The sequence below is a fragment of the Aegilops tauschii genome, chromosome 5, assembly GCF_002575655.3.
Source record: "Aegilops tauschii subsp. strangulata cultivar AL8/78 chromosome 5, Aet v6.0, whole genome shotgun sequence".
NCBI lineage: Eukaryota > Viridiplantae > Streptophyta > Magnoliopsida > Poales > Poaceae > Aegilops > Aegilops tauschii.
In genome coordinates this window covers 319,516,842-319,588,572 of record NC_053039.3, presented here as the reverse complement: position 1 = coordinate 319,588,572, position 71,731 = coordinate 319,516,842, and the positions used below count along the sequence as shown (strand labels likewise).

Here is a 71,731-nt window from a genome sequence, read left to right as displayed (position 1 = left end):
ATAATGTCCAAAACAGAAGATAATATAGCATGGATCAATCAAAAATTATAGATACGTTGGAGACGTATCGGTGTCCTTATGGACGGCGGCAGTGATCTCAATCTGCTCTATCAAGACACTGCCCGCAAGATGGGCATTGACCCTTCAAGGATCAAGCCCACCACAACTACCTTCAAGGGAGTAATACCGGGCATCACAGCTCACTGCACAGGCTCAACCACATTGGAAGTCGTCTTCGGTTCGCCGGAAAACTTCTGACGCGAGAACTTGATCTTCTATATTGTCCCGTTCCGCGGTGGCTACCATGCACTGCTCGGGAGGACCGCTTTTGCTCGTTTCAATGCGGTCCCACACTACGCCTATCTAAAACTGAAGATGCCCGGTCCACGCGGCGTCATAACGATCAACGGAAACACAAAACGCTCTCCATACCAAGGAGCATGCCGCGGCAATCGCAGCCGAAGTACAAGTCGGCCCCGTCAAGCCGCATATCTCATCGGCCATTAAGCCGCCGGCCTCTACTACACAGGACCGGTCAATTTCGGAGCTGGATTTGTAGTTCCGCCATTCGCCTCTCATACCCGCAAAATTTGTATCGCGCATGCATAATTATGCACTTAAAAATACCTTGGTCATCGGCGGGGGCACAATACGGACAGGCCTGCAATACGGTTCACCCGGACTACAGCCTTTTTCTCTTTCTAACTATTTTATTATCTTTTGCCACAGGTGAATCAAAACTTGTTCGTCCTATGGAACTACAAGGACTCTTTTTGAGTCCGGTTTCATACCGAAGATCACTCCTTCTCAAGGAATCCTTTTCGCTGAGGCAAAGGCACCGCAGACGTGCGACAGGAGGTCCAAAAGATTTTTTGTGGACCAAACACTCTATTAAGCCTTTTTCCCTCAACCTTCGACCCTTGGCATGTAAAATGTCCTAGGTGGTGGTGTTATAATCTGTAAAGATTACGTTCAACGTATCAATTAGATTCTAGTGAACACAATCCGTCCTCAGTATTCGCTTTTCCGCATAAAACTGTTTTCTGATTCTTCGGTTGTTTCATGCACACACCTCGGCACATATTGCCAGGGGCTCGATACGGCAACATATGGGTTGCCGAAAAAGTCCGAACAGCTCTATAGCATACTTCGGCGTCACGAGTTTGGCATTATATGCATCAGCTCTGAATCATGTCTTTGGTCAATAGTTGGGTTGTCCGTCTCCTCTGCTTACTACCTTACGTTTCGTCTTATCGGCTAGGGTAGTAAAGGGAGAACTACTACGATTGTGTTTCCGGTTCACCTGGTTAAGCACCTCAATAGAGAAAGCCGAAAACTGACTGTCATGATGCGGCGAGAGCTGGTCAACCACTCGGCGACTTATTAGAATCTTTTGCGATTCCTTCCATAGTACACGAAGGACCGTTTTTTCTGGTCACCTATGTAATGCAACTGTATTCGGATAACTGCGTACATAACAGGGGCTACATCGTAGACCCATAGTAAAACTCCTATGGCTAAGTGAAGGTGTTAAAGCCCTATAGTCTGATTGCCTAGTTCGCCACACCAACACCTCTGTTCCGGACCAAGATGTTGGGTCAAGAGTGATCAGGTGCTATTCTGAACACCCCCGTATTATATGCGAGGGGGCTGAAGCCGACGACTAGCAAACTTTCAGATTATAAGAAAATGGCCGCACAGGAGGAAATAAATTTCAGGCAAAGGTATAAATATAACACAGCCTTAATGTATCATAATATTATTCAAAATTTCGGTACATTTACTCGAACATAATATCCTTCGAGCATTGACCCTCTAGCGAGCGCCCTCTAGGACATCCTCCAAATAATGCTCCGGCGTGCGACGGTCCTTGCCTCCGGCGGACCCTGGGCTGCAACATCGGTGGCCTTCATCTTTGCCCAGTACATCTTGACACGGGCGAAGGCCATCCGGGCACCTTCTATGCACACCGACCGCTTGATGGCGTCAATACGCGGCACTGCATCGACAAGCCGCTGCACCAAACCGAAATAACTGCTCGGAACGGGTTTGACTGGCCATATCCGGACCACGACGTCCTTCATGGAAGCTCCGAACATCTTGTGGAGCTCAGCCCACTGGGCCTTCTGTTCGTTCAGCAACCCCGGACGCCGTGACACGTTGAACTGCAACCAAAACAGCCTCTCTGTAGCACGTTCTTCCTGTGCTTGGAAGAATTGCGCCGTGTCATGGACACTCTTCGGTAGATCCAAGAACGTGTCTGGAGAACTCCACATTTGATTAAGCAGAGCATACTTCGGGTCGCCGAACTTAGTCTATAAAAGAAATGGCTTACCAGCCGCTATCTCTCCAGCTTGACGGATCTCCTCCCGAGCCGCTCTAGACTCGGATCGTGCTTCTCTCGCCTCTTGTAAGGCTTTGACGAGCTCGGTTGCCTTGATTTTGTTGTCCTCCTCGAGTGATTTACATTTGGCAGTAACATCCTTTAGCTCTCGCTCTATGGTCGATGTTTTCTCCTCGCTCTGGCGCTGAGTGGCCTCTTCGGCCTTTAATTCAGCTGTCGCCTTCTTGGTAGCGGCACTGCTCACTCTGGCCTGCTCCTTGGCCTGGGCAAGCTCGGCCCGTAGGGTCTCCACCGCGGCAGCACCATCTACAGTTATGCATGTTACAGTATATGGTTTTCAGCCTCACGCTTATACTATTATACATGCGTAAGCAGACTGTCCCCACACATACCTTGCGCCTCGTCAAGCCGCTGGTTAATAATAGTAATATCCTCATCAGCTAACTAAAGTTTGTGCTTCAGATCTGCAACTTCTGCAGCTTGGGCGGTCGCCATTGACATAACAGCCTGTTTTCAAGATAACTATGTTACTTCGTCAGCATATCTTGTGATCCTCTGATCGCCTCCCCGTGGAAGCCGACCAGAGTCTCAGGGGCTACTATCTATACACAGGCGCATTTTGCATACAAAGAATGGATAAGGTATTACATACCTCGTAGCCTCTCAGCAGACCTGTGAAGGCTTCATTCAATCCGCTTCTCGCGGACAAAATCCTCTCAACTACCGTACCCATTAAGGTACGATGTTCCTCTGAGATGGACGCACTTTGTAATGCGTCCATCAGAGTGTCCGGCACCTCCGGATTCCTGGAGGCTGCTGCAGGAGTACGGACTCCCTTCAAAGGGATATGCCTACTCGACCCTAGAGTCATCTCCGGCTGTACGCCGGATTGTTCGGGGCCCTTATTTTTGGTCCCCGTGGGGGCTGCGCCCCTGTACCCTTGGCGATTGAAGTATCCTCCTTGGATACTATCTTCATTATCCCCTGCACTGCTTGATGGTCAGGAGAGATTCTCCGGGACGACACCTTGAAGTCATCCACCCTAAGGGGCGAGGAAGCAGGTGGAGGCATCTCGCTTTCCATCATCCCCGGAGACAAGTCCCCCGATGAGGAGGATTGTTGAGGAAGGTAGCGGGCCAAACTGCAAAACATATAGTTCAAATGTTACCCTTGTAACTCAAAAGAACGGAATATGTCTAGAGCATCCTTGTTCACTTACGGTCCAGCGAGGGGCTTGTGAAGGTGCTTTGCGGCGACATCGGCTTCCGAACCCAAACCATCTGACAGGGATATCTTCCCTCTCTTGGGTGCCTCCACCTCTAAGTCTTCGGAGGCAGTCCGTTTCTTCCTGTGGGGAGAAGGGTTATCGCCTTCTTCTTCCCCTTCGTCTTCATCTTCAGAAAAGGGAGCTTCAGTCTCCCCAGACATAGCGTCCAGTATACCTTTAGGGTGGAGGTCACCTCCGGCCTCTTTGCTCTTCTTCTTGTCCTCCTGCGCCGGCACTTGATACGGCGCCGGGGCAAGCATCCTCATCAGCACAGGACCAGCACAGTTTTCGGGAAGTGGAGCCGAACACCTAATTCGTTCCGCCTTCTTTATCCAGCCCTAGTCAAAGATAGAACTCTCAGTACATTGCTATGGGGTAATCAACCGAGTTGCGTTCGGAAATTGGATGCTTAACGAGGTATCCAGATGGTTGCAGTCGAGACCGACATCTTCGGATGTGTCTGGCCACTGCTTTTGCGACTTGAAGAATAGTTTCCACATTCCTTCGTGCGTTGTGCCGAAGAATTGCCGAAGCGTTCGCGGTCCTTCCAGATTGAACTCCCACATGCGGAGAGGCCGTCGCTGGCACGGGAGGATCCGGCAGACTAGCATCACCTGAATCACATTGATGAGGCCGGTGTACTTGTTGAGGATGCTCCGGATACGACTTTGCAGTGTCTGCACTTCGTCCGTTGATCCCCAGTCTAGCCCCTTATTAATCCATGATGTGAGCCGTAGTGGAGGGCCAGACCGGAACGCTGGCACGGCTGCCCATTTGGTACCGCGGGGTTCGTTGACATAGAACCACTCCTGTTGCCATAAGTTGGAGGTTTTCGTGAAGGTGCCTTTTGGCCAGATAGTATTGGCAAGCTTGCTCACCATAGCGCCACCACACTCCGCCTGCTCCCAGTTGATTACCTTTGGCATCACATTGGAAGTATTGAGCCATAGGCCGAAGTGTGGGGGGATTCGGAGAAAAGCCTCACACATGAAGATGAACGCCGAGATGTGAGGAAAGGAGTCCGGAGCTAGATCATGAAAATCTAGTCCGTAATAGAACATGAGGCCGCGAACGAAGGGGTGGAGAGCGAACCCCAGCCCGCGGAGGAAGTGACAGATGAACACAACCCTCTCGCCGGATTTTGGCGTAGGGCTAACCTGCCCCTTAGCAGGGAGCCGGTGGGGGATCTCCGCGGTCAGGTACCTCGCCTCCCGGAGCTTCGCGATATCCTCCTCGGTAACCGAGGAAGCCGCCCACCTGCCTTGGGAGCTGGGTTCGGACATGGCTAGGAGGCCTGGTAGCAATGAAAGAAATCGAGTCCTGGGTGCTGGGGCTTGAGGAAGAGGAAAGCATGGGGGAGAACGACGGGTCTATACCCCTTTATAAAGGCGATGACTATCGAACGCCTCCTCACGGGCCTTAAAGCACGCCTATTCCCAAGGGATCGTGCAAATGACACGGTTGGATTACCCACGCCCATATTGATAAGAATCCCGCAATAAGGGGGCACGATCTTTGCTTCGACAGGACGTGCCAGTGAAAACCGCGTCTCGTGACATGGGACGAGAGGCTAAAAAACGGTTCGAAATAATAACCGTGCAGAGGCGTGGCGTCTCACTACAAAAGATGTCAGTAGATGGGACTTGTTAATATTATGCTCTTTGCGACTGTATGTGGAGCTTGTTTTGCAGAGCCGGACACGTTTTCTGTGTTCGGGGACTACTTTGAAGTATTTGGAGGAGGAACCCGCCTTGAAATGCCGAAGAAAATTTGCGCGCCGGACACATCGTCATTGAAGCCTGGTTCAGGGGCTACTGAGGGAGTCCTGGATTAAGGGGTCCCCGGGCGTCCGGGCTATGTGAGGCGGGCCGGACTGATGGGCCATGAAGATACAAGATAGAAGACTTCCTCCCGTGTTTGGATGGGACACTCCTTTGCGTGGATGGCAAGCTTGGTGTTCGGATATGAAGATTCCTTCCTCTGTAAACCGACTCTGTACAACCCTAGGCCCCTCCGGTGTCTATATAAACCGGAGGGTTTAGTCCGTAGGGGCAATCATAATCATACGGGCTAGCCATCTAGGGTTTAGCCATTACGATCTCGTGGTAGATCAACTCTTGTAATTGTCATATTCATCAAGATCAATCAAGCAGGAAGTAGGGTATTACCTCCATCGAGAGGGCCCGAACCTGGGTAAACATCGTGTCCCTAGTCTGCTGTTGCCATCGATCCTCAGACGCATAGTTCGGGACCCCCTACCCGAGATCCGCCGATTTTGACACCGACAACGGCCACAACTCCGGTGGTGCCGGTCGCCGGTCACAGCATGCTGACAACGAGCTCGCAGAAAATAGTACTCACCATCAAGTTGTTGCAGTAGCAGCAAAAAATTTGCCGGTCGTAGCCAAAAAAAGTGTGTGGTTCCAGCAAAAATAGCTCGCCGGTGCCGCCACCCTATCGTCATCATAGCAAAAACGCTCGCCGGTTGTAACTTTTGTAGTCGCCGGTTGTAGCAAAAACACCACCCATCACCACCAAATGAAGAAGTCGATGTAGAAAAACACCACCCATCACCACCAAGTTCTAACAAAACATAAAGTTGGTTCCGGCAGAAAACAGCGTCAGCGATGCGAGGCGCGTCTTGTTCCAGCAAAAATCACAGGAAGCAAAATCCAAAAAGAAGTACATGTAGCAAAAAAAAGTAGCAAGTTCCAGCAAAAAATAAAGCGGGTTCCAGCAAAAACCGTCAGCGGTGAGAGGGCACATCCGGTTCCAGTACTAGCGGACGCTGGTTCCAGCTCCACAACACGTCGGTTGCAACTCCGCCTGTGAGGATTGCAGCAAAAACCATCCCATCGGCGGCAGCAACGGTGAGTGCTTGATTTTGCCCCTACGTGATCTCCTGTAGAGGACGGAGTGTGTGGGAGTTGTGGTGGTGCGTCTTGGTGTACCGTGCGCAGGAACAGAGAAGAAATGGGGCGAGAGAAAAGAAATCCAGGGGAAGAAGATGATGGGGAGCGGCCAGAAAAATCTAGAGACGAAGAGATAAGGTGGGCCTACCAGGGCACATGCCCAGCTATCCTCGCGTTCGACGTGCGCCTTTTTTTACCGAGGTTCGCGACCGATGTGCGCCTATGATGCAGGGATCTCTGCGGGATCAGACGTCTCGTGCTCGACCGGCCGAAGTTTTGACTGGGGCACCGCATAGAAATGTTTCCCATACCAGAATTGGTTCGCATCCCCTGTGCAAACGAATGCCCGACAATCTCTGCTCATATAAAGCTGAGTTGGCGATGATGATGTTCCTGCCATCCTTCATATACAACCGTTCGATTTACATCCAAAACATCCGAGACAAACTATATCAGTTTTGCAAAAAGACCCCCGTACTCCACTCCTCATTCGCAAATAACACCTTGCCCCTCACGTTCAGCCATCTCTCCCTCTCACCTCATCTAGCCATCTCAGGAAAAAATAAGAAGGATCTGAAGAGGTCACTGCTTTCGGTGTCCGTCTGCCCCCAACTCCTCTCATGCCTTCTCTCAGGCTGCATTGCCGACCACCACCACCACGACCCCCTCCTCCTCGCCATCTCCTCTGCCCCCTTCCAAGTCATCTCGAGTTACATTCATGGTGGTCTAGAAAAAAATAAACAAAAACAATACTCAAAAAATAATTCTTAAAGATCATTTTTTGCAAAGCACAATAAGTGTTATTTCTTCAAAAGTTTTGGATGCAGGTTAAACACTTGAACGCTTTTGTTTGCAAAAGATATTATTTTATCTATTTTGCCTACATTTACCATTCACCCGGAGGCTTGTGAGCTTTAGAGAAGAAATAATATCCGAAGAAAACCTATCGATATTTGTTACACATGAGATGACCCCCACATACTTTGTTTTCGCGAATACGCAAAGCTTGCGTATCATTCATTAATAGGGGTGGAGAGTAATGTTACAATGGAATTGGGGTAGGAGCACTAGGGCACTACGTACACAAGAATGGCGAAGGACCTAGTGCGAGCATGAAATAATTGGGTTTGCTCAGCCCAATACAATCCACAATTGCCTACGGTGTAATGGTGGCCAGACCGGTGGCCCTTGCCTTGGCCCAGGAACATGCCTCCTCCTTGATGTCATGTAGAAGCCGTGAGGTGGAGGGAGTGGCGCCACCGAAGACGCAAGAATTACGCTGCTTCCAAATGAGCTAGGCTACCAGGAGTATGAGCGAGGCGATCCCTTCCCGGTGTGCCGCTGGTGCACCTAGATGTTGTGGCGTGCCACCAGCCCAAGAAGTGATCGTTGGGCGCCAGCGCTAGTGCTTGGGGGTAGCACCAGCTGAAACAGTCGTGCCAAACCTGACGCGAGAATGGGCAGGCGACCATGAGGTGCTCCATGGTCTCAGCATCCTGGTCACAAAATAGGCACAAAGCATGGTGCGGGAGGCCGTGCCGAGCTAGCCGAGCAGCGATCCAGCACCTGTCCTAGAGCGCCAGCCAGGTGAAGAACTTGACGCGGAGGGGCGCCCAACTCCGCCATGTTAGTTGCCAGTGCGGCGCGCGGATAGACCCAACGAAGAGGGCCAAGTAGCATGATTTCGTGGCGTAGGACCCACTCTCTGTCCAACGCCAGCGAAGACGGTCTGGCTGGTCCGAGAGGGCAATGTGCTGAAGGCGACGCCAAATAAACAACCCGCATATCAATGCATTTCAATGTTCCATGCAACGGCATCTTACTAGTTCCCTAATAAGTCAATCCCTCAAACGAACGTTCGCGCCAATGTATTTCTGTACTTGCAACTGCAAGATTTATAGTGTGTGTGTGTGTGTGTGTGTGTGTGTGCGCCCAACCTGTAATAAGTCAAGGACGCGACTAACTTCTGGTCGACTGGAGGTTAGCGACATGTGCGGACGATTAGTTCCTACTTGATTGTTATCATCCCACGCTCGCTTCCACTGATTTTTTTCCTTCTCTCAAAAACCGTAGATGGAAACAATAAATCGCTAGTGGTTTTTTCTGGGATTTTCGCTGCGAAATATGAGAAGAAAATAAAAGTGCTTGAAAGAGGATTCGAACCCAGGTCTATGCAATATCTATTGAGCCTAATAGCCAACTAAACCACCTTTAGTTGTTGTCTATTGTAGATAAACAATGTTATTTGAACCTTTATTATTTCCGCCATATCAGAAAAATAATAAACTTTGGCTTGGTAACTTGGCATGACCAGCGTGATAACTATGGTATGAGCAACATAATAACTTATCATGATAGGGCTGGTAACTACAGTCCGAGAAGATTAAAGCATAATAACTTTAGCATGTGGAAGTATAATAATCTAACACAGAAGTTACCAGAGGAGTTATGTTTCAACGTTTTTTCCTCGAAGTCAAAGTTAACATGGTGGTTGAACGTAAGTTATGAGGTCCGCGGTGCATAAATATCATGTCAAAAGTTACCATGGTCTTAGAAAGTTACCATGGGGTGTACATAAATATCATGTCCGCGGTCGCCAAAGTTTCTAGGACTGGGGTACATAGATTATCAGGTCTGCGGTGTGTGAGTTATCATGCTATTCACACAAAAGTTACCGAGAAGGATATTTCATCAACTCTCCCCCCACCCCCATCGCCAAAGTTACCAGGACCGGGGTACATAAGTTATCAGGTCTATGATGTGTGAGTTACCATGCTAAGGCTACGAAGGGGATATTTCATCAACTCCCCCCACCCCGCACCCTCGTTGCCAAAGTTACCAGGATGGGGTGCATAAGTTATCAGGTTTTTGATGTGTGAGATACCATGCTATTCGCACAAAAGTTCATGAACTCCCCCAACCCCTTTCATCGCGAAAGTTACCAGGACTAGGGTACAAAAGTTATCAAGTCTGCAATGTGTGAGTTATCATGCTATTCACACAAAAAAGTTACCCGGGTATGTTTCATCAACTCCCCCCACCCCGCGGTGTCTAAAGTTACTAGGACCTGGGTGCATAAGTTATCAGGTATGCGATGTGTGAGTTACCATGCTATTCATACAAAAAAGTATCGTGGGTACGTTTACACTAGTTTTGTTTGGGGTCAGAAACGCTACCATGATATTTGTACATAAACTATCATGTTTGTGGTGCGTATAATTATCGGGCTCGTTAAAGAGAATTTACCGAGGGATGACACTGGAGAAAAATACTAATGTTCGAATTCTATAGAAGCAAAACATTTATTTCTCTAAAAAATATTCATCACTACAAAAAAGAGACAGTTGGAGTACAAAACACGCTGCATCAGTCCTTTAAAAAACTTGAAGCAAATGGTTTTGTCCTCTTGTCAAAGGCAATGTGGTATTCCTTTCTCGTTGTCATTTACTAAGCTATAAGTACCAATTAATGTGTACATGAAACATAACAGATTCTCATCTTAGCTGGTAGCACGTCACGGCCACAACCAACAGGTTGTGTCTTTGAATCCTAGTAGTGGACCTATTTTTTCCTGAGCTCTTTTTACGCACGAGAGCAGAAGCGAGCGGCTCTAGAATCGTGCGGATCTGTCGCTAACTTCCAGTCGACTGGAAGTTAGCTTTCTCATTCAACAAAATAACCCCCTCGGTCAAAGTTACCGTGGTGTACGTAAGTTACCAAATTTGTGGTGCATCTATTATCATGTTATTTATGGAGAAGTTTTATCGGGGAGTATGTTTGAAAAACTTATTTTTTCCATGGGTCAAAGTTATCAAGGTGTTTGTATGTAATTTACCAGGTCTGTGATACATAAGTTATCATGCAATTTACATGGAAGTTACCAGGGGATGTTTCAACCAACTCCCCCCCCCCCCCCGCGGATCAAAGTTACCGCATTATTTGCACGTAAGTTATCAGATACTCGTGCGTATATATTTTTTTGCGCGCAAATCAGAGAGCTTTATTTAACCAAGAGCATTCCCTGGACAATCAGCCAGAAGGCTGGTCACAAGGAAGCTAGGAGTCTCGTCAAGCCAACTTTCAGTCACATTCAGTGTGCATGCATGTTTTGCACAAAGATGCACTGGTAAGTTCGCTGACCTGCTTACATGATGAACATCAAAAGTAGTGAAAATAGAACTAAGCTCTCGTATTTCTAATAAAATTGGAGCCACAATAGAACGCGAATTGTGGCGAGTTCCCCAGAGCATCACCAGCTCCAGACAGTCAACCTCCATTATCACATGCTGGAAGCCTCGTAGAGTAGCAAATCTAACTCCCTCCCACAGTGAAAACGCCTCAATAATCAAGGGACCAGAAACCCCTTGTAAAGGTTTGCACCATGCGCCAAGGAACGCAGTGGACGACCGGGCAACACCACCAGCGCCCCCCGTCCATCAATGAAGTTAAGTGCGCCATCCGTGGTGATTTTTATAAGCCCCACATCAGGTGGTCGCCAGCCAAAACCTGGCAGGATCGAAGCCGCCTTCCGAGGCAGTTGTAGAAGAGCAATCGCCTCCTTCATGGATCGGATCGTCGCAGTAGGATCTCAACTAACCTCCCCATGCTTGATCCGATTCCTAGAATGCCATATAGACCACATAATAGTAGTGATCTGTGCATGATCATCATCAGAGAAGTGTGCGCTGCATGTGATATCACGCGCCCATGTCTCCCGCGAGAAATTTGGCAGCCGGAGATCAAACCATGCACATGCCTCCTCCCAAAAAGGCCGAGCATGCGGACAACAGAGCAGCGCATGGTGCAAGTCCTCCTCCCCAACCAAGCAGACTTTGCAGCTACTAGCTTCTGCAAAATGGCGGTTCTTGAGCGTGTATTCATCTGGGAGAATGCCACGAAGTACTCTCCACCAGAATACTCTTACTTTTGGAATAACATTAAGTTTCCATAGGGCTTTCCACATTTGTTTATCATCCTCTGAGGTCCCAGTAGCCGTCCCTTCCTCTAGAGCTAATCGCTCTTTCTGAGTCACTAGAGCCTGGTACGCCGTCTTCACAGTGTAGTTGCCTGATCTATCAAACGCCCATGCAGGAAAATCAGGTCCCCCTCCCTGCCGAATAGGAATGTTTAAAATGGTAGCTGCATCCGAAGCATCAAAAGTTTCCTGAATCAAATCCTGTCGCCACGTCCAATTCTCCTAATCAATTAAGTCTGACACCTTCTCCACATATGTGTTTGTTGGTCTCGCTGATGGAGTCATGGAGATAGTGCTCGGGATCCATTTATCAGTCCATACTGATATAGTGGAGCCATCCCCCACACGGGATATCAACCCAATCTCAAGAGCATGTCTCCCCGCTATGATAGCCTTCCATGTAGCGGACGCCGACTTGGGTGCTGTTGCTTGCTTGAAATCTGAATATGGGAAATAGCGACCCTTTAGAACTCTTGCACATAGCGAGTTTGGATTTGTCAAAAAAAAACGCCATCCATGTTTACCCAACATAGCCAGACTAAACTGTTGTACGTCTCTGAAGCCCATTCCACCATTACACTTGGGTGTAGCCAGATCCTTCCAAGACACCCAATGCATCGACTTTTTGTCAAGAGAACTACTCCAAAAATATTTAGCCATCGGAGAAGTTATGCTCTTACAAACCTTCTTGGTCAGCAGAAAGGTACTCATTGGGTAAGTAGGTATAGCTTGTACCACTATTTTCAGCAAGATCTCATGTCCTGCACATGCCAACAGCTTCTCTGACCAACCCTGAATTTTTCCACGAGCTCGTTCACTCATATGATCAAAAGTACCACTCATGATACGCCCGACTGCCGTGGGCAAACCCAGATATTTCTCACTAAAGGCCTCCACTTGAATATTCAGTATCGCCTTCAAAGAGTTCCTCACCTTATCAGGAGTGTTAGAAGAAAAATAAATGGAACTCTTGTCACGATTAACACGCTGACCTGAAGCATCTCCATATATTCTGAGAATCTCATTTAATCTTAAGGTACTTGCTGTTTTTGCATTGATGAAAATCAAGCTGTCATCTGCAAATAGCAGATGTGTAACCCAAGGTGATCGGTAACTAACCCGCAAACCTTGGTCAACAGTTCCATCATTGTAACTCTTGAGCAATGAGGAAAAACCTTCTCCACATAGCAGAAACAAATACGGCGCGATAGGATCGCCTTGTCGGAGTCCCTTGGATGGGATGAAAAAAGGCAACAGTTCACCATTCACCTTGACTGAGAACCGCACTGAAGTCACACATTTCATAATTAGCCTAACAAAAGCTATATTAAATCCAAGTCTTGCTAGTATCGCTTCCATGTAATGCCACTCGACACGATCATAGGCTTTCATCATATCAAGCTTGACCGCGCAAGAATAATTTTTCCCTTTCTTCCTCCTCTTCATAGTATGCACACTTTCATATGCCACTAGAACATTATCGGTGATTAGCCGACCAGGAACAAAAGCACTCTGTTCCTCGCTAATAATCTCATCCATAATACCACTTAGCCTGTTTGTGATTGCTTTGGATGCAATTTTATAAAGAACCAAACAAAGGGCAATAGGATGATACTGAGATATGGACTGTGGGTGTTTTACCTTGGGTATGAGAGTAATTGAAGTGTCATTTAGGCCCGAAGATAATTCCCCGCCATTAAGAAAGTCCAACACCGCACTAGAGACATCACCACCCAAGAGGCCCCAGTGTCGTTGATAAAAACCTGCTGTGTATCTGTCCACTCCCGGCGCCTTCGAAGGAGCCATCTGAAAAAGTGCATGCTTGACCTCATCAGTAGTATACGGTTTGGTGAGCTCCACGTTCATTTCATTTGTAATTTTGACCAGGACATGATGTAAGTGCAACTATCCCTGGGTGGTTTTGGTAATTACTAACAACATATAGCTCATTGAACTAATGCCATTTCAAGAATAAATATTTCAGGAAAGTTCAATGATTGGCATGGCATGGATTAGGAATGTGGACCCCTCAAAATGCTAAGGACACATATTGGCTCAAGCTCAAGACTCTACATTTTACTTTTAGTGATCCAAGATCACATTGAGTCCATAGGAAAAGCCAATAGTATTAAAAGGGGATGAGGTGTTGCTTAATGGCTTGCTTGCTCAAAATGCTTAGTGATATGCTCCAAAGCCCTCAACCACTTTCTCATATCCACATATGTCCCAAACCAAAAGTCAAACTCGGCCCCACCGATTTGATCTATCCGGCGCCACCGAGTTCACTTGACATAGCCACTGCCAGAAACCCTAGTCACTTCGGTCTCACCGATAGGGATCTCGGTTTCACCGAGATGGGATTGCAAACTCTCTGTTTCCCTTTGTAATGTTTCGGTCTAACCGAGATGAGCGATCGGTCCCACCGAGTTCACAATGCAAACTCTCTGTTTCCCTTTTGTAACGTTTCGGTCTCACCGAAATGAGTGAATCGGTACCACCGAGTTTGCCTGACCAACTCTCTGGTTAGCTTATTACCAAAATCGGTCCCACCGAGTTTGTGTAATCGGTCTCACCGAGATTACGTTATGCCCTAACCCTATTGAAATCGGTCCCACCGAGTTGACATGTCGGTCCCACCGAAATGCCTAATGGTCACATTATGAACTAAATCGGTCTGACCGAGTTTACTGATTCGGTCCCACCGAGTTTGGTAAATTGTGTGTAATGGTTAGATTTTGTGTGGAGGCTATATATACCCCTCCACCCACTCTTCATTCGTGGAGAAAGCCATCAGAACGTGCCTACACTTACATCATTCATTTTCTGAGAGAAAAACACCTACTCATGTGTTGAGACGAAGATATTCCATTCCAACCACATAAATCTTGATCTCTAGCCTTCCCCAAGTTGCTTTCCACTCAAATCGTCTTTCCACCAAATCCAAATCCATGAGAGAGAGTTGAGTGTTGGGGAGACTATCATTTGAAGCACAAGAGCAAGGAGTTCATCATCAACACACCATCTAATACCTTTTGGAGAGTGGTGTCTCCTAGATTGGTTAGGTGTCACTCGGGAGCCTCCTTCAAGATTGTGGAGTTGAACCAAGGAGTTTGTATGGGCAAGGAGATCGCCTACTTCGTGAAGATCTACCCTAGTGAGGCAAGTCCTTCGTGGGCGATGGCCATGGTGGGACAGACAAGGTTGCTTCTTCGTGGACCCTTCGTGGGTGGAGCCCTCCGTGGACTCGCGCAGCCGTTACCCTTCATGGGTTGAAGTCTCCATCAACGTGGATGTACGATAGCACCACCTATCGGAACCACGGGTAAGAAATCTCCGTGTCTACATTGCGTTTGCTCCCTCAAACTCCTCCCTTTACCTTCATGTGCAATGTCTTTACATTTTGCTGCTATACTCTTAGAATTGCATCTGTAGGTTGATTGCTTGACTTGTGCAAAGTTGCTAAAATCTGCCAAGACTTAAAATTGGGAAAAGGCTAGATTTTTATTTGGTCAAGTATTCTAATCACCCCTCCTCTAGACATACTTTCGATCCTACAAGTGGTATCAGAGCCACGTTCTCCATTTGCCTTGATTTCCATAGCTTTTGGTGATCATAGCTGTCGGATCACGGGTTCCGGCAAAACTCTCAAGGTTCGAACACTGGGGTGCGCACGAAGATCTCTCCTCCCCCTCGCTCACACGCACCCAACAATCTCACAGCCTAGCTCGACGAACTTGAAGAACAAAGGGAAACAAGATTTATACTGGTTCGGGCCACCGATGTGGTGTAATACCCTACTCCAGTGTGGGGTGGTAGATTGCCTCTTGGGCTGAGGAAGAACTAGTACAAGGGAAGAACAACCTCCTGAGGAGAGGTGCTCTTGTGCTTGGTGAGCTTGTGTGGGTGTGGATTAGTTCAACCTGAGTTGGGATCCCCTTTCTATGGTGCTGGCTAGTCCTATTTATAGAGGCCCTGGTCCTCTTCCCAAATATTGAGCGGGAAGGGATCCCACAACGGCCAAGTTTGAAGGGAGACAACTAGTACAAGTTATCCTGACAAAAGTGGTCTTCGCCTGCCAAAGGCTCTGGTGATGACGCCGTCTTGGGCTCCACGGTGACCTCCGTCCTGCCGTCCTGCTGGTCTTGGTCTTGTTGCACTAATATGGAAACCTTTGCCTGATGCCTCGAGACTCCTCGCCTACGCTTGCCTCTTTAGCACCAAAGAGGAAATGAGGACACTACGCGCGCTGGCGCCCGCCTAGCCATGGTCGTCATGGCTTGCGTCACAGGAACTTCGCGAGGTGCCCCTTGCCTTGATCTCTCAGCCCCTCGCGAGCCAGCCTGGTGAAGCTGCCCCTGAGGAGGTCCTGTGTCGTCCGCCTCGCGAGGCTTGGCCCCTCGCGAGGGTCTTGAATGTTTGCTGGTGAAGTTGGGTCATACAGGGCCGCTGGTGGAGCCACGCCATGGGCCGCATGCAGGGAAGTCTAGGGACCCCCATTCCCAAAACGCCGACAGTATTCCTCGGGCCCAAGGCGCGCTTGGACTTGGCTTCGAGGCGAAGCCAAGGGGCAAGTGCGGAGCACCGCGGGCTCCAACAGCCTACGCCCTTGATTGACGCATGGCGATTGATGGGACGTGGGCGTCTCCGCTTCCCCATGCTGCCTCGGCAACTTCCCGCCTGACAATAGACTGGAGCGGGCAACGCTTGCCTTCATTGCTTTCCTTCGTCTTGCTCCAGATCCCCTTTCTCGCTCCTTGCTTCCGAAATCTCCAGATCCACTTCAATTCCCTTCCGAGCCAGCGACCAATGGCGCCCCGAAAGGTCAAGGCTGCTTCGCCGCCCTCCTGGTACGAGCCGGCTCTGGACGCGCCCAATGTCTCAGAGAAGAACCTCGCCGCCACGCGTCGGCTGACGGTGGGGGAGAACAACGAGAAGGGGAAGACTGAGCTCTGGGCTGGCTCCGCCGAGCCGGAGACTTCGAGGAGCACATTCTACCCCTTCTTCATGAGCAGCATCGTCGCCGGGTTGGTTCCCCCCTTCTCCAACTTCTTCTATGCCGTCCTCAGCCATTACAAGATGCAGGCCCTCCATCTTCATCCCAACTATGTTCTTCTCCTGTCGATCTTTGCCTTCTACTGTGAGGCGTACGTCGGGGTGATGCCGTCTGTGGCTCTGCTGTGCCACTTCTTCTTCCTCCGGATCAATGACGGCCACACCTCAGGGTGTGCCAACTTCGTCGCAGCCGGCAAGGGCAACGCGATCTCGAAGGCTGGAAAGAAGGCCGAGGGCTTCAGGAGGAAGTGGGTCATGCTGGATGCCAAGTGCGTCCACCCACGCATGACGCTGCCGACGGAGATGCCCCAGTCCGGTGAAGGGTGGCTCTGCGCAAAGCTTGCTGACGAACGGGCGAAGCCTGTGCTGGAGAAGATGACCGCCGACCTAAAGCCGGGCAACGCGAAGGCGGCGAAGCTGACGGGGGCCATGCTTCTGAGGGAATTCCTGACGCTGCGCGTGGCTCCGCTCCAGGCACGCTCACGCCCCTTGTGGATGCTTCAGGGCGAAGAAGATAAGCTTCACTTGAGCCCAGAGGCCTTGTCTGAAGAACGGCTGGCTGTGGCTCTCCGCCTCCTGGTCGGGGACGACCAGGAGTATCCGCCAAGTGCCTTTGTTCCCTTGTTCCTTCACAAGGACGGGGCGCAGATCGCGGCCGCCATGCCCACCTTTGACGGGCGCGGGCTAGTGCCGTCGGTGCCCCCTGGGGTCCCTATGGTGACGGCGCCAGTGGTTTTGTCTTCTGGCGATTCCCGCGGGAAGGAGGAAGAGGAGGAGGATGAGGGGCGCGACTCGGAGGCGACTCCCGAGGGGATGGCGGAGACCTTCCCTTTGCGCAAGGCCGACATCCTCCGCACCCTGCCTGATGATGATGAAGAGGCTGATGTCCCCCCGGAGAGAGAGGAGCCGCTCGTGGCTGGGGGCTCCTCGAGGTCCAAGGCCAGCCCCTGGGGGGGCCATCGGGCGAGGTCCCGACGAGGGGTAGGTCGGCGCTGATCTCCCGAGACGACGCTCCTGCTCCGACACCGCCTGGAGCTGCTTTCGGCCCATCTGATGCCCCTTCTTCCGCTCCTGGAGCCCGCGCGCCCGCGCCTCAGGCTGTGAGGCTCTCAGGCTTCCAGCTTAAGAAGCGGAGGGACTACACCGCGGTGGACCAGTGAGTGCTCTTGTCCTGCCTTGTTCCTGCTTCTGCTGCTGATCCTTGACACTCCTCTGTTGTGCAATTGGGCCGACCCCGCGGCGAAGAAGAGGAAGGAGGACGAGGTGGTGCTGCTTGGGACCAATTCGCCCGCGGCGGCCGCACCCCCCTCCGTGGAGGAGGGCAATGACGGCGCTCGTGCTTCTCTGGCCCGATCGTCCTCGCAAGGCTTGGGGGAGCGTCCTTGGGAGGAGTTAGCCCCCGTGGCCCCACTGGCTTCGGAGGTGCCAATGTCCGGCTCTGTCGCCGAGGTCCCCAAAGCTCAGGAGCTCCCAGCCTCCCAGGCCATGGTGACGATGTTGCCTCCTCCTCCTTCCACCGCACTGCTGTCTCCGAGTCATTCCGTTTCCCCTGACGTCCTGGAGCGTGCTCTTTCTGCGATGACCCGGCTGCAAGAGGGTCTTCAAGGCGCTGACCGTCACCTGGTAGCCGGGCGCCTGGAGCTGGCCTCTAGCTGGCTTCACTCCGATGTGTCCGTCCGGGCGGCGCTGAGCCAGGCCGCAGCGACCTCCAAGGAAGACAAGCAGGCCGCCACCCAAGCCGCAGATGCTCGCGAGGTGGCGCTGAAGGATGCCGAGGCCGCCCAGGATTGCTGCCAGTTGCTGGAGACCGAGCTGGAGACCACGCGGAGGGAGCATGCTAATGAAGTCCGAGGTCGCGAGGCGGAGGAGGAGAAGATGAAGGCCCGAGAGGACACTGTCAGGGGTCGCGACGCCGAACTGGAGCAGCTGGCGAAGGCGCAGGCTACGGAGCGCAGCCGGCTGGAGGAGCTAGAGCACAAGCTGAAGGCGGAAAAGGCCGAGCTTGAAGCCAAGGCGAAGGTCTTGGCTGAGGACCGCGTGGCCTTCAAACTCCTCGAGAAGAGGTCTCGCACGGCGCTGCGGTGACTCTACGAGAAGGGCTTGGAGGAGCCGCTGGCCGCCGGTGACGAGGGCCCCACCCAGCTGCTTCCCTATCTGGTCGAGGCGCTTGACGAAGTCGTGAGCGGCATCGGCCCCATGGCAAAGGAAGAAGCCCACATTCTTTCCTCAGCCGCGTTGACGCGCGTCTTCATCCACCTCCATCTTCGTGATCCCACCGCCAACCTCGACGAGCTGCTGGAGCCTGTGGATGATGAGCGCTGCGCAGCTGCTGCCAAAGCCGTGAAGGGCCAAGTGGAGGCCCTGCTGAAGAAGTTCCGCGCCTTCGACCCCCGCGCCTTCGACTGGCAGTGCTGCCGAGCCTGCAACTCCGACGGGCGGTGCAGGTGAGGGCAACGCCGCTGTGGAAGGAGCATCCCTTGTAGATGATGGTGCCGTCCGGGGATGACGAGGTGACTTGCTAGTGGCTCCTTTCCTGTTTAGCTCCTGCAATATGCACCATGCCTCGTGGAGGCCTTTAAACTTGCGTTTGGTACTAGGGGAACAATATGTCTTGTACTATTTGTTTGAGATTTTGCGATTTCCTTTCCATTTGCTTTATGTTCTACGTCGGCAAGGCCCGACCCCGTGCATACCTCAGCCGCCATTGGGCCGTCCGGATCGCCAGGACGGGACCAAGGAGTGAGGGGCTACGTGGCGAGTTAGGCTCCTGAGTCGCGATGCTCAGGAGTCCCCCTTGACGCGCAAACAGCTTACGGGAAGGAGACGCAGGAATATGTCTAGTGTTCTACATCGGCAGGGCCCGACCCCGCGCATACCTCAGCCACCGTTGGGCCGTCCGGATCGCCAGGACGGGACCTAGGAGTGAGGGGCTACGTGGCCAGTTAGGCTCCTGAGTCGCGATGCTCAGGAGTCCCCCTTGACGTTCAAACGACCTTCATACCTTTTCCCTCGCCGAGGCACCGCTCGGGGGGGCGCGCGACGACCAGGTCCGAGGGACCTGGTAGGGTGGCGTGCGCTTGGGCGTGGCCCGAGCGCAGCCCCCGTGCCCAGCCCCCTCGCGCGACCCTCCCGAGGGGGGGGTGTTGCGATGAGGCTGGACACTGAGCTCGGAAGCTCCCTGAAGTTGATACGGCCATGGGGCCGCCCTCAGTTGTTTATCACCAGCGCGGAGCATAGCACTTCCGCACTTGCACGGGCATAGCCGCTCCTCGGCAGTGTCGACTGCCAGCACGGAGCATGGTGCTTCCACTGGCACGTGGGAGGGGACTCCCTACTGCGGAGAGCCCTCGGGGCGTGTACAGCCCCGCCCTGACACGTGGCTTCCATGGCAGGGCTAGACGAGGTGTGTCTGAGCACTCATGAGCCAGCGCGGGACTCACGAGGCCCTACCTCAAGGTGGGTTGCGCCTGGTCTTGGTTCTTGATGGCTGTGGTGTTCCTGCGAGATGGTCAGGTAACCTGTGCCGAACGAATCTCCTGAGGCTATCGCATGAGAAGGTCAAGCACCAACGACCCCAGGAGGTGACGTGAACGGGCCGGCCAGCTAGACAGAGCTCAGTCGTTGGGTTTATCGACGCTGCAGGGACGGGCCCGAGCACAGACGTCATGCCTAGTCCTCTCATGTGATGGATCCTGAAGAAAGACGACCGGCGCGCGGCTCCCGAGGTGGGTGATAATCAAGCAAGTGATAACCATAGATAGATCATGCATGGAAAGTGAGCTACCTTAGATAGATGCAAGAATGATACATGCCACTGGGTCGGACCCGAGCGGCCTGGGGATGATGTAGCCCGAGGGGCGCCCCCAGCAGAGTAAGCTAGAAATGCAAAAGGATACATGCCGGAGGGACGGGCCCACGCGGCCTGGGAATGATGCATCCCGAGGGGCGCTCCCAGCTAAATAAACTTGGAAAATGTCACCTGGTTCCGTTGTCGAAGGGGTGTTGGGGTAGCTGAAGATGCGCGGCGAAGGGGTTGCTCCTCATGGGCCACCGGGGCCCTTAGCCTCGGGAGGCTCTGGGGGTCCAGGTGGTTCCTTGAGGACCGTCTCCATCTCCGTCAGGACCGCGTGGTGCCTGGCATCCTGAGCCGCCAGAACACTCCGCAGGCCGCGCTGGAAGGCGGCCGCCATGCTCGGCAGGCTGAAAGGCATGCGAACATAGCTGTGAGGTGGACCCTCGCAACGCCCCGCGCGCGAAGGCCAGAAGCGCTCCTGAGATGCGGCCCTATTGAGCCCTGGGATGTTGATGCAGATGTGCAGCTCGCCATCATTGCCTGGATGGGGAGCCACGGCAGGTGGGCGGCGATCGCCGCGCATGGCCCTCGCGTCCTGCAGCTCCTGTGTGATCTTGGCGATGAACTCCTGAGCACCGGGTACTCCCTGCCCGGTGTCCTCCTGAGGGAAACGTGCCGCGAAGCACGCCTCCACGTGGTGCCCGAGCGCCTCCCTCGTGACGTTGGCAAGGTCGGAGGCCCTCTAGAAGAGAGCCCCCGAGCCCTGCCCGAGGAGGGCGCTGGGTGCGGCTTCCTATGCGGGAAAGGGAGGCGCCCCATCTGAGGGCGCGGGTCTTGAGGTGGTGGTGTTGGTGACGCTGCTCTCCTGATGCCCTTGGTGGAGCATCTGCTTCTTCTTCATGGGGATGACCTCAGGAGGGTACAAGATTCCTTCGTTGTCGGGGTCTTCGATTGCTGCATCTTGGAAGGCGCGCTCGAGGGAGCACACCGCATTCTTCTCCTCATAGGCGACTGTGATGATACCACCGGTCCCTGGCATCTTGAGAACATTGTACCCGTGGTGGGTCACCGCCATGAATTTGGCCAGGGCTGGATACTCGAGGATGGCGTTGTATGGCAGACGAATGTGGGCGACGTCGAAGTCAATGAGCTCGGTGTGGTAGTTATCGCGCCCGCCAAAGGTGACGGGGAGGCGGATCTGCCCGATCGGGGTGGTGGAACCATCAGTCACTCCTGAGAAGGGCTTGGTCGGTTGTAGCTGGTCATAGGGTACTTGAAGGCGTTCGAACGTATCAACGGACAGAACATTGAGCCCTGCACCACCATCGATGAGGGTCTTGGTGACTTGGACGTTGCTGATGGTGGGTGAGCAAAGCATTGGGAGAGAACCAGTGGTGGTCGCGCACTTGAGCTGGTCCGCCGAGCTGAAAGTGACGGCGTACTTGGACCACCTGAGCGGGCGCGTGGCCTCAAGCCTGGGAAGGGATGCGTTTACTTCTCGAGCGAACTACTTGAAGATGCATTGGGAGGCTGGGGCCTGAGCGCCGCCCAAGATGTAGGCCACGGCGCGCGGCTCCTGGAAGCCCCCAGCCCCCTTGTCCTGATGGTGGTCGTCGTTCCTCCTTTGTGGTGGCGGCAGTGGAGGAAGGCCAGTGTTGCCCTGTGGGCGATCCTCACGAGGCTGGTCCCTCCAGGCGCCCTCACGAGGCTGGTCCTGCCAGCGGTCCTCGCGAGGCCGGTCGCACCACTCCTGGCGGGGGCCGCGATCGTCCCAGTGTCCTCCGCCTCGTCCTCCTCCTTGGCCGTAGCCCCGGTCGTTGCGCTCGGGGCGTCGACCGAAGCGTCCATCTCGAATGGCCCTGAGCTCTTGACAGTCATTGGTGTTGTGGCTGTGTACATTGTGGAAGGCGCAGAATGGTCGGCTGTTCTTGGACGACTCGGGGTGGTCCCGCCCGCGCTTCGTATCTGGCTCTGCTGCGAGCACGCCACTCCCTTGCGCTTCACGTCCTTGGCCTTGGCTTTCTTCTCCTCCGGGTCGGCAGCTGGGAGTTCAAGGAGGGAAGGGCACCCCTCCTCGGCTCTCGCGCACTTGGTCGCCATGTCGAACAGCTCCAGGGCCGTGCATAACTCCTCGTGGATGGCGAGCTCCTCCTTCATCTTGACGTCGCGGACGCCATCAGAAAATGCGGAAATGATGGCCTCATCCGTCACCTTGGGGATCTTGATACGAACGCCGTTGAAGCGCTGGATGTACTTCTGCAAGGTCTCTCCTAACTGCTGCTTGATGCGGCGCAGGTCACCCGCGGCTGGCGGGCGGTCGCGAGTGCCCTGGAAGTTGGCGACAAAGCGGTCGCGCATCTCACTCCAGGAAGAGATCGAGCCCGAGGGCAGGTTCAGGAGCCACGAGCGAGCACCATCCTTGAGAGCCATGGGGAACCAATTCGACATGACTTTCTCGTCGCTGCTAGCCGCCTCGATGCTCAGCTCATAGAGCTGCAGGAACTCCGCAGGGTCGGGGGTGCCGTCGTAGCGAGGAGGCAGGTTTGGCTTGAACTTGCCCGGCCAGACGATGCTACGCAGCTCTGGAGTGAAGGCGCGACAGCCTGCTGTGGCCACCGGGGCTTGTTGTGGGGGCGGAGCTTGATCTTGGCGTCCCCGCGCCGCCACGGCAAGCGGCGCGTGGCCCTGCCACGGCAGGCGATCCTGACGCGGCGGTGCTGGGAGCGTTGGATCATTTTCTTGCGGTCGAGGAACTTCTTGGCAGCTTCTTTCTTCCCGCGTGGGTGCCCAGCGCAGCGGGTCGTGCCGCGGAGCCGCACGTCTTGGTGCCAGGGCGCCGTCTTGGTGAGGAGGCGGTGGAGGCGCCCCGTGAGCTACGTCGCCCGCGGCTGGCGGTGGGCGAGGCAGCGAGAGGGACAGTGCGGGGGAGCCCCCAGCGGCGCTGATGAGCTCGGCGATGTGGTCCAGCTAGTCCTCGTAGAGGTCGTCGACCGGGCAGTAGCGCAGGAGCTCGCGTGCCATGAGCAGCGCGGCCTACGTGTCCGCGGGCGCACGACAGGCATGAGACGATGAGCCGGCTGGGGTCAGCGACGGGTGGCGGTGCAGCCGTCCTGCCGCACAGAAGGGTGCATCAAGGATGCTTGCTGCTCATTTCCCATCGGACCGGTGGCGGCGTTGGCGGCGGGTGACGGAGAACGGCGGGGAGGCCCGCCAATCGGAGCCGTCTGAGCGACGCGGGTGGCAAGGGTGGCCCGGCACTCAGCGCGGGCCCGGCGAGCGTCGGCCATGAACTTGGTGGAGTGGTGAAGCGCGGATCGACGAGAGGAAAGCTTTGGCGCACCCCTACCTGGCGCGCCAATTGTTGGATCATGGGTTCTGGCAAAACCCTCAAGGTTCGAACACTGGGGTGTGCATGAAGATCTCTCCTCCCCCTTGCTCACACGCACTCAACGATCTCACGGCCTAGCTTGACAAACCCGAAGAACAAAGGGACACAGGATTTATACTGGTTTGGGCCACCGATGTGGTGTAATACCCTACTCCAGTGTGGTGTGGTGGATTGCCTCTTGGGCTGAGAAAGAACTAGTACAAGGGAAGAACAGCCTCCTGAGGAGAGGTGCTCTTGTGCTTGGTGAGCTTGTGTGGGTGTGGATTAGTTCAACCTGAGTTGGGATCCCCTTTCTATGGTGGTGGCTAGTCCTATTTATAGAGGCCCTGGTCCTCTTCCCAAATATTGAGCAGGAAGGGATCCCACAACGGCCAAGTTTGAAGGGAGACAACTAGTACAAGTTATCCTGACAAAAGTGGTCTTCGCCTGCCAAAGGCTCTGGTGATGACGCCGTCTTGGGCTCCATGGTGACCTCCATCCTGCCGTCCTGCTGGTCTTGGTCTTGTTGCACCAATATGGAAACCTCTGCCTGATGCCTCGGGACTCCTCGCCTGTGCTTGCCTCTTTAGCACCAAAGAGGAAACGAGGACACTGCGCGCTGGGGCCCGCCTGGCCATGGCCGTCATGGCTTGCGTCACAGGAACCTCGCAAGGTGACCCTTGCCATGATCTCTCCGCCCCTCGTGAGCCAGCCTGGTGAGGCTGCCCCTGAGGAGGTCTTGTGTCGTCCGCCTCACGAGGCTTGGCCCCTCGCGAGGGTCTTGAATGTTTGCTGGTGAAGATGGGCCGTACAGGGCCGCTGGTGGAGCCACGCCGTGGGCCGCAGGTAGGCAAGTCTGGGGACCCCAGTTCCTAGAACACCGACAATAGCCTTGGTTTCACAACCTAGGAGAGTATGGCGTCTAGCGAGGGAAATTACCACCGTAGAGGTCCTTACTTTGATGGTACTAATTTTGCTAGTTGGAAGCATAAGATGAAAATGCATATTCTTGGACATAACCCCGCCATTTGGGCTATTGTGTGTATTGGCTTGCAAGGTGAATTCGTTGATGGGAGAGAACAGAATCATGAAGCCACCGCGGAAGAGTTGAAGATGCTGCAATACAATGCTCAAGCTTGCGATATCCTCTTCAACGGATTGTGCCCCGAAGAATTCAACAAAATCAGCCGTCTTGAGAATGCAAAGGAAATTTGGGATACTTTGATTGATATGCACGAAGGTACCGAATCCGTCAAGGAATCCAAATTGGATGTGCTTCAAAGTTAGCTTGACAAGTTCAAAATGAAGGATGGTGAAGGTGTCGCTGAAATGTACTCTAGGCTTGCTCTCATCACAAATGAGATTGCCGGCTTAGGAAGTGAAGAGATGACCGACAGATTCATCATCAAGAAGATCCTAAGAGCCTTGGATGGAAAATATGATATCGTGTGCACATTGATCCAAATGATGCCCAATTACAAAGATCTCAAGCCTAAGAAAGTCATTGGAAGAATTGTTGCTCATGAGATGTCACTCAAGGATAAGGAAGAGCTTCACAACAAGTCAAGTGGTGCTTACAAAGCCTCATGTGACACTCCTACATCATCAAGTGAGAAACAAGCCTTCAACGAGGAATTGAGCCTAATGGTGAAGAACTTCAACAAGTTCTACAAGAGTAGGCGCAAGGAAAGAAGTTCCAAGTCAAGGTCCTACAATGACAAAAGATCTTCGAGTCGTGAACGTAATTGCTACAATTGTGGAAGATCCGGACACTACTCCAATGAGTGTGCGGCTCCCTACAAAAGAAGAGAAGATTCACCCAAAAGAAGAAGTAGAAGAGAAGAATCACCACCAAGAGAGAGAAGGAGTAGAGATGATCGTTATGAACGAAGAACCTCTTGGAGAAGCAAGCATTCGGAAAGGAAGGACAAATCATCAAAGAGCTACACAAAACGAAGACATCAAGCTCACGTTGGTGAATGGGTATCCAGCTCCGATTCTGACTATCACTCCGAAAGAAGTTATCACTCCGAATATACTCAAGATGAAGGTGTTGCCGATCTAGCACTTGTGTCAACCAACTCCTATGACATATTTGACTCACCAAATGAAGGAATTGGAAGATGCTTCATGGCTAAAGGCCCAAAGGTATCACACCTCGAGTATGTTGATTTCAATAGTGATGAAGATGATTTGCTAGGTGATGATGATTTACTTGTTGACAACTCTAGTTATTAAAACCATGGCGAACTTGCTATTAATCATGCTAATCAAGATAAAACGAATGATGATGATAAGAAGAAGATTAAGCGTCTAACTAAAGAACTAAACACTCTTAAGTTAGCTCATGAAACTACCTTGGAAGATCATCGAGAACTTTTATAGACTCATGAGAACCTACGGTTTGAAAAGCTCAAGCTTGAGCAAGAGCATGGGTTCTTAAAAGCAATCAATGATGATCTTCGCAAGAAAAGTTCTTCTTACATTGCCAAGCGTTTACTCTTGTCTACTTACATGCCACAAGTTAAATCTAACAACAAGAGTAAGAAAGATTCTTCATCTAGTAGTAACAATAATCATGCTAAATCCAATGTTGTTGCTTCTAGTAGTTCTCTTGATTCCACTAATGATTCTCTTAGACAAGTTACACTTGAGCAAGAAAATAGCTTAGTGAAGGGAATTATAGAGAAAGGTGTTTACAAGAGCCTTGCTGGAATTAAGAAATTTGAGGAAATTGTACGCAAGCAAGGAGGGCACCGGAAGATTCAAGGTGTTGGTTTTGAACGAAAGTTCAATGCCAATGGAGTTGAGTGGGAAGAAGATCAATACCCCAAGACGAAGTTTGTTCCTCAATAAGAGAAGTATGATCCTACTTCTTTCCAAGGGACACAAGCTCAAGATGATATTCCACCACAAGACCACAAGAAAAAAGGCAAGGATAAGCTTCAAGAGGAGATTGATGCATTTGAAGAAGCTCCCAAGGCCTTGGTCAAGTGGGTTCCCAGGACTACATCAAGTTCTACTTCATCGAGTACGACTACAACTCCAAGGATTCCCATCAATATGGTGTGGATCCCGAAGAAGAAGAACTAGAGAGTTCTTGAGGGTGACTCCGCCAACATATTTCACTCACATCATCTTGGCAAGAACAAGTGCAAATAACTTCCACATCTTGCACTAGTTCAAGGAGTCACAAACCCTCTTGTTGGTAAGACAAGGGACAAGGTAACCTAATGCTTCCATGGACATCATCATATATGAACTTCATTCTATGTCTATGGATATCCTTGTTTGTTCCTTGTGGGACTAACCCGTGTAGGTATTGAAAATGCAACTCACTCCAATGGACCGCTCCAAATGATCTACATCAACATTGAGCGTCCACATCTTCAACACCTACATGAAGTCATCATCGACAAAACCCAAGGTTAGTTCATTCCTCTTAGGGGGGATATCACATCTAGGGGGAGCTTTACTCTAATAAATTGAGCTAAAGCAACTCTAATGGTATGAACACAACAATGCTTTATGTAAAAGTGGTAATCCCACTTGTGCTTAAACGATGAGTATGACCTATGATCAAATGTTCTCATTTGACTCCTAAGTCAATATACTCATATATAGATGACCTAGTCATCACCAATTGCTTGATAGATGCTAGAGTGCTTGTGCATGCTTCGTCACATATTTCATTTGCCATTTTATTGTGTGAGCATGTTGGATGCATATTTTACTCATTCGAGGACATCCATTTGTTGCTTTGATTGTTTGGCTCCTTCTTCTTTTGCCAAATGGATGGAGAAGAATGCCTAAGTACTCCCTCTAGCTATCTATGCTTCTCTCGTCTCAAAATCTATTCATGCTACATCACAAAGTTTGATCAAGTCAGATTCAAACCACTCTGTGTGAGGAGCGCTCGGAGTCCTCGATTCGTCATAGACTTAAACTTCCGAAACCTCTTTGTGTATTTCGGTATGACCGAGTCATCCACTTAGGTCGCACCGAGTTCACTAAGTTGATCTAGGTTTTCAATCTCGGTGCAACCGATTTGAACTTTTCGGCCACACCGAGTTGCAGTAACCGCTTGCGATTCTGCATCTCGGAGCCACCAAGTTGTTTCACTCAGTCACACCGACATGGTCGGGATATATATACCCACAGGTGAGATTTTGGAAATTTCTTCAAACTCCTCAGCCCGTGCGTATCCTGCTCTGCCGCCTCGGGTCTCCGGATCGTCTCCTCGTCGCCAGCAACCTCCCGCCGCTGGTTTCCGTCGCCGTCAACGGATTTCTGACCCGCCGTTGCCGTCATAGCGAACTCATCGCCAAACTAGGGTATGAGTTCGACCCCTTTTGCTCCCTTTTTACCTCCGATTCTAAGCACAAGGTCAATGCCATGTTCTTTACCACGTATGAGATCAGTCTATCCAGAGAAAAACTCCACTAGATTAGATTTGATTCGAAATAGCACTTGCAGCTCTCGGTCTGACTGAAACTTGCAAATCGGTGTGACCGAGTTCAACTCTCTGTGAAACCCTATCAATCTCGGAGCCACCGAACTGTGACTCGGTCCGACCGAGTTCACTAGTTTAGACTCCAAAAGTTGCTTCGGTGTCACCGAGTTTAACAAATCGGTAGCTCTGAAATGCCTTCTGTGGAGAACTAAAACTAAGTTTTTGACTCATCTGTTTTGTAAAAAATCACTGCACTTTGTGATGCTCATCTACTCTACCTCATCTATATCTATTCACAGGGTCTAATGTCAGTTTGCTTTGCCAGAATGTCTGACCAGAGTGATAGCCAGAATAAATCAGAGGAGCAAGTGAACATGAGTGAGGGCACTAGTCCCTCAAGCAGCTCTGATGATGGCAGTAGGAGCACTCCAAGCAATTTGCCCAAGGCAGCCACTAGAACAAGGAAGAAGAGAACCTCAGACTCTGAGGATGAGGATTATGTGGCCACTGAGGAGGAAGTGAGCTCCAAGAAGAAAGTGCTAAAGAAGGAGTATGGCACTGCTGCTGCAACAAAGCCAGATATGCACAAGAAAGCACCTGCCAAGAGAGTGCCAACATCCAAGCCTAGGAAAGCAACCTTGGAAGAAACAATGGAGTTCACTCTTGAACCCAAAGAGGCTGGAGAAGGCAAGAAGAGAAAGGAGAGGGTCAGGAAGACCATTGCCAGAGTTATTGGCAAGCCCTCCATGATGAGAGATCCATCTGATGATGAAGATGAAGAGGAAGAGGATGCTGCACCAGCACCCAAGTCACAAAAGCTTATGGGAGATGCTACCAAATCAGGGGTTACTGCTTCAAAGCCCAAAACTGCTCCCAAAGCTGCTGCTCAAACCACCAACTCTGCACCCAAGAGAAGCACCAGGAACATTCCAGCTGAAGAGAAGAACAAGGCCCCAGTGCCTGAAGTTGAAGAAGAAGATGATGAAGCCCAAGTGCTGAGAAAACTAAAACCAAATATTCCAGACCACAATGACACTCATCCAGTGGCAGAGGACATGAACATCAGAAAGGATGCAGGTCTGAGACTTTGGAGGAAGAATGATCCTTATGCTGTGAGAAGGAGAACTGCAGTGGACTACAGGTTCCACACCAAAGAACAACAAGATTTCTATGAGACTATTTTGCTTGACAAGAAGCCAATTGTCTGTGACATGAGATGGGTTGATTGGGAATAATTAAAGAGAATGAAGATCACTTCCTAGGTGTACATGACAGCTTCAAAGCTTGTGGAGTTGACAAGTTCGTTGGACAGAAGCTCACCAAATGGAATGATGAGCTAATCATGCAATTCTACTCCACTTCTCATTTCTATCCAGATGGAAGGATAGTATGGATGTCTGAAGGTACAAGGTACCAGTCAACTGTTGATGAATGGGCCAAGTTGATCAATGCCCCAGAAGAACATGAGGATGATTTGGATGTGTATGCCAAGAAGAAGAAAGACCACAACTCAATGGCTAATATGTACAAGGAGATCCCAGACAAAGCTTTGGAGAAACACAAGCTTGGATCTATACATTATTTGTTGTCTGGTCTGCCTACTATCAACACCATCTTAAGGCATACTCTGCTACCCAAGTCTGGAGATCACAAGATAATTAGAGGACATTCCATCAACTTGTTGCTGATGTTTGATGTGCCTCAGAAGTTCAAGGTCACGAGTCTGATTGTAGAGACAATCAGAAGGACAACTGCTGACCAGAAAAGATCTTGTGGGTATGCTCCACACATTCAGGTGCTCATCAACTCAAAGATGGGCACAGGCACTTACTTGTTGGACAAGGAGCATTTACCTCTGTACCCAGAATTTGAAGACAACACAGTTGTAATGAATGAGAATGAACCTTTATCAGTGCAAGCACAAGAGAAGAGAGCAAAGGCAAAGGCAAAGGCAGAGAAAGCTGCAAAGATGCCAAGTGCCGAAGAGGCATCTCAACTGTTCTTGAAGAGCAAACAAGATCAACTAGCCTATCTGATTCAAGCTACATTGAGGATTGAGAAGGGCTTGGCCACCCTGACTCAGAATCAGGAGAGCTTGGAGAGGATCATAGAAACAAAGTTTTATGATCTTGATCTGAAAGTCACTGAGATACAGACTGCAGTTGAGCAGCTCCAGGAGGAAGCAGAAGAGAGGAAAGGGAAGGCAACTACAGATGCTTTTCAGCGAGTGCTAAGAGGTCAGAGGTCAGTTGCAGTGCCAATGCTAGATACTAGAGCTACTTCATCTGCACCAGCAGCTACAGTTTCAGTGCCACCTCCAGCAGCCACTCCACCAGCTCCAGCTATGTCAACTGATGCCTTCGTCCTCGGATTTCTCTCTACACCACCTCCCGAAGACCAAGCCTGAGAGACGCATAGCACTATGAATTTTCAAACTTTTTGGTAACTTGTTGCCAAAGGGGGAGAAATGTATAGATCATAGGCTTCAAGAGAGAGTGTTTTGCTTCTTTCGTCTCTCTTGCTATTTGTTTGGTTGAACTTTATTGAGTGCTTGTTTGATACTCTATGTCTGCGTGTGAGATACTTGTATGATCATGTGTTTGATCATATGTACTTTAATGTTTGCTTGGATGATATTATCCTTCATATCCATATATGATCATTCACTTTGTTTGGTGATGAGTGCATGCTTTTAATTTATATCATTTTGAGCGCTCCACCAAGATGTATGTGACATGGAAGAGTAACCCATGATCCTAATCGATTGTGCATTTGCATTCAAAAGCAAATTTCAAATAATGCACGAATTTAGGGGGAGCTCTTGCTTATCACATACTTCTCAAAGCGACGATGCATTTCAATCTTATTATCATCTGTCGAAGATTTGATCTATATGTTGTCTTCAATTACCAAAAAGGGGGAGACTGAAAGTGCAACTATCCCTGGGTTGGTGGTAATTACTAACAACATATAGCTCATTGAACTAAGGCCATTTCAAGATAAATATTTCAGGAAAGTTCAATGATTGGCATGGCATGGATTAGGAATGTGGACCCCTAAAAATGCTAAGGACACATATTGGCTCAAGCTCAAGACTCTATATTTTACTTTTAGTGATCCAAGATCACATTGAGTCCATAGGAAAAGCCAATACTATTAAAAAGGGATGAGGTGTTGCTTAATGGCTTGCTTGCTCAAAATGCTTAGTGATATGCTCCAAAGCCCTCAACCACTTTCTCATATCCACATATGTCCCAAACCAAAAGTCAAACTCGGCCCCACCGATTTGATCTATCCGGCACCACCGAGTTCACTTGACATAGCCACTGTCAGAAACCCTAGTCACTTCGGTCTCACCGATAGGGATCTCGGTCTCACCGAGATGGGATTGCAAACTCTCTGTTTCCCTTCGTAATGTTTCGGTCTAACCGAGATGAGCGATCGGTCCCACCAAGTTCGCAATGCAAACTCTCTGTTTCCCTTTCGTAACGTTTCGGTCTCACCGAAATGAGCGAATCGGTCCCACCGAGTTTGCCTGATCAACTCTCTGGTTAGCTTATTACCAAAATCGGTCCCACCGAGTTTGTGTAATCGGTCTCACCCAGATTACGTTATGCCCTAACCCTAATGAACTCGGTCCCACCGAGTTGACATGTCGGTCCCACCGAAATGCCTAACGGTCACATTATGAACTAAATCGACCTGACCGAGTTTTTTTATTCGGTCCCACCGAGTTTGGTAAATTGTGTGTAATGGTTAGATTTTGTGTGGAGGCTATATATACCCCTCCACCCACTCTTCATTCGTGGAGAAAGCCATCAAAACATGCCTACACTTCCAGCATCCATTTTCTGAGAGAGAACCACCTACTCATGTGTTGAGACCAAGATATTCCATTCCAACCACATAAATCTCGATTTCTAGCCTTCCCCAAGTTGCTTTCCACTCAAATCATCTTTCCACCAAATCCAAATCCATGAGAGAGAGTTGAGTGTTGGGGAGACTATCATTTGAAGCACAAGAGCAAGGAGTTCGTCATCAACACACCATCTATTACCTTTTGGAGAGTGATGTCTCCTAGATTGGTTAGGTGTCACTTGGGAGCCTCCTTCAAGGTTGTGGAGTTGAACCAAGGAGTTTGTACGGGCAAGGAGATCGCCTACTTCGTGAAGATCTACCCTAGTGAGGCAAGTCCTTCGTGGGCGATGGCCATGGTGGGATAGACAAGGTTGCTTCTTCGTGGACCCTTCATGGGTGGAGCCCTCTGTGGACTCGCGCAGCCGTTACCCTTCGTGGGTTGAAGTCTCCATCAACGTGGATATACGATAGCACCACCTATCGGAACCATGGATAAAAAATCTCCGTGTCTACATTGCGTTTGCTCCCTCAAACTCCTCCCTTTACCTTCATGTGCAATGTCTTTACATTCCGCTGCTATACTCTTAGAATTGCATGTGTAGGTTGATTGCTTGACTTGTGCAAAGTTGCTAAAATCTGCCAAGACTTAAAATTGGGAAAAGGCTATATTTTTATTTGGTCAAGTAGTCTTATCACTCCCTCTCTAGACATATTTTCGATCCTACACATGAGCTAATAGTTCTCCTGCATCAGAAAAACCTTGAGAACGGTACAAGTTATTGTAGAAACTCTGTACTTCCTCCTTATCCTCATTTTCATTTGCACAAACAGATCCATCCGCCCTCTAAAGGCCTTGTATCTTCTTTAGTCTTCTCCATTGTCTAGCTTGTGCTTGAAAATAGGCAGTGTTACGGTCTCCCTCACGCAGCCATGGGACGCGTGATCGTTGTCTGAACCACACCTTCTCCTGATGTAGTGCCTCTTTCAACTTTTTAACAGTGGCCAGCTCCTCAGGTGACGGACCCCGGCCTATAGACCCGGATCGAATGCGATCTAGTTTCTTCTGAAGCTGCCTCACCTTCCACGTCATACACCCAAATTCCTTAGAACTCCACGGTTCTAATGTTGTCTGCAATTCACTCAATGCATCGGATATGCCTCGCATTCCCGGATTGTGCTGCAAACCTTGCCATGTATCCGCCACTAAGCGATCATAATAAGTATGGGTCTGCCATACATTTTCGTATCTAAACTGCTTCTTGGCCCGTGGCCTCACAGCTGCTACTTCTTTTATTTCTGCCACAACAAAACAATGATCGGACTCCACCGATGAGAGATGCCTCACCCTGATATGTTGAAACTGTTGTCGGGAAATGATACGTCTCCGTCGTATCTACTTTTCCAAACACTTTTGCCCTTGTTTTGGACTCTAACTTGCATGATTTGAATGGAACTAACCCGGACTGACGCTGTTTTCAGCAGAATTGCCATGGTGTTATCTTTGTGCAGAAACAAAAGTTCTCGGAATGACCTGAAACTTCACGGAGATTATTTTTGGAAATAATAAAAAATACTGGCGAAAGAATCAAGGCCAGGGGCCCACACCCTGTCCACGAGGGTGGGAGGCGCGCCTGCCCCCCTAGGGCGCGCCCCCTGCCTCGTGGGCCCCCTGGTGCTCCACCGACCTCAACTCCAACTCTATATATTCACGTTCGGGGAGAAAAAAATCAGAGAGAAAGATTCATCGCGTTTCACGATACGGAGCCGCCGCCAAGCCCTAAACTCTCTCGGGAGGGCTGATCTGGAGTCCGTTCGGGGCTCCGGAGAGGGGAATCCGTCGCCATCGTCATCATCAACCATCCTCCATCACCAATTTCATGATGCTCACCGCTGTGCGTGAGTAATTCCATCGTAGGCTTGTTGGACGGTGATGGGTTGGATGAGATTTATCATGTAATCGAGTTAGTTTTGTTAGGGTTTGATCCCTAGTATCCACTATGTTCTGAGATTGATGTTGCTATGACTTTGCTATGCTTAATGCTTGTCACTAGGGCCCGAGTGCCATGATTTCAGATCTGAACCTATTATGTTTTCATGAATATATGTGAGTTCTTGATCCTATCTTGCAAGTCTATAGTCACCTACTATGTGTTATGATCCGGCAACCCCGAAGTGACAATAATCGGGACCACTCCCGGTGATGACCATAGTTTGAGGAGTTCATGTATTCACTATGTGTTAATGCTTTGGTCCGGTACTCTATTAAAAGGAGGCCTTAATATCCCTTAGTTTCCAATAGGACCCCGCTGCCACAGGAGGGTAGGACAAAAGATGTCATGCAAGTTCTTTTCCATAAGCACGTATGACTATATTCGGAATACATGCCAACATTACATTGATGAATTGGAGCTAGTTCTGTGTCACCCTAGGTTATAACTGTTGCATGAATAATCGCATCCGGCATAATTCTCCATCACCGATCCAATGCCTACGAGCTTTTCACATATTTTTCTTCGCTTATTTACTTTTCCGCTGCTACTGTTACAATCACTACAAAACCCAAAAATATTACTTTTGCTACCGTTACCGTTACTTCCATACTACTTTGCTACTAAATACTTTGCTGTAGATACTAAGTTATCCAAGTGTGGTTGAATTGACAACTCAGCTGCTAATACTTGAGAATATTCTTTGGCTCCCCTTGTGTTGAATCAATAAATTTGGGTTGAATACTCTACCCTCGAAAACTGTTGCGATCCCCTATACTTGTAGGTTATCAAGACTATTTTCCGGCGCCGTTGCCAGGGAGCATAGCTCTATTTTTTGAGTCACTTGGGATTTATATCTGCTGGTCACTATGAAGAACTTGAAAGACGTGAAAACTAAAATTTATCCCTCAACTACGAGGGGAGGTAAGGAACTACCATCTAGCTCTGCACTTGATTCACCTTCTGTTTTGAGTAAGCTTGCGACACCTAAACCTGCTTCTGCTATTAATTCTGATATGTCGCATGTTATTGATGATGCCACTTCTGCTATGCATGATACTTATGATGAAACTACTTCTAGGCTTGATACTACTGTGCCACTTGGTGAATTTCTTTGAACAACTTGCTAGGGCTAGAGAGAATGAAATTATTGAAACTGATAATATTGATGAAAGTGATGATGAAGATTCTCCCCCTAAATATGAATTGCCTGTTGTGCCTGAGGGCTATGTTATTGATGAAGAAACTGCTAGAGATTTTCTTGCTTGCAATGATAGAAGTGATCTTAAGAAATTATTAGCTAAGCTTAAAGAAAAAACTCTGAATGCTAGAATGAAATATGATCCTGCTTATGCTACTTCACCTATCTTTGTTACTGATAAGGATTATGAATTCTCTGTCGACCCTGATATAATTACTTTGGTTGAATCTGATCCGTTTTATGGCTATGAATCTGAAACTGTTGTGGCACATCTTACTAAATTAAATGATATAGCCACCCTGTTCACTAATGATGAGAAAACTCGCTACTATTACATCCTTAAAATATTTCCGTTCTCATTAAAGGGTGATGCTAAGATATGGCTTAACTCTCTTGATCCTGGTTGTGTGCGTAGTCCCCAGGATATGATTTATTACTTCTCTGCTAAATATTTCCCTGCTCATAAGAAACAAGCTGCCTTAAGGGAAATATATAATTTTGTGCAAATTGAAGAAGAGAGTCTCCCACAAGCTTGGGGGAGGCTTCTCCAATTACTTAATGCTTTGCCTGATCATCCTCTTAACAAAAATGAAATACTTGATATCTTTTATAATGGACTAACCGATGCTTCCAGAGACCACCTGGATAGTTGTGCTGGTTGTGTTTTCAGGGAAAGAACTTTCGATCAAGCTGAAATTCTATTGAATAATATGTTGACAAATGAAAATAATTGGACACTTCCGGAACCAACTCCTAAGCCAACTCCGAAGAAAAGGGGTGTTCTATTTCTCAGTCCTGAAGATATGCAAGAGGCAAAGAAATCTATGAAAGAAAAAGGTATAAAAGCTGAAGATGTTAAGAATTTACCTCCTGTTGAAGAAATACATGGTCTTGATAACCCGACACAGGTAGTAAAGGTAAATGCTCTTTATAGATTTGATGAAGGTGATATTCCTTGTTATAAGTCTGCTAGCCAATGCTTAGATGAGTTTGATAATTTTATTGTCAAACAAGAAAACTTCAATGCTTATGTTGGTAGACAATTGAAACACAATACTTATATGATTGAACACTTGAGTGATTATATGTCTAGAGTTAAAGGTGAACTTAAACTCATTAGTAAACATGCTTCTATGGTTACCACTCAAGTAGAACAAGTACTTGAAGCTCAGAATGATTTGCTCAATGAATTGAATAGTAAGATAATGATTTTGCTATTAGAGTGGCTACTAGAACTGGTAAAATGACTCAGGAACCTTTGTATCCTGAAGGCCATCCTAAGAGAATTGAGCAGGATTCTCAAAGAAATAATATTGATGCATCTAGTCCTTCTAAGAGGAAGAAAAAGAAAACTGATAGGACTTTGCATGCTTCTAGTGAACCTGTTGTAGACACACCTAAGAATCCCAATGATATTTCTATTTCTGATGCTGAAACACAATCTGGTAATGAACATGAACCTAGTGATAATTTTAATGATAATGTTCATGTTGATGCTCAACCTAGCAATGATAATGATGTAGAAACTGAACCTGTTGTTGATCTTGATAACCCACAATCAAAGAATCAGCGTTATGATAAGAGAGACTTTGTTGCTAGCAAGCATGGTAAATAAAGAGAGCCATGGGTTCAGAAACCCATGCCTTTTCCTCCCAAACCATCCAAGAAAAAGGATGATGAGGATTTTGAGCGCTTTGCTGGAATGATTAGACCTATCTTTTTGCGTATGCGTTTAACTGATATGCTCAAATCCTTATGCTAAGTATATGAAAGAAATTGTTACAAATAAAAGAAAGATACCGGAAGCTGAAATTTCCACCATGCTTGCTAATTATACTTTCAAGGGTGGAATACCAAAGAAACTAGGAGATCCAGGAGTACCAACTATACCATGCTCCATTAAAAGAAACTATGTTAGAACTGCTTTATGTGATCTTGGAGCCGGTGTAAGTGTTATGCCTCTCTCTTTATATCGTAGACTTGATTTGAATAAGTTCACACCTACTGAAATATCTTTGCAAATGGCCGATAAATCAACTGCTATACCTGTCGGTATTTGTGAGGATGTGCCTGTTGTGGTTGCAAACGTTACTATTTTAACGGACTTTGTTATTCTTGATATTCCTGAGGGCGATAGTATGTCTATTATTCTTGGAAGACCTTTTTTGAATATTGCAGGGGCTATTATTGATTGCAACAAAAGCAATGTCACTTTTCATGTTAATGGTAATGAGCATACGGTACACTTTCCGAGGAAACAACCTCAAGTCCACAGTATCAATTCTATTGGAAAAATTCCATCGATTATTTTTGGAGGTTTTGAATTTCCTCTACCTACTATCAAGAAGAAATATGATATTCTTATTATTGGGGACGTGCATATCCCCGTTGAGATAACATAGTGTTATTTGAAATTTCTCCGGTTCCATGTTATTCGGAATGAGTTTGTTAACAAGACTTGATCAACCTTGTTAGTGGATTCCTTTTGATGAGCATGAGATGGATGAAGTTAGAAAGCACAACCTTCCATACCCTCCATTTACTTTCTGTTATTTAGAACGAATAAAGTAAAAATAGTATTTTCTGTCAGTTTTCTGAATTATCCGTGCAATAAAAAATACCCCGAAAATAAAAGTTCTCCAAATGCCCCGAAATTGAAATATGATTTTTTTCTGGAATATTTGAGAATATCTGGCACTAAGAACATAGCAGGGGGAGCAAGCACCTGGCCACGAGGGTCCAGGGCGCGCCCACCCCTACAGGGCACGCCCCCTGCCCCATGGGCCCATGGTGGCTCCCCTCCACTTATTCCAGCCACCACACACTTCTTCTTCCTCCCAAAAAATCACCAACCAGCTCAAGCACGAGTTCTTGCTCATCTTGCTGGCATTTTCGATCTCCTTGCTCAAAGCACCTCTCACAAAACTGCTTTGGGGGATTGTTCCTTGGTATGTAACTCCTCCAATGGTCCAATTAGTTTTTGCTCTAGTGCTTTATTCATTGCAAATTTGTGCTGCCTAGGTGACCATGTTCTTGAGCTTGCATGTCAAATTTATATGGTTCCAAGTAGTTCTAATGCATGATATAGTCTCTAGGCACTTGTGGGAGTAGTTGCTATCAGTTTTGTTGAGTTTGGTTCACTTTTATTTGAAGCTACTAAAAATTTCAGAAATTTTTCAAAGGAAGAAATATGTTTAGGAAAATGTACCAAGGTGGCCCTTCAAGGAAGCAAGGACCCAGGCTCGCAATGCGTGATGCCGACGATGAAACACTAAGGGGCGCTCAAGTGCGGGCTTGTGAATGGCCTTCAGAGGACTTCATTGATCGAGCAGGAATCAAGGAAGAATTTAACGCATATGTGCGTAACGCTGATCTTGTGAGCTTTGAGGCAGATAAGTGCCGTCAGTACCACTATCTCACTGATTCCTTTGTGAGGAGGTTTGAATTTTCATCATCACGCAATTCTCAAACTGTCCTGTTTGATCTTTATGAAAATTCTTATACTATGGACTTAGAGGATTTTAATATTGCTTGCAAACTTCCACAATGGGGTAGTCCTAGTGAACCTCGCAAATCTGAATTTAGAGATTTTCTTGCTAGTATAACTGTGGGGGAATCTAGAGATATAACACAAGCTACCATAGGGAGCATTCATTTTCCTGTTATACATTATTTTGCTCTCTTCATAGGTAGGTGCGTAAATGGTAAGTATGAAGCATGCCACATGTGTGTCCCTGATCTCAGTGTTCTCAGGAGTGCTGTATTAGGAGATAAACATTATAATTTGGGAGCCATTGTTGCACGTAGGTTGCATAATAATAGATTTAATGGAGATTTCTTTGGTGGAATTTATGCAACCCGTTTAGCTAATTTTCTAAATATACCCATTCATGATTATGATATGGAATTGCCTCCTTCTTATCTAGATTTTAATGCCATGGTTCACCATCGGTTTGTTGAGAGGAATGAACCGCCTCTCCAGTACCGACTAATCTTTGACAGGCGTCACGCCGTCAATATTGTCCTCCCTGCTCCTACTCTCTTTGACTTTCAGGCAAAAGGGAGATGTGTTATAACCAGGGAGGAGGCAAATGAGTACGAGAGGAGGACGAGGGTAGCTTGCCTCCAAGCTGCAGCCCACGATGCAATAGCCACTGCATCTCAGTACGACCCCAGTTACAACTTCGGATATCCGCCACGCCAGCCGTGGCCATAGACCAACTTAGGCCAAAAGCCTAAGCTTGGGGGAGTACGTATCTCTCACCGACATTACATTCATGTTTACACACTCATTGCTAGATGTCGGTGCTCATACTTTTTCATTGTAATATCCATGCTAGTTTATTTCCCTTTTCTTGCTTTCTTATTGTGTGTTTGAAAACCTTAAGAAAACCAAAAAAATTAGTTGTAGCGTTTAGCTAGTTTACTTTCTTGCTTGTAGTAGTAGTAATTAAAAAAACCCAAAAAGAATTCTTATTCTTCTTTTGCTTGTTGGGAGCTTTCCCGTGTAAATAGTTTTATTTCTTTTCTTTTCTTTGGGGGTTGATAGGAGAAGACCATGATGAAATTGTTGAAGTGGCTCTTATATGCATTATTGTTGATTTAACCCAGAGCCCACATTGCCTTGTCTTCTCCTTTTTATTGAATGCTTGCAGATTCAGCTTAGTCCAATGCACGTGCACTATTATTATTATACACATCATTCGGTCGTGCAAGTGAAAGGCAATTATGACGATATATGATGAACTGATTGAGATGAGAGAAGCTGGTATGAACTCGACCTCTCTTGTTTTTGTAAATATGATTAGTTCATCGTTCCTGATTCAGCCTATTATGAAAAAACATGTCTGCAATGACAATTAGAGATTATAGTTACTTATGCCATGATTATTAGCTAGGAGCTTATAATGGTTTACCTTGCGTGCCAACATGCTATTAAAATGGTTGTGATGTGGTATGATAGGGTGGTATCCTCCTTTGAATGATTTAAGTGACTTGACTTGAAACATGTTCACACATGTAGTTGAAACAAATCAACATAGCCTTCACGATATTTATGTTCATGGTGGATTATATCCTACTCATGCTTGCACTCCATGTTTATTAATTTTAATGCATGTTCATGACTGTTGTCGCTCTCTAGTTGGTCGCTTCCCAGTCTTTTTGCTAGCCTTCACTTGTACTAAGCAGGAATACTGCTTGTGCATCCAATCCCTTAAACCCCAAAGTTATTCCATATGAGTCCACCATACCTTCCTATATGCGGTATCTACCTGCCGTTCCAAGTAAATTTGTATGTGCCAAACTCTAAACCTTCAAATGAAATTCTGTTTTGTATGCTCGAATAGCTCATGTATCAACTAGGGATGTCTGTATCTTCCACGTTAGGCGGGTTATTCTGAAGAGGAGTGGACTCCGCTCCTCACTCACGAGAAAATGGCTGGTCACCGGGATGCCCAGTCCCATGCTTTATGCAAATTAAATCAAAATAATTAGAAACAAAACTCCCCCGGGACTGTTGTTAGTTGGAGGCACTCGTTGTTTCGAGCCAGCCATGGATTGATGCTTGTTGGTGGAGGGGGAGTATAAACTTTAACATTCTGTTTGGGAACCGCCTATAATGTGTGTAGCATGGAAGATATCGCCATCTCTTGGTTGTTATGTTGACAATGAAAGTATACCGCTCAAAATATTATTTATCTCTATTTCAAAATCGAGCTCTGGCACCTCTACAAATCCCTGCTTCCCTCTGCGAAGGGCCTATCTATTTACTTTTATGTTGAGTCATCACCCTCTTATTAAAAAGCACCAGCTGGAGAGCACCACTGTCATTTGCATCCATTACTATTAATTTATATTGAGTATGAATATGATTGGATCTCTTTTACCATGAATTACAATGTCTAGTCAGTCCTTGGTCTTCAGAGGTGCTCTACATTTATGTTTTGCGGTCTCAGAAAGGGCTAGTGAGATACCATCTTGTTATATCATATTATGATTGTTTTGAGAAAGTGTTGTCATCCGAGATTTATTATTATTGCTCGCTAGTTGATTATGCCATTGATATGAGTAAACATGAGACCTAAGTGTTATTATGAATATGGTTAGTTCATAATCTTTGCTGAAAACTTGAATGCTGGCTTTACATATTTACAACAACAAGAGCAAACAGAGTTTGTAAAAGTTTGTCTTTATCACTTTTAGTTTATCAACTGAATTGCTTGAGGACAAGCAAAGGTTTAAGCTTGGGGGAGTTGATACGTCTCCGTCGTATCTACTTTTCCAAACACTTTCCCCTTGTTTTGGACTCTAACTTGCATGATTTGAATGGAACTAACCCGGACTGACGCTGTTTTCAGCAGAATTGCCATGGTGTTATCTTTGTGCAGAAACAAAAGTTCTCAGAATGACCTGAAACTTCACGGAGATTATTTTTGGAAATAATAAAAAATACTGGCGAAAGAATCAAGGCCAGGGGCCCACACCCTGTCCACGAGGGTGGGAGGCGCGCCCCCTGCCTCGTGGGCCCCCTGGTGCTCCACCGACCTCAACTCCAACTCTATATATTCACGTTCGGGGAGAAAAATCAGAGAGAAAGATTCATCACGTTTTACGATACGGAGCCGCCGCCAAGCCCTAAACTCTCTCGGGGGGCTGATCTGGAGTCCGTTCGGGGCTCCGGAGAGGGGAATCCGTCGCAATCGTCATCATCAACCATCCTCCATCACCAATTTCATGATGCTCACCACCGTGCGTGAGTAATTCCATTGTAGGCTTGCTGGACGGTGATGGGTTGGATGATATTTATCATGTAATCAAGTTAGTTTTGTTAGGGTTTGATCCCTAGTATCCACTATGTTCTGAGATTGATGTTGCTATGACTTTGCTATGCTTAACGCTTGTCACTAGGGCCCGAGTGCCATGATTTCAGATCTGAACCTATTATGTTTTCATGAATATATGTGAGTTCTTGATCCTATCTTGCAAGTCTATAGTCACCTACTATGTGTTATGATCCGGCAACCCCGAAGTGACAATAATCGGGACCACTCCCGGTGATGACCATAGTTTGAGGAGTTCATGTATTCACTATGTTTTAATGCTTTGGTCCGGTACTCTATTAAAAGGAGGCATTAATATCCCTTAGTTTCCAATAGGACCCCGCTGCCACGGGAGGGTAGGACAAAAGATGTCATGCAAGTTCTTTTCCATAGCACGTATGACTATATTCGGAATACATGCCTACATTACATTGATGAATTGGAGCTAGTTTTGTGTCACCCTAGGTTATAACTGTTGCATGAATAATCGCATCCAACATAATTCTCCATCACCGATCCAATGCCTACGAGCTTTTCACATATTGTTCTTCGCTTATTTACTTTTCCGCTGCTACCGTTACAATCACTACGAAACCCAAAAATATTACTTTTGCTACCGTTACCGTTACTTCCATACTACTTTGCTACTAAATACTTTGCTGCAGATACTAAGTTATCCAGGTGTGGTTGAATTGACAACTCAGCTGCTAATACTTGAGAATATTCTTTGGCTCCCCTTGTGTCGAATCAATAAATTTGGGTTGAATACTCTACCCTCGAAAACTGTTGCGATCCCCTATACTTGTGGTTTTCAGGAAACCTCATTGGCGAATGCACGGTCCAATCTTGCTTTCACATTGTCCTCTCTAGTTTGACGGTTGTCCCAAGTGTATGCAATGCCTGACCAACCCAAGTCCTGGAAGGAAATTTCATCCACAACCTCCCAAAAAGCTTGCATCTGTCGCTCAGGACGAGCAGCTCTACTGAAGTGTTCATTTGAAAACAGGGTCTCATTAAAATCCCCCATGCATATCCATCCAGCATGTGGTATATTATGTAGAGTACGCAATAACCGCCAACTATTATGTCTATCTTCAGCACGCGGTGATCCGTAAAAACCAGTGAACCTCCAAGATGGAGAGCTCAGAATTTTATTACTAACCAAAACATCAATATGGCAACGACTGAAGTTTTTCAACTCAACTGAAACATCATTAGACCAAAAAAGACCAATGCCACCACTAAGGCCAACACTGTCTACAGCAAAACAACCTCCAAAACCTAACAAGTTCTTCAAATCCTCTACTCTTTTTGCTTTTATTTTGGTTTCCGTAACAAAGAGTAGAGTGGGTCCTTCCAGCCTCACAATGCTGCGAAGCTCACGAACTATTTCGGGGTTCCCAAGCCCCCGACAGTTCCAGCTGATGCAACTCATTGGGACGGGCAGGACCGCGGTGCGGTCTCTGCCGAATTATCTGGAGTAGGCTTCTTCTTGGGCTCTATAGCAAAATCATCATTATCACCATTAGCTTCTGAAGATTCAGCAGCGCTGGCCTCTTTTGAAGGCCCAGCAATGGTCTCTATACCTCCATCCGTAAGCAGCGGCGTAGTTTTTGCAACTGGCCTATAAACTTGATTTGGAGCATCCTTGCGTTTCTGCTGCGGCCTATTCTTTACGGGGGAGTTCACCTCCTCTCCAGTGTCTTTAGCAGTACTCGAATTTTTGGTCTTGTTACTAGCATTATGCTCCCTGGAAGAGTTCTCTGAGGCCGCCGGCTTCCTGTAGTCCTCCGGTGCTCGCAACTTTGATCCAAACGGAAGGTCACCGTTCTCATCTCGAGACCCTGGCATTGGAAAATAAAGGTCTGAGTGACCCAACTTGCCACAGGAGAAGCAGAAATAGGGGACTTGCTCATACTGAATATCATACATGTCCACCTTCTTCCTCCTGGCAGAATCAATGAGGATCCATCTCCTAAGTGGTTTATCCACATCAATTGAAATTTGTGCTCGCAGAAAACCACCATTATGATCAAAACCAACATACTGGGCATGCTTATCCATCTGCTTCGCTATGGGCATCCACCAAGATTCATCTCTCAAGTTATAGGGTAGATTGACAACCCTAGCCCAGATTTGCAGACGATCGAATTTGACCTCATCTGGCCGCATACAACCGTTAAACTCCGCTAACACCACATCGTTTTTGTTGATGTGCCATGGTGATCCACCCCAGACTCTATCTCTATCTCGTTGATTCTCAAATTCAGCAACAAATATGTTAACACCAACCGATCTGAACTTTAGTCCTCGTGGGTTTCCCCACGCCGGCCGGAGAGCATTGGTGATGGTCTGGATGTGGAAGTAATTACTGTGAAGAACCTTACCCGCCAATAGCCACTTCACCGGACCTCCATCTACCTGGTCGTCGATCACCAGGGGGGTCGCCTCTTCTTTAGATATATCGAGTTTGCCCAGCGCTTCCTCTAGTTTCTTCCTGGCCTCCCGACCCCTCTGCTCGTCATCTTCCCTCCCGCCTCCCATCGAAGCATTGGGAGCAGCCATCAGCACGCGCTTGCAGGCGTGCACGATCAGCCCCGGCGACGAATCTCTGGGCAAAGCCTGGTTTCCATGGTCAAAACCCTAGTCGCCCGGGCGCTACTAGAGCGTTTTAGGGTTTTGGGGAAAAACTGTGTCACCGCATGCGCTCAGCCTCATCCCCTCCTATCTGCGCAAACTACATACTCGTGCGTATATTATCATACTATTTACACAGAAGTTATCGAAGTGTGTAATTGGTCTCGGTTAGTAATCATACATAATTTTTTTAGTGTACTTGGTTGTTGAGGCACCTGCTTAATGCGTGGTCATTTGGATACATGCATGGTCAAGCATAAACATTCTAATTTAGTGTTCATGCATGATTGGGTTGGCTAGCCTAGTTGATAGTAGGATTATGGCCTCAACTTGAAGATTTCAGGTTCAAGTCTCTCCTCACGTGATTTTTTAACGGAAACACTAACGCCCACACGTGTGGCACTTCTCCAACTCGCCCACACGCCTGGATCACCATCGATTCAATTTTGCACAAATCTTGACACGGAAAGGCAGATTTTGTGTGCCACGTAGGACAAGGCCGGTGTGTGGTGTGTAGTTAGTTTTCCCGCACGCCGTTTCTCCCTCGGACGACAGCGGTTGCAAGTCGGGGCGTGCGGTGGAACTGCCGTCGCGCCCGCACGCCGCGCACGCACGCAGAAGGGCTGGTGTGTGGGCGTTTATCAGTTCGCCCACACGTCTGTCTCCTCTCCCACACCCAAAGTTGTCAGTTGCCATGTGTTTTGCAGGGTACATGGCAACTGCCCTGATGTGTTTGTAAGCAGATGGCAACTCTCTCTTTTACCTGGACACGTTATTTTTTGCCATGTCTTTTTGTAGTGCTACATGGCAACTGCCTAGTGTTAGTAGGTGGCGACTCCTAAAGATACCACCGTCGTCCACACGCCTGTCTCCTCTCCCACACCCAAAGCTGTCAGTTGCCATGTGTTTTGCAGGGTACATGGCAACTGCCCTAGTGTGCTTATAAGCAGATGGCAACTCTCCCTTTACCCGAACACGTTATTTTTGCCATGGCTTTTTGTAGTGCTACATGGCAACTGCTTAGTGTTAGTAGGTGGCAACTCCCAAAGTTTTCAAATCATGGCAACTGTAGTAGACCAGACCATACATGGCAACAGCTGCAGTTGTCCAAAAATGGCATCTGGCACTTGACCTGAGATGGCAACTGCAGTTGAGCAACCATGGCAACTGCAGTTGAGCAACCATGGCAACTGCAGATAAACGAACATGGAAGAGGGTCCGGACCATGGGAACTGCGGGGACGCGTGGTGACTGCCACGCGGGGCGTGTGGCTCGCAGGCGGGGAGGGGCGACGGCCGAGAGAGGTCGTGCGGGCCGCGGGTTGCTCGCCCGGACGCGTGGGCGATCGCGCTGCACACAGAACGTGCGGGCTGTGGCGGGGCGCGCCCGGACGTGTTCGTGCGGGCGAGCCGGTGTCGATGCCACACGGGACGTGCAGCACATACCCCTAGATGCCACACGTGTGGCAGTTATCGTCGTCCTTTTTAAAACCTTTTTAAACTGTAAGAATTGTAGAAGGAAAGAGCGGCATGAGTGGGATCATTAACGAGAAAACCGGTTTAGAAGGAAAGACTGGGCGGGGCCAATGGGATAAGAAGGAAGGATCGGATGGGGTCGGCGGAAAAGCGGATCCGTCCGATGTAGATCTTGTGCCGTGCGGATCGTTCGGATCTGAAGCAGAATTCCGATCGACAGGAAAATAGCTTTCTCGATAAGTCAATCCCTCAGAGCATCTCCAACAGCCGCGCCAAAAGGCACGCGTGGTAAACTGGGCTTCTAGCGCGCGCGGGATGTTTTCGCGCGCTCCAGCGGTGGCGGGAAACTAGCGCGCGCGGGAAAAGGGGCAGCTCGCGCGCTAGATTTGGCGCACCGCGTCCGGCGCGCCTATAAATTGCAGCGCCCTCTGCCGCTCTCTCTCGCTCCCTCTAGCGCTTTCTCTCCTCGCCGCCGACACGACACCACCGCGCCACCATGCTGCCTCGCTGCCGGGGAGGTTCGGGCTACCGCGGCGTCCGCGTGCGTCCGTCCGGCACCTACTCCGCCTCGATCCGGTTGGGCGGCGGCGTGCGCCTCGGCCTCGGAACCTTCGACACCGCCCAGGACGGCGCCCGCGCGTACGACGTTGCGGCGTGGCGCCTCCGGCGGTCCCGTTGGGACATGAACTTCACCGACGTGGCTACGCCGGAACGGGCACATGAGTTGGCTCCTTTCCCGCGGCTTATCACCGACGAGGATCGGCGCAAAAACCGGAGGCGGGAGCGCCGTCTCAGCCTGGCCGAGATGGATGAGGAAGCCATGGCACTGTGGAGGCAACGCTTCCCGCAAGATATCATCAACGAGGAACAGTTCTTCGCCGAGAGGAGGGCGGAGAGGGAGGAGAGGAGGAAGGAGCGAGCGCCTATCGCGAGGACAAGCGAACGCGGAAGGCGGTCGCTAAATACAACATCGCGCTAGGATATGCGTCGTCCAGAGACTCCCGCGACGAGCGGTTCCTTGACGCCTACGCTCCAACGTCTGAGGAGGACATCACCGAGACAGAGTCCGAGTCGGAGAATGACAAGTAGTAGTAGTTTTTCAGTTTTTTTCTTTTTTGTATCGTAGAACTATGTATTGTAGAAGAAGACTATGAACTATGTACGCATTTTGTATCGTACAAGCAGGCAATGTGCCGAACTATCATTGCTCTTCAAAAAATGAAATATAGCGTGTCTACTGGAGCGGCTCGGGAGCGCTTTATTTTACGGCGGCCGCTGAAGCCAGCGCACCGCCGCGCGTAAAACCTGGCTCACCCGGCACTGTATTCTGACTTTTAGCGCGTCGCGCGGCTGTCGGAGATGCTCTCAGAAAGATAAAACACTACTAGTAGTAAGTCAAACGACGCTCACTGTGGCAGCAGCTCCCTCTCCTCCTCCCCTTCATCCTCGTTGTCGGACCCCTCGCCGCCGGGACGGGCTCCACCTCCATCTCGCGCCGTCTCAGCCCGCGCCAGGTCTCTGTCTCTGGGATAGGTGCAGTACAGAAACGAGTAGACGAGGCAGCACAGCGCCATGGGGATGGCGATCGCGGTGTACAGGGCCCTGGCGAGGGAGATCGCGTTGTGCCGGTCCGTCTCGACGGAGGCCGCGTGCTCTGCGCCGCTCGCAGCAGAGCGCACCAGCTTGTAGCCGTAGAGGTGCTCGGCGAGCATGCCGACCACCGGGGGAGCGAACGAGGCGAGCACGGCCTCGAACGTCCGGTCCAGCGCGTACACGCTCGTCCTCGACCGCGGCGGCACGATCTCGGCCAGTATCGGGCTGTTGGTGGCCGAGGTGTTCCAGGAGGCCATGAACCCCATGACGAACAGCGCGGCGCCGTGGTGGGCGAAAGTCGCCGGCTCGTTCGGGAGCGCGAGCAGCAGGACGCAGGCGAGGGGGATCGCCGAGCCGGCGCTGACCTGCGCGAGGATGATGCGGCCTGAGTTCTTGAGCCTCCCGGCGAGGACGTCCCCCATCTTGCCGCCGAAGAGGCCGCCCAGCGACGTGGCGACCTTGAACAGAGTCATCAGCGCCGCCGTCTCGCCGTGGGAGAAGCCGACTAGCTCGAGCCACATAGCCGTGAAGGACAGCGCGGACCAGGGGAACGAACCCGTGAGTCCCTGCGCGACGATGACCTGAAACGACGGGATCCGTAGCACGGCCTTCGCCTCCCTCGCGAAGTCCTGCAGCTCCTGCCGCACCGGCTTGGCGGCCCGGACCGGGGCCTTGCTGGCGGCCGCGAACGCGCGGATGGACAAGCCGACCGCCGCCCCCACGGCGGCCAGCAGGAGGAAGGCGAGCCGCCAACCCGGAACACCAAAGAAGGAGGTGGGCGCCATGAGTAGGCCAAGGGTGGTGCCGCCCACGGTGCCGGCCTTGCTGGCCACCATGAGCCACCCGAAGGCCATGCCCCTGTTCGTGCCATCGACGGAGTCCGCGACGAAGGCGAAGATCGCCGGGATCTGCAACGCCAGCCCGACGCCGTTCAACGCCGCCGTCACGGCCATCTGCAATATCCCATCATTCAGTTTCAGGGGATCAGAGCTCTGGAACGGGGCACTGACGCACGGCCGTGAGTGAGCATGAATGGAAACGTGCAAGGGCAAGTATCACCAGCCTGCGCAAAGGTGGTGGAGAGGCCTATGAGCAAGGTGGCAGCGGCCCAGAGGAACGCGCCGAGGGCGATGACGGTGAGGCGGTCGTGCCGGGCGGCCAGGTATGCGGCGAGGGGGTAGCACGCGGCCTGCACGACGGAGCGGGAGAGCGCGATGGAGCCGAGCGCGGTGGGCGAGGTCTGCAGCGCGGCGCCGATCTCCCTGTACACCGCAGGGAGCAGCGCCGCGTCGGCGCGCTCCATGGCCAGGGCCGCGTACGCGAGGAGCAGCGTCGCTGCCGCCGTGCGCTTGCGGCCTCGCTGCCTCTTGCTCTGCTCCGGCATCGCGCGCGTGCGTCGTCGCCACTCGCAGGTAGTACGTGCTTGCTCTCGATGCCTCGACCCGGATTAAGAATGCCTGTGCATCACGTGCATGTGCTCGTGTCCCGATGACGTACAAACAATCCAGCAGGCCAGTAGGGGAACGAGTCGTTCAAGAGCAGCAAAGGTTTTGCAAACGAAGCTGCTATTTTATACTCCACCAAATCTATAGTACTCCTAAACAATATCGCAACTTGAGATTGGAATCTGGAATCCAAAACTTTGTGTAGCAAGAAGGCAATAAATTTTGATGTTTTCGACTATACAGTATACACACTCGACAAAAAAATGCATTGGTGCATACGCCCCACCTCCTCCCCCTTCGGTTTGTTGTTCGTGAGTTGCCTGAAAAGGACATTGGTTTTGCTAATTGGAAGGCATCGAGACGATGCTGCGAGCGGCAACGAGCTGCGGCGTCTTAGTTGGGATGAGGAAGAACGGTGGGGCGAGATCGATGGGAGGGTAGGGCGGAGACTGGCGGTTTGGCCTGTGTAGGCTGGCGGCTATGCAAGGAGCCGCAAGAGGTGGAAGACGATGAAGAGGTGGCGGCACGCTCCAAGCCATTGGATGTTGATCGGACGGTCTGTTAATGCTGAAAGTGTTTGCAGGCACATGACGTATAGGGAGTACCAAAGGACATCAAGCACAAAATCTACCGGGAACCGGGACCTCACGTGCCTGCATCATGATCCGAGCTCTGTGAAGCTTTTTTGCATTGTTTATTGAATACTACACACGAAATTGTCAATACACCACAATACAAAACGATGGCGTGTCAGATTGTCTAGCAGTTGTCCTTGCATTCGTACATGTGTCAGCCTTTTAAATAAATGTGGAAGAGAGTGCAGAGATGGTACGGTGCATGCATAGCTATTTGTTCTCTCTCTCCCACTAAAAACTTGCATTTTATTTTTCATCCGAAATGTTAAATGACTCATAACTTTTGAATCAAATATTCGTTTATGATTTTTTATATATATTTGAACTCCTAAGGCCAAAACCTTTAAAAAAAGACAAACTTTGATACATTTCAAACACGTTTAAATTTTAACGTTTCACATTTCATATCTCAAACAAACTATTTCACTAGAAAAATGTAAAAGACTCTCTTTTTCAATAGTAATATGTGAAGCCAACCTATTTCATTATAAACCTATTTAATCCAAATACGAAACTAAAATGGCAACTTGTGAACCTGGTTATTTTAAAAGGTGTAATAATATATTTAAATAAAGTGAAATATGTTATTTCAAAAATGTGCAATTGAAATATATGTGATTTTTGTGAAACAACCCAGCGAAAAGTGAAATGGAGGTTCTCAAGGTGTAAAATAATATGAAATTAAAATGTCAACTTGTGAAACCGATTATTTAGAAATGTGTAACCGTTTATTTCGAAAGAGTAAAATATATCTGGAAACATTAATTGAAATGGATGCGGTACTGAAACTGGTCTGGAAACTGATGTGAGTGCGTTCTGAAAATTTCATGTTTCATTGTCACATTATATATATTGGTTACATTTTAATTTCATATTTCAATCTTGCATTAATTGAAATGGATGCGTTACTGAAACTGGTCTGGATATTGAAATGGATGTGGTCTGAAAATTTCAATTTCATATTTCACTGTCACATTATATATACTAGTTGCATTCCAATTTCATATTTCAATATCACGTTAATTGTGAAATATCTTTTTTAGTTGAGTGAAATATGTTCTTTGGAATCGGTGAAATAAATTACTTGAAATGAAATCAATATTGGTCTTATTTTAAAGTTCTTGAAGCAAACTATTCAGATATATAAAAATATCAGCAATTGGATTCATGGTTCAAAAGATATGACGCTCCAAGGAAATTCATTATGTACGTGCTAGTTGGTCGGAGAGACAAATAAGTGTGAACTACTATTCAAATGAGAGGAGACGTGACGTTAGAGGCAAAAGGTGGCCAGAAGACATGAGCAAAAGATGTCAGGTGATGTGTTAGAATGAATACAAAAGAGCATAGGGAGCCAATACATAACTGCATGGTGACGAATCTCCAATAGATCAAGGGCTCCTACATGCACGGGAGGTCCCGTGCACGGGAGAATCGTTTTCTCCAAAGGACATTGGCAATTGGCATCACTCAGTTCCTCAAAGAAAAAAAAGACATTGGCATCACTTAGTTATTGGGAACGTAGTAATTTCAAAAAAAATCCTACTCACACAGGATCATGGTGATGCATAGCAACGAGAGGGGAGAGTGTGTCCGCGTACCCTCGTAGACCGAAAGCGGAAGCGTTAGCACAACGCGGTTGATGTAGTCGTACGTCTTCACAATCCGACCGATCCAAGTACCGAACGCATGGCACCTCCGAGTTCAGCACACGTTCAGCTCGATGACGTCCCGCGAGCTCCGATCCAGCAAAGCTTCGTCGGAGAGTTTTGTTAGCATGACGGCGTGATGACGGTGATGATGATGCTACCGACGCAGGGCTTCGCCTAAGCACCGCTACGATATGATCGAGGTGGATTATGGTGGAGGGGGCACCGCACACGGCTGGGAGAGATCAACAGATCAACTTGTGTGTCTAGAGGTGCCCCCTGCCCCCGTATATAAAGGAGCAAGGGGGGAGGCCGGCCGGCCCCTGTAGGGCGCGCCAGGAGGAGGAGTCCTCCTCCTAGTAGGAGTAGGACTCCCCTCTTTCCTACTCCTACTAGGAGGGGGAAAGGAAGGGGGAGAGGAAGAAGGAAAGGGGGGCGCCGCCCCCCCTCTCCTAGTCCAATTCGGACCAGAGGGGGAGGGGCGCGCGGCCTGCCCTAGGCCAGCCCTCTCTCTCTCCACTAAGGCCCATAAGGCCCACTATTTCTCCCGGGGGGTCCGGTAACCCTCTGGCACTCCGGTTTTCTCCGAAACCACCCGGAAAACTTCTGGTGTCCGAATATAGTCGTCCAATATATCGATTTTTACGTCTCGACCATTTCAAGACACCTCATCATGTTCGTGATCATATCCGGGACTCCGAACTACCTTCGGTACATCAAAACACAAAAACTCATAATACCGATCATCACCGAACTTTAAGCGTGCGGACCCTACGGGTTTGAGAACTACGTAGACATGACCGAGACACGTCTCCGACCAATAACCAATAGCGGAACCTGGATGCTCATATTGGCTCCCACATATTCTACGAAGATCTTTATCGGTCAAACCGCATAACAACATACGTTGTTCCCTTTGTCATCGGTATGTTACTTGCCCGAGATTCGATCGTCGGTATCTCAATACCTAGCTCAAACTCGTTACCGGCAAGTCTCTTTACTCGTTACGTAATGCATCATCCCGCAACTAACTCATTAGTCACATTGCTTGCAAGGCTTATTGTGATGTGCATTACCGAGAGGGCCCAGAGATACCTCTCCGACAATCGGAGTGACAAATCCTAATCTTGATCTATGCCAACTCAACAAGTACCATCGGAGACACCTGTAGAGCACCTTTATAATCACCCAGTTACGTTGTGACGTTTGGTAGCACACAAAGTGTTCCTCCGGTAATCGGGAGTTGCATAATCTCATAGTCATAGGAACATGTATAAGTCATGAAGAAAGCAATAGCAGTAAACTAAACGATCATGTGCTAAGCTAACAGAATGGGTCAAGTCAATCACATCATTCTCCTAATGATGTGATCCCGTTAATCAAATGACAACTCATGTCTATGGTTTAGGAAACTCAACCATCTTTGATTAACGAGCTAGTCAAGTAGAGTCATACTAGTGACACTATATTTGTCTATGTATTCACACATGTATTATGTTTCCCGGTTAATAAAATTCTAGCATGAATAATAAACATTTATCATGAGATGAGGAAATAAATAATAACTTTATTATTGCCTCTAGGGCATATTTCCTCCAGTCTCCCACTTGCACTAGAGTCAATAATCTAGATTGCACAGTAATGATTCTAACACCCATGGAGTTTTGGTGCTGATCATGTTTTGCTCGTGGAAGAGGCTTAGTCAACGGGTCTGCAACATTCAGATCCGTATGTATCTTGCAAATCTCTATGTCTCCCACCTGGACTTGATCCCAGATGGAATTGAAGCGTCTCTTGATGTGCTTGGTTCTCTTGTGAAATCTGGATTCCTTTGCCAAGGCAATTGCACCAGTATTGTCACAAAAGATTTTCATCGGTCCCGATGCACCAGGTATGACACCTAGATCGGATATGAACTCCTTCATCCAGACTCCTTCATTTGCTGCTTTCGAAGCAGCTATGTACTCCGCTTCACACGTAGATCCTGCCACAACGCTTTGTTTAGAACTGTACCAACTGACAGCTCTACCGTTCAATGTAAACACGTATCCGGTTTGCGATTTAGAATCTTCCGGATCAGTGTCAAAGCTTGCATCGACGTAACCATTTACGACTAGCTTTTTGTCACCTCCATAAACGAGAAACATATCCTTAGTCCTTTTCAGGTATTTCAGGATGTTCTTGACCGCTGTTCAGTGATCCACTCCTGGATTACTTTGGTACCTCCCTGCTAAGCTAATAGCAAGGCACACATCAGGTCTGGTACATAGCATTGCATACATGATAGAGCCCATGTCTGAAGCATAGGGAACATGTTTCATTCTCTATCTATCTTCTGCAGTGGTCGGGCATTGAGTCTGACTCAATTTCACACCTTGTAACACAGGCAAGAACCCTTTCTTTGCTTGATCCATTTTGAACTTTTTCAAAACTTTGTCAATGTATGTGCTTTGTGAAAGTCCTATCAAGCATATTGATCTATCTCTATAGATCTTGATGCCCAATATGTAAGCAGCTTCACCGAGGTCTTTCATTGAAAAACTCTTATTCAAGTATCCCTTTATGCTATCCAGAAATTCTATATCATTTCCAATCAGTAATATGTCATCCACATATAATATCATAAATGCTACAAAGCTCCCACTCACTTTCTTGTAAATACAGGCTTCTCCAAATGACTGTATAAATCCATATGCTTTGATCACACTATCAAAATGTTTATTCCAACTCCGAGAGGCTTGCACCAGTACATAAATGGATCGCTGGAGCTTGCACACTTTGTTAGCTCCCTTTGGATTGACAAAACCTTCCGGTTGCATCATATACAACTCTTCTTCTAGAAATCCATTCAGGAATGCAGTTTTGACATCCATTTGCCAAATTTCATAATCATAAAATGCGGCAATTGCTAACATGATTCGGACAGACTTATGCATCGCTACGGGTGAGAAAGTCTCATCGTAGTCAACCCCTTGAACTTGTCAAAAACCTTTCGCAACAAGTCGAGCTTTGTAGACAGTAACATTACCGTCAGCGTCAGTCTTCTTCTTGAAGATCCATTTATTCTCTATGGCTTGCCGATCATCGGGCAAGTCAACCAAAGTCCACACTTTGTTCTCATACATGGATCCCATCTCCGATTTCATGGCCTCAAGCCATTTTGCGGAATCTGGGCTCACCATCGCTTCTTCATAGTTCGTAGGTTCGCTTTGGTCAAGTAACATGACCTCCAGAATAGGATTACCGTACCACTCTGGTGCGGATCTTACTCTGGTTGACCTATGAGGTTCGGTAGTAACTTGATCTGAAGTTACATGATCATCATCATTAGCTTCCTCACTAATTGGTGTAGGAGTCACAGGAACAGATTTCTGTGATGAACTACTTTCCAATAAGGGAGCAGGTACAGTTACCTCATCAAGTTCTACTTTCCTCCCACTCACTTTTTTCGAGAGAAACTCCTTCTCTAGAAAGGATCCATTCTTAGCAACGAATGTATTGCCTTCGGATCTGTGATAGAAGGTGTACCCAACAGTTTCCTTTGGGTATCCTATGAAGACACATTTCTCCAATTTGGGTTCGAGCTTATCAGGTTGAAGTTTTTTCACATAAGCATCGCAACCCCAAACTTTAACAAATGACAACTTTGGTTTCTTGCCAAACCACAGTTCATAAGGCGTCGTCTCAACGAATTCCGATGGTGCCCTATTTAACGTGAATGCAGCCGTCTCTAATGCATAACCCCAAAAAGATAGCGGTAAATTAGTAAGAGACATCATAGATCGCACCATATCTAGTAAAGTACGATTACGACGTTCTGACACACCATTACGTTGTGGTGTTCCGGATGGCGTGAGTTCTGAAACTATTCCACATTGTTTCAAATGTAGACCAAACTCGTAACTCAAATATTCTCCTCCACGATCAGATCGTAGAAATTTTATTTTCTTGTTACAATGATTTTCCACTTCACTCTGAAATTCTTTGAACTTTTCAAATGTTTCAGACTTAGGTTTCATTAAGTAGATATACCCATATATGCTTAAATCATGTGTGAAGGTGAGAAAATAACGATACCCACCGCGAGCCTCAATATTCATCAGACCACATACATCAGTATGTATGATTTCCAACAAATCTGTTGCTCGCTCCATTATTCCGGAGAACGGCGTTTTAGTCATCTTGCCCATGAGGCATGGTTCGCAAGTACCAAGTGATTCATAATCAAGTGATTTCAAAAGTCCATCGGTATGGAGTTTCTTCATGCGCTTTACACCAATATGACCCATACGGCAGTGCCACAAATAAGTTGCACTATCATTATCAACTCTGCATCTTTTGGCTTCAACATTATGAATATGTGTATCACTACTATCGAGATTCATCACAAATAGACCACTCTTCAAGGGTGCATGACCATAAAAGATATTACTCATATAAATAGAACAACCATTATTCTCAGATTTAAATGAATAACTGTCTCGCATCAAACAAGATCCAGATATAATGTTCATGCTTAACGCTGGCATGAAATAACAATTATTTAGGTCTAAAACTAATCCCGAAGGTAGATGTAGAGGTAGCGTGCCGACGACGAGCACATCGACTTTGGAACCATTTCCCACGCGCATCGTCACCTCGTCCTTAGCCAGTCTTCGCTTAATCCGTAGTCCCTGTTTCGAGTTGCAAATATTAGCAACAGAACCAGTATCAAATACCCAGGTGCTACTGCGAGCTCTAGTAAGGTACACATCAATAACATGTATATCACATATACCTTTGTTCACCTTGCCATCCTTCTTATCCGCCAAATACTTGGGGCAGTTCCACTTCTAGTGACCAGTCTGGTTGCAGTAGAAGCACTCAGTCTCAGGCTTAGGTCCAGACTTGGGTATCTACTCTTGAGCAGCAACTTGTTTGTTGTTCTTCTTGAAGTTCCCCTTCTTCTTCCCTTTACCATTTTTCTTCAAACTGGTGGTCTTGTTGACCATCAACACTTGATGCTCCTTCTTGATTTCTACCTCCGCAGCTTTTAGCATTGCGAAGAGCTCGGGAATTGTCTTATCCATCCCTTGCATATTATAGTTCATCACGAAGCTCTTGTAGCTTGGTGGCACTGATTGAAGAATTCTGTCAATGACACTATCATCCGGAAGATTAACTCCCAGTTGAATCAAGTGATTGTTATACCCAGACATTTTGAGTATATGTTCACTGACAGAACTATTCTCCTCCATTTTGCAGCTGTAGAACTTATTGGAGACTTCATATCTCTCAATCCGGGCATTTGCTTGAAATATTAGCTTCAACTCCTGGAACATCTCATATGCTCCATGACGTTCAAAATGTCGTTGAAGCCCCGGTTCTAAGCCGTAAAGCATGGCACACTGAACTATCGAGTAGTCATCAGCTTTGCTCTGCTAGACGTTCTTAACGTCGTCAGTTGCATCTGCAGCAGGCCTGTCACCCAGCGGTGCTTCCAGGACGTAATTTTTCTGTGCAGCAATGAGGATAATCCTCAAGTTACGGACCCAGTCCGTGTAATTGCTACCATCATCTTTCAATTTTGCTTTCTCAAGAAACGCATTAAAATTCAACGGAACAACAGCACGGGCCATCTATCTACAACAACATAGACAAGCAAAATACTATCAGGTACTAAGTTCATGAAAAATTTAAGTTCAATTAATCATATTACTTAAGCCCACTTAGATAGACATCCCTCTGATCATCTAAGTGATCACGTGATCCATATCAACTAAACCATAACCGATCATCACGTGAATTGGAGTAGTTTTCAATGGTGAACATCACTATGTTGATCATATCTACTATATGATACACGCTCGACCTTTCGGTCTTAGTGTTCCGAGGCCATATCTGCATATGCTAGGCTCGTCAAGTTTAACCCGAGTATTCTGCGTGTGTAAAACCGTCTTACACCCGTTGTAGATGAACGTTGAGCTTATCACAACCGATCATCACGTGGTGTCTCGGCACGACGAACTTTGGCAATGGTATATACTCAGGGAGAATACTTTTACCTTGAAATTTAGTGAGAGATCATCTTATAATGCTACCGTCAAACAAAGCAGAATAAGATGCATAAAGGATAAACATCACATGCAATCAATATAAGTGATATGATATGGCCATCATCATCTTGTGCCTTTGATCTCCATCTCCAAAGCACCGTCATGATCACCATCGTCACCGGTGCGACGCCTTGATCACCATCGTAGCATCGTTGTCATCTCACCAATTATTGCTTCTACAACTATCGCTACCGCTTAGTGATAAATTAAAGCAATTACAGGGCGATTGCATTGCATACAATAAAGCGACAACCATATGGCTCCTGCCAGTTGCCGATAACTCCGTTACAAAACATGATCATCTCATATAATAAATATAGCATCATGTCTTGACCATATCACATCACAACATGCCCTGCAAAAACATGTTAGACGTCCTCTACTTTGTTGTTGCAAGTTTTACGTGGCTGCTACGGGCTGAGCAAGAACCGTTCTTACCTACGCATCAAAACCACAACGATAGTTCGTCAAGTTAGTGTTGTTTTAACCTTCTCAAGGACCGGGCGTAGCCACACTCGGTTCAACTAAAGTTGGAGAAACTGACACCCGCCAGCCACCTATGTGCAAAGCACGTCGGTAGAACCAGTCTCACGTAAGCGTATGCGTAATGTCGGTCCGGGCCACTTCATCAAACAATACCGCCGAACCAAAGTATGACATGTTGGTAAGCAGCATGACCTGTATCGCTCACAACTCACTTGTGTTCTACTCGTCCATATAACACCTACGCATAAACCAGACTCGGATGCCACTGTTGGGGAACGTACTAATTTCAAAAAAATTCCTACGCACACACAGGATCATGGTGATGCATAGCAACGAGAGGGGAGAGTGTGTCCACGTACCCTCGTAGACCGAAAGCAGAAGCGTTAGCACAACGCGGTTGATGTAGTCGTACGTCTTCACAATCCGACCAATCCAAGTATCGAACGCACGGCTCCTCCGAGTTCAGCACACGTTCAGCTCGATGACGTCCCGCGAGCTCCGATCAAGCAAAGTTTCGCCGGAGAGTTTTGTCAGCATGACGGCGTGATGACGGTGATGATGATGCAACCGACGCAGGGCTTCGCCTAAGCACCGCTACGATATGATCGAGGTGGATTATGGTGGAGGGGGGCACCGCACACGGCTGGGAGAGATCAACAGATCAACTTGTGTGTCTAGAGGTACCCCCCTGCCCCCGTATATAAAGGAGCAAGGGGGGAGGCCGGCCGGCCCCTGTAGGGCGCACCAGGAGGAGGAGTCCTCCTCCTAGTAGGAGTAGGACTCCCCTCTTTCCTACTCCTACTAGGAGGGGGTAAGGAAGGGGGAGAGGGAGAAGGAAAGGGGGGCGCCCCCCTCTCCTAGTCCAATTCGTACGAGAGGGGGAGGGGCGCACGGCCTGCCCTAGGCCAGCCCTCTCTCTCTCTCCACTAAGGCCCATAAGGCCCACTATTTCTCCGGGGGGGGGGGTTCCGGTAACCCTCCGGCACTCCGGTTTTCTCCAAAACCACCCGGAACACTTCCGGTGTCCGAATATAGTCGTCCAATATATCGATCTTTACGTCTCGACCATTTCGAGACTCCTCGTGATGTCCGTGATCATATCCGGGACTCCGAACTACCTTCGGTACATCAAAACACAAAAACTCGTAATACCGATCGTCACCGAACTTTAAGCGTGCGAACCCTACGGGTTCGAGAACTATGTAGACATGACCGAGACACGTCTCCGGCCAATAACCAATAGCGGAACCTGGATGCTCATATTGGCTCCCACATATTCTACGAAGATCTTTATCGGTCAAACCGCATAACAACATACGTTGTTCCCTTTGTCATCGGTATGTTACTTGCCCGAGATTCGATCATCGGTATCTCAATGCCTAGCTCAATCTCGTTACCGGCAAGTCTCTTTACTCGTTACGTAATGCATCGTCCCGCAACTAACTCATTAGTCACATTTCTTGCAAGGCTTATTGTGATGTGCATTACCGAGAGGGCCCAGAGATACCTCTCCGACAATCGGAGTGACAAATCGTAATCTTGATCTATGCCAACTCAACAAGTACCATCGGAGACACCTGTAGAGCACCTTTATAATCACACAGTTACCTTGTGACGTTTGGTAGCACACAAAGTGTTTCTCCGGTAATCGGGAGTTGCATAATCTCATAGTCATAGGAACATGTATAAGTCATGAAGAAAGCAATAGCAGTAAACTAAATGATCATGTGCTAAGCTAACAGAATGGGTCATGTCAATCACATCATTCTCCTAATGATGTGATCCCGTTAACCAAATGACAACTCATGTCTATGATTTAGGAAACTCAACCATCTTTGATTAACGAGCTAGTCAAGTAGAGGCATACTAGTGACACCATATTTGTCTATGTATTCACACATGTATTATGTTTCCCGGTTAATACAATTTTAGCATGAATAATAAACATTTATCATGATATAAGAAAATAAATAATAACTTTATTATTGCCTCTAGGGCATATTTCCTTCATTAGTTTGTCGGGAGAAGAAGGCGCGTGGTGTCCTGGCGAGCCCTACGCAGGACCTCGTAGGGATGGGCGAAGACGAGGGTACTCACGTGCGTTTTTTATTTTTCCTCGGATTAGATGGTCATCGAGCTCGAGAAGTGAACGTCGCCGCCAGCCTCAGCATCTTCGACGAGGGCTCACTAGGACCAGGCCAGCCAGAGGTGGAGACAACGTAGCTCGCTACAACGTTGTAACCAAAGGATATGCGCGGTAAATGGGGGCGAGGCGTCGGGAGGAGTAGGGATGAAGCGCGGTGCTTGTCCGTCGTCCTCCGTAGTTAAAATAGATAAGTTAGTTGTAAAAATTATCGACGTATGAGTTTTTTGAACTAATTTCTATTTTTGCAGGCTTATGCGGGACGCCAAATCGACGGACGCCCAATAATTTTTCGCGTAACGTGGGCTCTTTTCTTCACTCCTATATTTTAAAAAATACACGTGTATTTTTTCACCCCTATGTTTTAAAAAATATACCTGTTTTTTTTTTTTTTGCTTATGTCTTGATTTTTGGTGAAGCAGATTGCTGCTTCTCTTGTTACAAACAAATCAGTAGGCGGCAGGTAAAAAAAAAATCAGTAGGCGGCAATATCGATCATAAAAAATGGAAAACGCTTCTTCCCCTGTCAGGACTCCCGGTTCGCCAGCAGCTTCTTGGTTCCCACGTCACTGTCATCCGCTTCCGTTTCGAAGAGTTCGAACTGCTCGTCGCCGTCGCCACCCTCCTCGAGCAGCTCCATGTGCTGCAGCTCCGACCCGATCAGCGACTGCATCCGCGCGCGCTCCCTGTCCCGCGGGTACGTGCGGTACAGCAGCGAGTATATGAGCGCGCACACCGTCATGGGGATGGCGATGGCCGTGTACAGCGCCTTGGCCAGCGACGCCGCGTTCTCCCGGTCCCTCTCGGCGGTGGCCTTCCCTGCGCCGCCGTCCGCCAGCCTGAACCCGTAGAGGTGCTGCGACAGGAAGCCCGCGGCCGGCGGCGCGAACGAGGCCAGGATCGACTCGAACGACCTGTCCAGCGCGTAGATGCTCGTTCTTGATTTCACCGGCACGATCTCCGCGAAGATCGGGCTGCAGTGCACACCAAGCAAAATGAAGTGAAGATTTTTGTACTGGAGCAAATTCAGGGGGAATGTGCAGGTTTCATCGTCTACCTGTTTGTCGCGGCTGCATTCCAGGAGATGATCAGTCCCATGACGAAGAGGACGAGCCCGTGCGCGAGGCCGGTGGACGGGTCATCCGGGAGGCCGAGGAGCAGGATGCCGGCCAGAGGCACGGCCGAGCCGGCGCTGATCTGGGACAGCACGATCCTCCCGGCGTTCGGGTACCGCCGGGCGAGGGCGTCGCCCATCTTGCCGCCGAGGAGGCCGCCCAGGGACGTCGCGACGGAGAACATCGTCATGTAGACGGCGGTATCCCCGTGGCTGAACCCGATGAGCTCCAGCCACATGGACAGGAACGACATGGCCGACCACGGGAACGAGCCGCTCACGCCCTGCGCCACGAAGATCTGGAACGTCGGGATCTGGATCACCGACTTGGCCTCCCTGAGCAGCTCCCTGGCCTCGTCCCACGCGGACCGTTTCTCCGCCGCCGATGCTACGTCCGTCCGGAAGTTGGGGTCGACGGCGAAGAACCACACGAGGGCGCCCACGACGACGCTGATGGCCGCCACGAGGTGGAACGCGAAGCGCCAGCCCTCGACCCCGAAGATGGTGGTCGGCGCCAGCAGCAGGGCGGAGAAGCCCCCGATGATGGACCCGATGCTGCTGGTCAGCTGCAGCCACCCGAAGGCCGTGCCGCGGTGGTCGTCGTCGGTGGAGTCGGCCACCAGTGACTGGACCGCCGGTATGACGAGAGCCAGGCCGATGCCGTTCAGGCCTCTCGAAATCGCCACCTAGCAAGTCGGCGTATAGCTCTCAGTTTCAAATCGGCAACGAGCTTCCCAAATCAGCTTGGATAATCACCCTCTCGACGGAGATGCAATTACTGCTACTACAAGAAATTAAGATCACCGATGCTGAGATCTGTGCGAGACAGCTGAGCTGACATAATTAGCCACCGGCTTTCTAGTTTGTAGTACGAGCACGACAGGAAGCGTGAAGTGCGAGCAGAGGTTGAGCGGTCGGGCTCACCTGGAGGAAGGTTTCGGAGATGGCGACGAGGAAGGTCGCGGCGGCCCAGAGGAACGCCCCCACGGCGATGACGTGGGCGCGGTTGTGGCGGGAAGCGGCGTACGCGGCCAGCGGGTAGCACGCGGCCTGCACGATGGAGCGGTACAGGGTGAGCGCGCCGAGGCCCGTGGGCGTGGCGTGCAGGGCGGCTCCGACCTCCCGGTACACCGCCGGCAGCAGCGCCTCGTCGGCGCGCTCCATGATGGACGCCAGGTTCACCAGAACCAGCGTCCGCCGTTCCTCCCACGCCACCGCCGGCCCCATCTCCGAGAGGAGCTCACCTCGCCACGCCAACCCGGTTGGTTCTCTGTCGTCTCCTCTTCTCGGCGAGTGCTCAGCTCGACCTCGCGATGGCCGCCATTGGTGCGCCGGCGAAATGGGGTCTTTGTCCTCTTAGCGCTTAGCGGGGATTTTCTATTACGGTTTGTCTACCTGTTTGACTGCACGCTCTCTTCTCTTTCCGTGGCGTAACGTGGCGTATGGGTTGAGGCAATTGATTTGAAGCCCTTGGTAAATGATAAACGGATTTGCTAATTCACATATAAATGAAAATTATGTTATGTCACATTAAAGTCCTCCACCACGCGATGAAGACGTTGTAAATTTGCGAACCAACCTGTAGTTGGATGGTTAGAGGGACTGTGGTATTCTCAGCCCACCAGGGTTCATGTCCTGCTGCTCGCATTTATTCCTGAATTTATTTCAGGATTTCCGGCAATGCGTATTCAGTGGGAGGAGATGTTCCCGTCGACGACAAGGTGTCTACGGTGACTTCGTAAATTTCAATATGATATACGTGCTCAGTCTTTCGGAGATGCTCATAGGGGTAGGATGTGTGTGCGCGTTCATAGGGGTGAGTGTACGCGTGTGTATATGAGCGCTTGCGTCTGTACTGTGTTAAAAAAAAGACGCTGTAAATTTCGTGCAAATTGTTGATTGCTCCTTGGCGCATGGTTTTTCCGAGGGATCCTATACGGCGCTTCTGGCGCCAGATTTTTTTTGTTCCGGCGCCAGATCGAGGAACTGGCGCATGCAGGAGCTTCTCTTTGGTCGGCCCAATTAAACAAGCTGGGTGCTCCCTGACTTCGCTCGCCCACTCCCTTCTTGGGCTCGCTCGATGTTCGCTCATTTTCCGTTGTCTGGTCAAGAGTATTTGACAAAAAACTACCACATTAGGGGTTACCGTCCCACAGAACTACCACTTTTCAAAAAAGTGACTGATAACTATCGAAAATTTCAAATTTTGTGACAAAAAAACTACCAAGTCGTGTTGATAGTTGTTTTAGCCAGTTTAACAGCTTACCTGACAGGGTTGGCCCACATGGTAGGCCGACGGGTGCCCTAACAGCTAACGGTGGCCTACTCGCGGCTATTAGTGACCTGGCCCGGTCGGAACCAGCCAGCCAGGTCAAAACGGTCGACCGACCGGCTCACTCACTCCTCTCCGTCTCACTCACTCCTCTCCCCCGAGCTCTCTTCTTCCTCTCTTTCTCACCTCCGGCGACTGCGACGCGGCGGCGCGAGGATGCCTTCTTGGCCCAACAGCAACGAGTCATCTGACGCCGACGATGACGAGTACATGGACGAGTACAACAGCATGCATATGGAGTATTTTTTTAAGTCAGCTCACTATGTTCTCTCCTATGCTAGGGTTAGGGTTTGAAGATGCTCTTGATTTCTTCCATGTTAGTTCTTATATGGGTTGGTACTGCAGCAAACTCCTGACATGGTGATAGATCCAAGTTTTTGTGGGCTTGTGGTTGAATCTGATCGTAAGTGCATCCTGCACAGGCAGAGACTAGGCAGGTTTGTGGGATTTGAAGGGACTGACACCAGAAGGAGATTCATTGGATGTGCTACTACGGTAAGAGCAAACAATAGTGGTGTTCATGTGTAGATTTATTTGGTGGTACATAGTGCAAACAACATTGATATTCTTGTTGTTTCAGTATCTGTTAACTGAAAACTGAAGTACAGAGCTGGTGTGGTGTTCATGTGTTAGCTAAATCTCTGATAGGAACTGAATCTAGGCAGCACCTAAAATTGGTCTAACTGAATTTGTTTGTTACTGCATTCAGACAAACATTGATATGTAGGTATGAATTCTGTAACTGAATTTGACTGGATTTAGTTAGCATTAACATTTCACTGAATTTTCAGGATGGTGTGAACTGTGGTGTTCTGGAGTGGGTAGATGCCCCTTGGCCAGTAATTCTGCAAAGGTGTTTAACCAAGCTGTGGGATATGTATCATGAGGAGAACCTTGGTAGAGTCCAAGACAAAGAGGCTCATGAGATAGAGGTTGAGAAACTGAAGAAGGAGCTGGATTCTCTTGGCAATCAGTACAGTCAGCTTGTGGATGATGTATCCAAGCTGTTTGATTACCAGGATAGGCAGAAATCCCATGACATGGATTACACAAGCCATGCAATCAATGAACTTAAGGAGAAGAAGCATCAGCTTGAGGAGCAGGCAAAGGTTGAGGTTCAAATGGAGAAGCTTAAGCTCAAGAAAGAACATAGGTGCATCCTGCAGAGTCAAGCTGATATCATTCAAAACACCAGGAAGGCCATGAAGGAGATACAAGTGGAGAGAGACCTCCTTAAAGAAGAGAAGACAGAAGCTGGAGCAAGTCATTTATGAGCTACTAAAGGCTGGTCATGGGTGCAAGGAAAAGCTGGACAAGATCAAAGAAGTTGTCATGAAGGAGTGAAGTTTTTAGCCATGCTTGGTAAGTAAATATCAGGCCTATATATATAAATGGCCTAGCAATGAAGGAGTTTGATGCAAATATGCATCTCAGTACTAATATTGGCTATGTACTGCCTAAGAACTGTTTATGGTTTCAGACCATTTTGGTTGTGGTGTGGGTGCAGCTATAATGGCCCTGATCTGTAATGCTCTAAGATGATGTTATGTTTAATGCCCCAGATGCTAAGTTAAGAACCTTATTATCTAAGCCTACTAAAGTTTCTATCTGTATTTTTTATCCTAAGTGGTTGCATCCCCTACCTACAATATGGTCCTGAGAAGTTAGTTGTAACATTTCACAGATTGCACAAACTTGGTAACACCGAACAAAGGTAGGTAGTTCACATAGGAGGCACCATAGGTAGCATTACATAGATAGCACATTACTGTCTCAGAATAACTAAAACTTGCTAACACTGAAGATTAGTGACACTTAGGTAGTTCAACTGACGAAACTGACATAGGTAGTTCAACTGACAAAACTGAATCTGGAACTTATAGTTTCAGATTCACTTAGGTGTATGTCCTGCTAAGCGTCCGGATCGTCGTACCTCTTGCTTCAGTTGGGTGGGATTTGGCTGCACCTCCACCTCCTCTTCCTCTTCGTCTTCATCGATGACGATGACGGGAGAAGGACGGCGGCGAGCCTGCAAGGCTGGCGGTGCGACGATCTGTAGGTCGTCGTCGTTTTTGTGCACCTCTGCTGCGTTTGCATGTGATGTAGCTTGTGCTGGAGCAACATAGCGGTGGTCTGCCCACCGCTGCCTCTGCCCAGCATCACCGAGGTCGGCCTCCTTCATTGCCCATAGGAGAATGTCGATGGGCAATCACCTTACTTAGGTTTCCATAGCGCCGCTCCATGCGTTGCTTCTCCTCACTAGTCGCCTTCTTCCTCACTTCCTCTGCTGCATCTACCAGCCCAAGAACGCTGGTGTACCTCATAGCAACCTTCATGTAGTCGAGGAAGAGTTCTTGGTCGCTGCGTGCTGAACCAAGAAGCATGGTAACCCATCCCTTGCCAGTTAGGAATGGGTTTAGCCACGGGTCTGGGGAAGAGGAAGAACCAGCCATGGTTGGAGCACTCGAGCTAGGGAGAGGAGTAGTTGTGACTGGGGTCTTGGAGATATGGAGTGAGGTGGATAGGTGTTTGAGTAGTAGTTAAGTGGAGGAGTTAAGTGGGGGGAGGTGTTGTGTGGCAGTGTGAGAAGTAATAGTGAGGAGTGGTGAGATTTGACTGAAGGAAATATGCCCTAGAGGCAATTTCCGTGCTAGAATTGTATTAACCGAAAATTTGATACATGTGTGAATACATAGACAAAACAAAGTGTCCCTAGTATACCTCTACTTGGCTAGCTCGTTAATCAAAAGATGGTTAAGTTTCCAGACCATAGATATGTGTTGTCATTTGATGAACGGGATCACATCATTAGGAGAATGATGTGATGGACAAGACCCATCCGTTAGCTTAGCACAATGATCGTTAAGTTTTATTGCTATTGCTTTCTTCATAACTTATACATATTCCTTTGACTATGAGATTATACAACTCCCGAATAGCGAAGGAACACCTTCTGTGCTATCAAACGTCACAAAGTAACTGAGTGATTATAAAGATGCTCTACATGTGTCTCCGAAGGTGTTTGTTGGGTTGGCATAGATCAAGATTAGGATTTGTCACTCCGAGTATGGGAGAGGTATCTCTGGGCCCTCTCGGTAATGCACATCATGATAAGCCTGGCAAGCAATGTGACTAATGAGTTAGTTGCGGGATGATGCATTACGGAACGAGTAAAGAGACTTGCCGGTAACGCGATTGAACTAGGTATGAAGATACCGACGATCGAATCTCGGGCAAGTAACATACCAATGACAAAGGGAATGACGTATGTTGTCATTACGGTTTGACCGATAAAGATCTTCATAGAATATGTAGGAACCAATATGAGCATCCAGGTTGCGTTGTTGGTTATTGATCAGAGATGTGTCTCGATCATGCCTACATAGTTCTCGAACCCGTATGGTCCACACGCTTAACATTTGATGACAATTTGTATCATAAGTTATGTGTTTTGGTGACCGAAGATTGCTCGGAGTTCGGGATGAGATCATGGACATGACGAGGAGTCTAGAAATGGTCGAGGGGTAAAGATTGATATATTGGACGATAGTATTCGGACATCGGAATGGTTTCGGAGTGTTTCGGATATTTATCGGAGTACCGAGGGGTTACCGGAACCCTCCGGGGAAAGTAATGGGCCTCTATGGGTCATAGGGGAGAGAGAGGGCAGACCACAAGGGGTAGCATGCGCCCCCCATGGGCAGTCCGAATTGGACAAGAGGTGGGGGCGCGGCCCCCCTTTCCTTCTCCCTCTCCCTCTCCTTCCCCCTTTCCCCCTCCGAAAGAAGGAAGGGGGCGACTAGGACTAGGAGTCCAAGTCGGTCCCCCCCCCCACTTAGCGCGACCCTAGGGCCGGCCTCCTCCCTCTCCTCCTTTATATACGTGGTCAGGGGGCACCCCAAAGCACATCAATTGTTCTCTTAGCCGTGGGTGGTGCCCCCCTTCACAGTTTACTCCTCCGGTCATATTGTCGTAGTGCTTAGGCAAAGCCTTGCGCGGATCACATCACCATCACCGTTACCACGCCATCGTGCTGATGAAACTCTCCCTCGACACTTTGCTGGATCAAGAGTTCGAGGGACGTCATCGAGCTGAACGTGTGCAGAACTCGGATGTGTCGTACGTTAGGTGCTTCATCGGTTGGATTGCGAAGACGTTCGACTACATCAACCGCGTTAAGCTAACGCTTCCGCTTTCGATCTACGAGGATACGTGGACATACTCTTCCCCTCTCGTTGCTATGCATCTCCTAGATAGATCTTGCATGATCGTAGGATTTTTTTTGAAATTGCATGCTACGTTCCCAACAGTGGTATAGTGCCAGGTCTATGCGTAGATGCTATGCACAAGTAGAACACAAAGAGTTGTGGGCAATCATAGTCATACTGCTTACCACCAACGTCTTATTTTGATTCGGCGGTATTGTTGGATGAAGCGGCCCAGACCAACCTTACATGACCACGTTCATGAGACCGGTTCCACCGACAGATATGCAACTTGTTTTGAATAAATGTGGCTGGCGGGTGTCTGTTTCTCCAACTTTAGTTGAATTGAATTTGACTACGGTCCGTCCTTGTTGAAGGTTAAAATAGCAAACTTGACGAAAGATCGTTGTGGTTTTGATGCGTATGTAAGAACGGTTCTTACTAGAAGCCCGCAGTAGCCACGTAAAACTTGCAACAATAAAGTAGAGGACGTCTAACTTGTTTTTGCAGGGCATGTTGTGATGTGATATGGTCAAGACATGATGTGATATACGTTGTTGTATGAGATGATCATGTTTTGTAAAAGTTATCGGCAACTGGCAGGAGCCTTATTGTTGTCGCTTTATTGTATGAAATGCAATCGCCATGTAATTGCTTTACTTTATCACTATGCGTTAGCGATAGTTGTAGAAGCAATAGTTGGCGAGACGACAACGACACTACGATGGAGATCAAGGTGTCAAGCCGGTGACGATGGAGATCATGACGGTGCTTTGGAGATGGATATCAAAGGCACAAGATGATGATGGCCATATCATGTCACATATTTTGATTGCATGTGATGTTTATCTTTTATGCATCTTATTTTTCTTAGTATGACGGTAGCATTATAAGATGATCTCTCACTAAATTTCAAGGTATAAGTGTTCTCCCTGAGTATGCACCGTTGCAACAGTTCTCGTGCCGAGACACCACGTGATGATCGGGTGTGATAAGCTCTACGTTCACATACAACGGGTGCAAGACAGTTTTGCACGTGCAGAATACTCAGGTTAAACTTGACGAGCCTAGCATGTACAGACATGGCCTCGGAACACTGAGACTGAAAGGTCAAACGTGAATCATATAGTAGATATGATCAACATAGAGATGTTCACCATTGAAAACTACTCCATCTCACGTGATGATCGGACATGGTTTAGTGGATATGGATCACATGATCATTTAGATGACTCGAGGGATGTCTATCTAAGTGGGAGTTCTGAAGTTATGATTAATTGAACTTAAATTTATCATGAACTTAGTCCTGATAGTTTTGCATATCTATGTTGTAGATCAATGGTCTGTACTACCGTTCCCTGGAATTTTAATGCGTTCCTAGAGAAAGCTAAGTTGAAAGATGATGGTAGCAACTACACAGACTAGGTCCGTAACTTGAGGATTATCCTCATTGCTACACAAAAGAATTGCGTCCTTGATGCACCGCTAGGTGCAAGGCCTGCTATAGGAGCAACTCCGGACGTTATGAACGTCTGGCAAGCTAAATCTGATGACTACTCGATAGTTCAGTGTGCCATGCTTTACGGCTTAGAATTGGGACTTCAAAGACGTTTTGAACGTCATGGAGCATATGAGATGTTCCAGGAGTTGAAGTTAATATTTCAAGCAAACACCCTAGTTGAGAGATATGAAGTCTCCAACAAGTTCTATAGTTGCAAGATGGAGGAGAACAGTTCTGTCAGTGAACACATACTCAGAATGTCTGGGTACCACAACCACTTGACTCAGCTGCGAGTTAATCTTCCTGATGATAGTGTCATTGACAGAGTTCTTCAATCACTGCCACCAAGCTATAAAGGCTTCGTGATGAACTATAATATGCAAGGGATGAACAAGACAATTCCCGAGCTCTTCGCAATGCTCAAGGCTGCAGAGGTAGAAATCAAGAAGGAGCATCAAGTGTTGATGGTTAACAAGACCACTAGTTTCAAGAGAAAGGGCAAAGGAAAGAAGGGGAACTTCAAGAAGAATAGCAAGCAAGTTGCTGCTCCCAGGAAGAAGCCCAAGTCTGGACCTAAGCCTGAAACTGAGTGCTTCTACTGCAAAGGGACTGGTCACTGGAAGCGGAACTGCCCCAAGTATTTGGCGGATAAGGAGGATGGCAAAGTGAAAGGTATATTTGATATACATGTTATTGATGTGTACCTTACTAATGCTCGTAGTAGCGCCTGGGTATTCGATACTGGTTTTGTTGCTCATATTTGCAACTCGAAACAGGGGCTATGGATTAAACGAAGATTGGCTAAGGACGAGGTGACGATGCGCGTCGGAAATGGATCCATGGTCGATGTGATCGCCGTCGGCACGCTACCTCTACATCTACCTTCGGGATTAGTTTTAGACCTGAATAATTGTTATTTGGTGCCAGCGTTGAGCATGAACATTATATCTGGATCTTGTTTGATGCGAGATGGTTATTCATTTAAATCAGAGAATAATTTTTGTTCTATTTATATGAGTAATATCTTTTATGGTCATGCACCCCTTGATGAGTGGTCTATTTTTGTTGAATCTCGATCGTGGTGATACACATATTCATAATATTGATGCCAAAAGATGCAAAGTTAATAATGATAGTGCAACTTATTTGTGGCACTGCCGTTTAGGTCATATTGGTGTAAAGCGCATGAAGAAACTCCATGCATATGGGCTTTCGGAATCACTTGATGCTTGCGAACCATGCCTCATGGGCAAGATGACTAAGACTCCGTTCTCCGGAACAATGGAGCAAGCCACTGACTTATTGGAAATAATACATACCGATGTATGCGGTCCGATGAGTATTGAGGCTCGCAACGGGTATCGTTATTTTTTGACCTTCACTGATGATTTGAGCAGATATGGGTATATCTACTTAATGAAACACAAGTCTGAAACATTTGAAAAGTTCAAAGAATTTCAGAGTGAAGTGGAAAATCATCGTAACAAGAAAATAAAGTTTCCACGATCTGATCGTGGAGGCGAATATTTGAGTTACGAGTTTGGTCTTCATTTAAAACAATGTGGAATAGTTTCATAACTCACGCCACCTAGAACAGCACAGCGTAATGGTGTGTCCGAACGTCGTAACCGTACTTTATTAGATATGGTGCGATCTATGATGTCTCTTACCGATTTACCACTATCATTTTGGGGTTATGCATTAGAGACAGTTGCATTCACGTTAAATAGGGCACCATCTAAATCTGTTGAGACAACACCATATGAACTATGTTTTGGCAAGAAACCTAAGCTGTCATTTCTTAAAGTTTGGGGTTGCGATGCTTATGTGAAAAAGCTTCAGCCTGATAAGCTCGAACCCAAATCGGAGAAGTGCGTCTTCATAGGATACCCAAAAGAAACTGTTGGGTACACCTTCTATCACAGATCTGAAGGCAAGATATTTGTTGCTAAGAACGGATCCTTTCTAGAGAAGGAGTTTCTCTCGAAAGAAGTGAGTGGGAGGAAAGCAGAACTTGATGAGGTAACTGTACCTGCTCCCTTATTGGAAAGTAGTTCATCACAGAAACCAGTTTCTGCGACGCCTACACCAATTAGTGAGGAAGTTAATGATGATGATCGTGAAACTTCAGATCAAGTTATTACTGAACCTCGTAGGTCAACCAGAGTACATTCCGAACCAGAGTGGTACTGTAATCCTGTTCTGGAAGTCATGTTACTAGACCATGACGAACCTACGAAATATGAGGAAGCGCTGATGAGCCCAGATTCCACGAAATGGCTTGAGGCCATGAAATCTAAGATGGGATCCATGTATGAGAACAAAGTATGGACTTTGGTTGACTTGCCCGATGATCAGCAAGCCATAGAGTATAAATGGATCTTCAAGAA

At 48.3% G+C, this 71,731-nt stretch overlaps 3 protein-coding genes across 3 annotated transcripts; 1 reads left to right on the top strand and 2 right to left on the bottom strand.

The window, feature by feature from the left end:
• The first annotated feature begins 46,639 nt into the window (after positions 1-46,639).
• LOC109758662 (uncharacterized) lies at positions 46,640-47,232 on the top strand. The gene is made up of 2 exons (XM_020317532.1): positions 46,640-47,013; positions 47,139-47,232. The coding sequence occupies exons 1-2, from the start codon at positions 46,640-46,642 to the stop codon at positions 47,230-47,232; spliced, it is 468 nt and encodes a 155-aa protein (XP_020173121.1).
• Positions 47,233-47,309: 77 nt separating this feature from the next.
• Positions 47,310-49,387, bottom strand: LOC109758680 (uncharacterized). Its single transcript, XM_020317551.4, has 2 exons — positions 48,800-49,387; positions 47,310-48,689 (listed from the first exon to the last, which is right to left on the bottom strand). Exons 1-2 carry the CDS (start codon positions 49,118-49,120, stop codon positions 47,550-47,552), a joined length of 1,461 nt encoding a protein of 486 aa, XP_020173140.1. The 5' UTR covers positions 49,121-49,387; the 3' UTR covers positions 47,310-47,549.
• An 11,268-nt stretch (positions 49,388-60,655) lies between these two features.
• On the bottom strand, positions 60,656-62,700 carry LOC109758642 (uncharacterized). Its single transcript, XM_020317511.4, has 3 exons — positions 62,228-62,700; positions 61,247-61,989; positions 60,656-61,163 (listed from the first exon to the last, which is right to left on the bottom strand). The coding sequence occupies exons 1-3, from the start codon at positions 62,528-62,530 to the stop codon at positions 60,716-60,718; spliced, it is 1,494 nt and encodes a 497-aa protein (XP_020173100.1). The 5' UTR covers positions 62,531-62,700; the 3' UTR covers positions 60,656-60,715.
• Positions 62,701-71,731: the final 9,031 nt, after the last annotated feature.

Excerpts from the sequence above, each read along its gene's own strand:
- LOC109758662 (XM_020317532.1), top strand. The coding sequence starts at position 46,640 with ATGCTGCCTCGCTGCCGGGGAGGTTCGGGCTACCGCGGCGTCCGCGTG. Across the intron at positions 47,014-47,138 it reads GATATCATCAACGAGGAACA|AGACTCCCGCGACGAGCGGT; the intron begins GTTCTTCGCCGA and ends TGCGTCGTCCAG.
- LOC109758680 (XM_020317551.4), bottom strand. The coding sequence starts at position 49,120 with ATGCCGGAGCAGAGCAAGAGGCAGCGAGGCCGCAAGCGCACGGCGGCA. Across the intron at positions 48,690-48,799 it reads TCTCCACCACCTTTGCGCAG|ATGGCCGTGACGGCGGCGTT; the intron begins GCTGGTGATACT and ends GGGATATTGCAG.
- LOC109758642 (XM_020317511.4), bottom strand. The coding sequence starts at position 62,530 with ATGGGGCCGGCGGTGGCGTGGGAGGAACGGCGGACGCTGGTTCTGGTG. Across the intron at positions 61,990-62,227 it reads TCTCCGAAACCTTCCTCCAG|GTGGCGATTTCGAGAGGCCT; the intron begins GTGAGCCCGACC and ends CCGACTTGCTAG. Across the intron at positions 61,164-61,246 it reads AATGCAGCCGCGACAAACAG|CCCGATCTTCGCGGAGATCG; the intron begins GTAGACGATGAA and ends TGTGCACTGCAG.